The sequence below is a fragment of the Cebidichthys violaceus genome, unplaced genomic scaffold (genome assembly GCF_023349555.1).
Source record: "Cebidichthys violaceus isolate CVI_PGR_0920_01 unplaced genomic scaffold, fCebVio1.0.p SCAF_7, whole genome shotgun sequence".
In the NCBI taxonomy this organism is placed as follows: domain Eukaryota; kingdom Metazoa; phylum Chordata; class Actinopteri; order Perciformes; family Stichaeidae; genus Cebidichthys; species Cebidichthys violaceus.
The window spans coordinates 84,522-154,911 of record NW_027176927.1 but is presented as its reverse complement, the minus strand read 5'-3'; the positions used below and the strand labels follow the sequence as shown (position 1 = coordinate 154,911).

At 44.0% G+C, this 70,390-nt stretch overlaps 5 protein-coding genes across 7 annotated transcripts; 1 reads left to right on the top strand and 4 right to left on the bottom strand.

The window, feature by feature from the left end:
• Positions 1-17,823: 17,823 nt before the first annotated feature.
• On the bottom strand, positions 17,824-20,812 carry arl4aa (ADP-ribosylation factor-like 4aa). 3 transcript variants are annotated; one of them, XM_068736111.1, is made up of 2 exons: positions 20,703-20,812; positions 17,824-19,229 (listed from the first exon to the last, which is right to left on the bottom strand). In XM_068736111.1, exon 2 carries the CDS (start codon positions 19,125-19,127, stop codon positions 18,525-18,527), a length of 603 nt encoding a protein of 200 aa, XP_068592212.1. In that variant the 5' UTR covers positions 19,128-19,229; positions 20,703-20,812; the 3' UTR covers positions 17,824-18,524. The 3 variants fall into 3 exon arrangements, with proteins under 3 accessions (XP_068592212.1, XP_068592211.1, XP_068592213.1); XM_068736110.1 differs by lacking the exon at positions 20,703-20,812 and adding an exon at positions 20,006-20,115; XM_068736112.1 differs by lacking the exon at positions 20,703-20,812 and adding an exon at positions 19,894-19,997.
• Positions 20,813-22,116: 1,304 nt separating this feature from the next.
• On the bottom strand, positions 22,117-24,178 carry cunh7orf78 (chromosome unknown C7orf78 homolog). The gene is made up of 4 exons (XM_068735407.1): positions 23,750-24,178; positions 23,534-23,618; positions 23,167-23,318; positions 22,117-22,573 (listed from the first exon to the last, which is right to left on the bottom strand). The coding sequence occupies exons 1-4, from the start codon at positions 24,176-24,178 to the stop codon at positions 22,478-22,480; spliced, it is 762 nt and encodes a 253-aa protein (XP_068591508.1). The 3' UTR covers positions 22,117-22,477.
• A 5,661-nt stretch (positions 24,179-29,839) lies between these two features.
• Positions 29,840-52,264, top strand: vwde (von Willebrand factor D and EGF domains). The gene is given in 31 exon segments (XM_068736315.1): positions 29,840-29,915; positions 32,855-33,045; positions 34,162-34,393; positions 35,078-35,152; positions 36,212-36,441; positions 36,848-36,937; positions 37,516-37,663; positions 37,744-37,958; positions 38,465-38,538; positions 38,706-38,979; positions 39,120-39,316; positions 39,492-40,324; positions 40,428-40,564; positions 41,036-41,200; positions 41,481-41,585; positions 42,223-42,337; positions 43,348-43,604; positions 44,921-45,140; positions 45,863-46,037; positions 46,196-46,386; positions 47,444-47,791; positions 47,949-48,044; positions 48,212-48,307; positions 48,475-48,570; positions 49,029-49,124; positions 49,335-49,430; positions 50,423-50,518; positions 50,610-50,705; positions 50,815-50,910; positions 51,050-51,147; positions 51,889-52,264. Coding segments are annotated over 31 exon segments (5,229 nt in total). The 3' UTR covers positions 51,904-52,264.
• Positions 52,265-52,468: 204 nt separating this feature from the next.
• seraf (Schwann cell-specific EGF-like repeat autocrine factor) lies at positions 52,469-56,409 on the bottom strand. Its single transcript, XM_068735406.1, has 5 exons — positions 56,196-56,409; positions 55,752-55,847; positions 54,826-54,930; positions 53,525-53,620; positions 52,469-53,016 (listed from the first exon to the last, which is right to left on the bottom strand). Exons 1-5 carry the CDS (start codon positions 56,407-56,409, stop codon positions 52,904-52,906), a joined length of 624 nt encoding a protein of 207 aa, XP_068591507.1. The 3' UTR covers positions 52,469-52,903.
• A 3,823-nt stretch (positions 56,410-60,232) lies between these two features.
• Positions 60,233-66,753, bottom strand: tmem106ba (transmembrane protein 106Ba). Its single transcript, XM_068735556.1, has 8 exons — positions 66,647-66,753; positions 64,803-65,011; positions 62,885-62,948; positions 62,592-62,751; positions 61,990-62,130; positions 61,713-61,762; positions 61,532-61,585; positions 60,233-61,279 (listed from the first exon to the last, which is right to left on the bottom strand). The coding sequence occupies exons 2-8, from the start codon at positions 64,993-64,995 to the stop codon at positions 61,159-61,161; spliced, it is 783 nt and encodes a 260-aa protein (XP_068591657.1). The 5' UTR covers positions 64,996-65,011; positions 66,647-66,753; the 3' UTR covers positions 60,233-61,158.
• Between the last annotated feature and the right edge of the window lie 3,637 nt (positions 66,754-70,390).

Here is a 70,390-nt window from a genome sequence, read left to right as displayed (position 1 = left end):
AACCCCTTAGAAGAATATTTTTCTGTATGAATTTGCAAATACGCTTATTAAGTAAGGCAAAAAAAAAAAAAATACTGTCTGGAGGGAAAACAGCAACCAAACTACTTTTCAAAGTGACCCTGCAGCACAGCACTGCCACTGGTGTAAGAATACAGAATCTGCTGTCGTTGCGGTGCTGCTCCGTGACGTGTGATGATGCACAATGACTGTTTATGGCCAGTGAGACAACAGCAGTGTTGAAGACGTATATTTAGAGGTGATGCTGGTTCTTTTTCCAGATCTCTGGTGTGCATCACTGCTGAAACAACACAGCACCACTTCACAAAAACACTGTTAGCAGTGAACGCTGACTGCAGAAGAACATATTTCCCACTTCTTGGTCAATGTGTTGATAGGAAGTTTTTTTTTCTTTTTTTTCTGCAAATGTATTCAGGGGAAGGTTTGCTGACCACGCTCTTTCTATTTCACCGACCGCAGAGGCACCGCTAACAGCGCGGAGCACATTGCCAAATCCTCAGGCTTCTTCACGTTGAGTCACAAAGTCACTTCTTAAATTAGGTGCACTTGAGGTATATTTAAGACTAAAAACAGGTCATATTGTGCACATAAAGACGAAGATCTACCTGGAGGCTTTGAATTAGCTGGTTCTGACTTAGGTACTGACAATGCTCATGGGAGTGATATTAAATATCCTTGCTTTGATTTTGAGTGTAGTTGTTTGTCCTCCCCTGTCTCTGATACAAACAACAACAAAAATGCCATTATTTTATAAATGTGTGTGTTTGTTTTTCAGTGATTCAAATGAATTACACGAATAATGAAGTGAAAACAAATTCAGTCTCACAAAGAGGCTGATTAATTATATTACGAGGAAAAGAATGTTTATTACAAAAAGTTCAAAAATAAAAAAGAGAATATTAAAAGGAAATAGAAAAGATTTCTAACAACGGACGTCTGGATATTTTGTTGACTCTCTCTCAGTTTACATCCGTGTTTCAGTGCCCTGCTCATTGACTCGTGGGAACAACCCTGAGGTCAAAAACAGTGAACATACATAATGCATTTTCCTCTTTTTGACAAACCAACAACCTGCGACAGGCCCAGCAGACAAACACAACTCTAATGCGTTGTTGTTGCTTGACTTCGCAGCCCATAATTTGGGGTTTTGAGTTGCACTTTTGTCCCTCGCGGAGTGAGCTCACAGCACCTGCTGGGGACAGCGTCAACAAACCGCGGTGCAGGAAGTGCTTCATATAATGAGCCCGCTGGCTTTTGTTACCGTGTTTGCTCTGTGACATCACGGCGGGTTATCAAGTGAGTAATGGAGGTTTGTTTGTTGAGAGGGTGGACCGAGCACGTCGGCAGAAAGAAAGGAAGAAAGAGAAGAAAGGTTTGGTTTCATGTTTCGTAAGCTTTCGTTCTCCCACTTGGATCCGCTGATGGCTGGTTGGTCCATCACTTTGGTCCAGACTGAAATATCTCAACAACTAGTCGATGCACAGGCATTCATGGTCCCCAGTGGATGAATGGCTTTGGTGGCCCCCTGACTTCTCCTCTGGTGCCAACAAAGTGGTTTTAAATGAATTATCTCAACATCTCTGGGATGGATTACTTTTGACATTTTGTACAGTCATTCATGGTCCCCAGAGGATGAATCCTACTGATTTTGGTGATCCCGTAACTTTTCCTCTAGCACCATGTGTGGCTTGTAATAGTATATATATATATATATAACAACTCTTGGATAGATTACCATGAAATGTGTTATAGGCATTCATTGTGCTCAGAGGATGAACCATAACACATTTGGTGATCTCCTAACCTTTCCTCTATAGCGCCACATGCAGGTCTAAGTTTTCACTTAACCAGTTAAATATCTCAACATCTACTGAATGGACTGGCACGGCGTATTGTCCAGACATTCATGGTCCCAAGAAGATTAATCCTACTGTCTTTAGTGAGACCATAATCTTTCCTCTAGCTCCACCATGAGGTCGACATGTGTGGCTTTTAACGATATATCTCAACAACCCTTGGATGGATTACTATGACATTGTGTGTAGGTATTCATGGTGCTCATAGGATGAACAATAATAACTTTGGTGATCTCCTGTCTTTTCCTGTAGTGTTCACTTATCCAGTTAAATATCTCAACAACTATGTGATGGATTGCCACAAAATAAATGTACACACATTCATGTTCCCCAGATTATAATATAATATATTAATTTGCAGAGTAAAGTAGTAGAAACTGGAATGTATAGCACCTAGTAAATTGCACTGAAGAACAGTAGATGAGTACTAACTAAGATATTTAGGATGGTAAAAGTTATACCTGCTGAACATCAGCATGTTAGCACTGTCATTGTGAGCATGCTGATGTTAGCATTTAGCAATTAGACCAGCCTCACAGAGCTGTGTGGCTGTAGACTCTTCTTTAAATTCAGAACAAAATAAAAGTATTGAAAGTCTACTGTTGCCCTCTGCTCTTAAAGACATAGCTGTCTATTCTTAGTAGGACGCTCCTCAAAGATAGTTTCCCATTACTCTTAACTGATATATTCAGTGTTCGCTAAATACCCATCAAACTGTCTGATTGAACAGGAAATGAATACAGTCCGACCGGCCATAGTGTGCTTGAATAATTCAGGCTTTCATTTGGGGAGACCACTTGCAATCAATCAGTATAGCAGGAGGGAAGGGACATCCCTATTATGAAATGCAAATTCCTGAAACTTCATTTGATTCGACTGGTGTGTGTGTGTGTGTGTGTGTGTGTGTGTGTGTGTGTGTGTGCTTAATGTATCGCATGTTTGCTAACAGGCTAACTGAGAGCCATGATTAAAATGTCTCCCCATCCTTATCAAAACTAGGATCCTATCATACAATCACATAACCCCATTGTGTTTCATGGTCAGTGAGCATAGCAACTGAAAAGGAGAGTGGATTTCCCTCCACTCTCCCCTCATTAGGATGCAAGTGGGGCTGAGGTCTCCGATGGCTGTGAAGGCCTTTTGTTTGTGTCTGAGTTGGAGTAGGACCCATTTGTCCCACTGTCCCAACAGGGACACGGGAGTTTAATAGCCGGGAGGTTGACCTAGATGCTTCGTCTAGCCTGCGTTTGTCTCCGAGAGCGAAAAAAGTGGGGGTTAGAGGGGAAGCTCTGCCGTCCCCTGCTGAGTGATGGGACAGCTGAGGGGCAACTGCAATGGCAGCAAAACAAACCCCGCATATTCTCACCGCAGAAATAGAACGGCAGCATCCGCGAAGGCATGCGCAGCAACTGATGCTAACAGGCGGGATGCTGCTGCAACTCTGCTCACTTTACAAGCAATGGCAAAGCGTCATACAAGAAACCCTGCAAAAATAACCGACCGAGTGTTCTCCTCCATTAGCAGGGAAAGCAACTAAGCAATTTGCTAGAAGCTAATCACCCAACTCTGCAGCTGTACTGAGCTTTTTAGCCCATTTTAGCTTGTAGCTAGCTAGTTGTTTCGGTGTCACATTTACTGTTTACATTCGGTCTCCTTGCTCTCATCTTCCTCGCTTTCCCTTTGCTACACTCCCCGCAGTAGCACACAGCAAAAAAGACAACATTAGCGGCTAGCATGTGGACAAAGTGGAACGTACAGAGCCGCTAAAATCCAGATTTCTGTGTGTACACAAGAAGAACAAATCTCTAAAGGAAATTGCAGGAAAAAAAACTGAATTTGAATTTGTTTCCAATTGATAATAACTTGTGCACGTGTGCATGAAAGAATCAATCTTTGGACTTTGGGGACTCAAACAGAGCTAAAATGGAGAGTGAACACATTATGAATGCTAATGTAGCTCTGCATCTGCTGGATGTGTAAGTGCTTGCCGTTTGCTAACATGCTACCCATAACAACTTTGTGAGGTGTAAGGTGCCATAAATTGATGAATGCAGCAGCTTCACCTAAAAGAAGTAATACCTCAAGTATTAGCAGCCAAATGTGCTATTGTATTAGGAAAGTACATGGATGGTTCCAATACACATCTGTATCGTCATAATCTTGAAATGTTGACATTTTGGCTATGTATTAATGTTGAATGTAAAAAAGAAACACAAACTCATTAACTATTATACAGGTGTAGTGGACCAAAAAGTAGAAATCCTCTCAACATTGAAGTACTCACTTCCAAACTGCCCTTGGGTAAATGTACTTTACTGTGTAAACATAAAAGGAATCTAATATACACCATGTTATTCTTCACTGCAGCCATCAGGAAGTAATATGTTTATATCCTGGAGACATTTACAGCCTTTATTACCTTTTTAGCTCTGTGTTTTACAACCTATTCCTCTCCTCTGTGCTGCTAGTAATGACTGAATTTCCTCCCGGGGAGGTTCATTTTTATCATATTTCAGGTTATCATGCACAGTCCACAAGTTGTCCTCGGGGGTGTTTTAGCAAAACGTGCTGTCAGCTCGTGAATGTAGTTGTCAAATAAAGGCTTCACTCTGAATTTAAAATAGCCTTATCGGCCCCACCGCTCACAGGAACGCCGACATGCAACGAGACAAAAAGGAATCAAAACAGATGCGATTTTTACATTTTTTATTTTTTTTTTGTCAGCATTCCCAGATTGGGTTTTAAAGAGCGGCAATACAGAGAAAGCCCTAGAAATGTCACATTCTGTGTCATGCCATAACATGTTGTGTGAAATTATCTTGGCAGCGCCATTGAGTTCAGGGGTTTAAAGAGAAAATCGCTGAAATGCAAGATGTTGACAATAGCCGATGAGGGATTGTTTTCCATCCCAGAGCTGCTCGCGCCCACGTGTTTGTCCGTCAGAGAGTGTGCAGGGCCTGCAGCGAAGACTTCCTGCAGGACAAGGATACACCTGCTCCGTTGGAACAGGTCGTCACCGAGCCAAACGCGTACGTCATAGCGCCGTTCCCTATGGGGGGGGGGGGGGGGGGAGCCCATTGTGCTTAAAGCTGCTGAACTTGTAGAACGATATCCAGACGTGAAGAAACACCGTCACAGGCTGCTCTGCTTTTGTTGCGATGTGTATTCTTCCCTCTCTGTGTTCACGAGGCGCCGAGCACTTCTAACTTATAAGTCTCTCTTTTATAAGACTCGTAGGGAGTCTTCATTCTAAAATATGACCAGTGGTTTTTGCAAAGATTTGATGCAATTCAATTCCCTGTTAAATTCACATTTGCTTGAATGATTGAATGCAAGCATCTGGCTCTAAAGTTAAACATTTCACACAGATTTACATTAAAAGTGCATTGTGCATTATCTTATCATAATATTCCCTTTACTAAAAAAAGGTTTAAAGCGCTGGCATGGTTCATTTATAGAAACATTTCCAGATTTTGCTTGTAATTATAACAGACATAAAACAGGAAGAGGGTACTGCATCTTTCTCTGGCATCACCTGATGATCAGACTGAACAGTCATTCGTTATTTATTCCTCACAAATTGGTCTGGTGTGTCTTTGGAGGGAGGATATTTTAGTTTGGTCCTAACCAGTCACTAGCGAGTGACATATCCGTCCTGCCGATGATGTTTTTCAGTTGAAACGGAAGTTGCTGCTAGAAAAAGTTGACTTAACGTTGTTCACGTTGACCAAAGAAATATCTTTTTGCAAAATCAGTGACATTTTTGTAATCACTTCTAACAAAGCTTTTCATCAATACAGTGTTATTTCCCATCTTATATTTATATTTTTTTTTATATTATATTATTATTAGGTTTTTTTATTCCAATTTATGTATTATTTTAATTGTCTGAGTGTATTTGCCTCATTGCAGTGCGGAGATGTTTTAATCCTTGCTCAACCATGTAAAGCACTTTGTTTTGAAAAGTGCTTTATAAATAAAGTTTTGGTTGATTATTTCCTCAGCTGGGTGGAAACAACAACAGACCTTTTTTCAATCACGATCCAGTCAGGCAGCGTTTATGTTAAAATAACAGCGCTGTAAATACTGCAAAACATATCTGTAATCCATCTTTATCACTGAACAGGATTCTCCCCCCCTGTTCTTCTTCAACTTCCTGTTTCTGCGTCATCCACTTTTCCTTCCATTCAAGTTTTTCCAAAGTCAACATGCGATGACATATACGCTGAAAACACAGCTGGAGGACGGAAGGAAAAACGTCCCCTGACTTCCCCCAGACTGAACTTCCTGAAGCATGTTTGACATGTAAATAAAAAAGCTTCGGTCTTGTGCCATTAAACAAAATTTGATTTTTAAAATAAAGGGAATAAAGATGTTCAGGATAATCAGGGTAGTGATTTCGGGGGGGGGGGGGGGGCACAGACATACTGATTGCTCCTAATGCTGCACAAGGCCTCGTCTGTCCTCAGGTGGAGGTGGACACTGGCTACTTTTGAAGTCTCTGCTTTCAGTCCCTTGCTGTGTGTCTCTGAGCTCAGGGGCCCCGCTGCAGCATATCAAACGCCGCCAAAACACAAAGCTACTTTGTGTGGGTTTTTTTTTTTTTTTTTATTCATGGCCCCAAAGAGAGACTGCTAATGAGGCTCCAGTCTCTGAGCTTAGATCTGGCTTTGGGACTCTTGTCTCAGGTTTCAGCTCACATTGCAAAAAAAAAAAAAAAGAGAGAGACTTTATCAGTCTGCTCTCGTTTTCTGCAACTCGAGTAGAGCTCAAAGGGATGTTAAAGCTCTTCTTGGTTGGTTTATGGTTTCTCCGAATATATTTAAACACGTCAGCGTTGACTTTGATCTGCCTTCAAAAATTGTTAGCTTTAAAAAAATGACTTGTAAACTTTAATTTTAGGTGTTCATGTTGGAGAAAGGGTTGTTCATTTTTTGTGATGCGAGTCAAATTTTGTTGTTGACTATTGATGAGGCTTTAATTAGTGATAATGCATATTCATCAAAGATGGCCGCTGGTGTTTTATTTTTCATTTTGTGTTGTATTTCAGAATAAAACACATTACTATTAATTAGTATTACCATAAACTATCTAAATGTAGATTTGTGGATGTAAATGTAAACATGTTTGCTGGATGAATACAGTGATCTGACCATCTACAATGGGAGACATTGTTTCTTAACAGAGGACAAAAGAAAGGATTCAATGTGGGAGGAAGTGTGTGTTTAAATGCAGACAGAGGTGACGAACTGGTTTTGCAGAGTTTGCTCGGAGGTGACCTGTGAATACCTGAGCGATGAAACACAATCAATACGCACCGCTGCGATGAATACTGGCTAGTGTCGATTTAACTCTGTGGAATCGATCTAAACTGACCTGAACATAGTACGATTATTAGTACAAAAAACGTCAAATTGGGGAAAAGTCAAGAGTTGTCTGTAGAAACAAAAAGCAAGTCTCTCTTTGGACCACTGAAGGTTCTGGCAGCCTGGTTTCCTAAACATGACTGCATGGTCCTTTACGTTTGGAGGGAAACATATTTTTTTTGACGTATCACAATCTACAAAAGTCAGAGATCGGAATGGGTCGATGGGTCAACACGGGAGACTGCTGTTTGTGTGCCAAACCAAAATGCAATGTTGGCTTTTTTTAAATTTACATAACGTGAAAAAAAAAAACCTGATGTATTTCAAGTCAAGTTTCGTTGCCTAAACATGACCAAGTACGCCGTTTTGTTTCCTGTTTACAACGTTAATCACATGTTTAAAACTGCAACTGAGAAAATACATGTTTCCCTCCAAACAGCATGAAGAACGCAGCATGGGAACAAAATCCTGCAAACATCAAGCACACATTTGAACCATTTGTCATCAGTATTTTCCGTTCGCTCCGTCAGATCTTCACGGGCTTTGAACGTGAACTCATTGTGGTTGTTGATGCCAAATGGAGAAGGCGACGTTTCCATGTGGGTCACTCGGTTTCATGAAGGACAGAGCTGATTACATAGAAGATCACTTTAACCGTCTCCTCTGAGGAGATGAGATGAACGTTCGAGGACGACCCTTCTGCTGAGCGACAGACTCACAGTTTAACGGAGAAGGGTCGGTTTGAACGCTGTGCCGCAACACTCACAGCAAGGAAACTCCAATCATCTGTCATATTAATTAGTGATATTAAATGACTCGCGATGTGAGAGCGCATCGCACTATATTCATCATACTTCGTAGACGCTATTCCCAAAGGGCCCTTTTATTTTTATTTTTTTTACGTGTTAAGACTGTATTCACCTCAAGCAGGGAAATTAATCCCCCAAAAAAAAATCGGACATGCAAGGTTTAACTGAGAGTAACGCGAACAAAAGAGCACTGTGGGAGGGAAAGTGATAAGAGGCTTACCGCCGGCTCGGTGACAGTGAGGGCTAATGCGCGGTGAATTTACTGCCATGTGAGACGGACTAAAGAACAGGGGAGGAGGTGCAGACGGTTCGTTCTGTACTTTGACCCGATAACGGTCGGTTGTTGCAGAGCAGAGCAGATCTAGATGATATATCTAGATCTGCTGAAGGTATTCTGGTTTTTCTGCTAGATGAAAGGTACTTTTATTGAGGAAATCAAATACATTGCACGTAATAGTATTTATGTGCATGCGGTGAAAACCTCCCCCGACAATGGCTACATTAGCATTAGCTGCATCCCTGTTGTGTTTTTGAAAAGAGTAAAAGCTTGCTGATTCAAAAATATAGGGTTAAGATCACGTTGCACTACACAACAGATTTAGGGAAGTCTTTTCTTAAAGTTTACTAGCTGAGAGTTTTTAAGTTAGCTACGGTGATAGTTACTGACAACGTATGGATTCACAAATAGCTTGCGCAACCCAGTCCTGGTTCAAGAAAGTCCTGTTGCTGAGGGGCCCCATACGTGCTGTGTGGGGGGAGCCTGACTTTAATTTATTTCTGATTTATGGCTCTGAGGGCTAAGGGGACGTAACCCAGTCCAACCCCTGTCCCCTCTTTCCCCTCCCCCGAGGGTTGCACACCGTGTCGGAGTCGGGAGTCTGGTTCTCATAGAAAACCTGCAGCAGCCACGGAGGTTCCGCTCCACGCTCAGCCTCTGATATGGCAGCAGGAGACAGCTGATAAGATGTCAAAAGTTCACTTTTTTTTCTTTTTTTTCTTTTTTTTAAAGATAATGGCCTAATCTTGGCCACAAGTTCTGACACCCAGCGGGTGACAAGACGAAGTGCAGCCTCTCCACCTTCAGAGGTGAGACGCGTATACCCCCCCCCCCTCCAGGCACCCCAGAGACTCTGATGCAGATAAGGGTCCTGCCTGCACACAGATCCAGACTCTCCAAAAAAAACAAACCCCATCAATCCTCTCTTATCTGAATCCAGCACACCACCCATCAAAATATCTCTAACCGGTGTAACCAGGCAGAAAAACTTCAGCTTCACAAAGCTACAGACTCCCCGCGGTGAGAGGCTAGCTCCGATTACCATGGAAATCAGGGCAGATTGGGAAGCTCTGACCAGCGAGTCAGGGGTGTTAATCATTGAGGACATCAATATAACCCCCCCCCCCCCCCAGCCCCGCCCCTTCATCATCCCTACTTAAAAAGGGCCCAGTTCATTATTCAGCCTCTCTTTTCTTTGCAGTTAATGAACTCCGAGCCGAGGCTCCTCGTGTTGTGGCTGTTTAAATACCTCCGCCGGTGTTATTGCCAATATCAGGGGAGTCGTGCTGTTTATGCACCAGGAGGAGGTCAGCGGCGTCTAGCTCCGTTAAACTAGAGGAGAGGAAGAAACACAAAACAGCGACACACCAGTTAGAGACATCGACGCCTCTCATTCGGAGGTGGAATGAAATGAAAACGGCGTTTTTTTTCCGGTTTCGCCGTTAGATTAGATTTACGCGTGCGAATGTGATTCCAATGAGAACAATTAGATTCGGAGGTAATGTGAAGTGGGTCATTGAGAGCGGCTATGTGTGGCGTCCCTGAAGGTTCAGGAGGAGAGGACAGGAAACCGTCTCAATTGGACTAATCCTGGTGCTGCTCATAACCTCAAATTCAGCCCAGTTATAAATGGAGGTTAAAAACCGTTGATCCTTAGCTGACGGCGTTAGCTAAACAACCGTAGGCCCAGCTGAATCAACTGACTGAATACATACGTCATCTTGTTAACATGGCCGTTTAGATGTGGCTTTTTTCATCTGCATTTTTGACCGAGAGCTTCTGGGGACGATGTATTTTGACGCACTGGTTCCCTTGACGAAAAGCCAAACTATTTTTTCCTTACATTTTGGATCATTGCAAAGAAAAAAAGCTCTGTGACAAACAAACATTAAACATTTATGATGCTTACACGGCTTGTTCAGCGAGATAATCTTCACAAATGAACACCGCCTTTTAAGATTTAAATTGCCTATTAACAATAGGCAATAAATGAACTACAACTCGGTCACATGAGCGCGAGTGTACGCAGCGAGGCCGTACGGACGAGTCGGGGGAAAGAGCAGGGGTCGTCCTTCAGGGGATCGGTGGTTCGATCGTCCACATCGATGCGTCCTTGGTCAAGACATTTAACCCCAAGTTGCTCCCGTAGCTGTTCCGACGGTGTGTGAATGTTAGTTGGTCCTGGTGAGCAGGTGGCACCTTGCATGATATGTGTATCACACACTGTATGTGTGTGGGTTATACAAGACAACACAATATACCTCAAATCATCAAACTTCATGCCAACTATTAGGTTCCACTCTTGTTTTTAGAAGTTATGTAACAACTCGTTTAAAGCTAAGACATTTTGTATTTGAATGGTGCAAACGGATTATGTGAATCACAAGTTTGAAACTAGCGAGTAGTGATTAAGAACTGAACACACGAACAAAATAAACCATCCAATGGACTCAGAGGACGAGGCCCACGCTCTGTGCTTCTAAAACGTTTGAATCCCACGTTCGACCTCGGCCGCATCTCCTTTCCCTCCCCCTCCTGACTGTACGCTCTCTCTCTCTCTCTCTCTCTCTCTCTCTCTCTCTCTCTCTCTCTCTCTCTCTCTCTCTCTCTCTCTCTCTCTCTCTCTCGTGAGGCAGATTAAAACATCTGAAGAGAGAAGACGCGTGAACGACCTCGGTGTGAACCCCACGGCAAAGACGTCTCTCTCCTGGTTCGGGGGGGGGGAATTAATTTCAGGGCCGACGCTGCTGAGAAGGCGTTTAGGTGAATCACAGACGGTATCTGATTTGAATTTCAATTTTCTCACACGGAGAGGGCAGAGCGTCTAGACGAAACAACCGGCCTGTGACAACAGCGTCAACCTGCAGCGGATGCACTGATGAACGGACTATGGTGACATTTCAACTTAAAATCTCAGGCTGACGCTCTCACATTCAAACTGTAGATCTCATCACGACCATATTTGACCATATTTGTTGTTCATTAATTTGAGTGAATAAGACTTTTCTTATTCCTTCTATCCTTTTTCGTTCTTCCCTCCTCGTCTGCTTTGATCTTTCAACTTATATGAAACATTTGAGTAGTTCTGATCATGGATTTTGCTGCATATTGTGTTATTTCATTTCTTTTTTTTTTGAATGGCACGTAACATAACCTGCTGGTTGCACACACAGCTCTGTCTCAAGGATCCTAAATCTTTCAACTATTCCGGGGCCTCTCATCTGCTGAATGATGAAAAACTCCACTGAGCCCACTGCTCGCCATGACCCCCCCCCCCCCGTTTCCATCAGTCAGTTGTGAGAACATAAAGCTTTGGAGACCGCCGCCTAAACCCGCCGTAATCCCTCATGCCCAAACAAGACCAAAGACAGATTTCACAGGCTTGTGCCTCACAATACCGTAGTCTGGAGGGGACACGGCTCTTTGTGGACCTGATTTGTGTCTGGACATGGGTGCGCTGAAAAAGTCATTTGCCCATCATTTTGTGCATATAGGTCCCCCCCCCGTCCTCGTTCCAGCTGCCGACAGTCACGCTCCTCTGAGAGGTGAAAGAGCAATCATCACCTCGAAAATGAGGCTCTCACACGGGCTGAGCCGAGGGGCGTCGCCGCGTGAGCTCTGTCGCCCGTCCATCGCGGGAAACACTGTTGCAGCACACGAGTGATAATAGTCTGAATATGACAACGTTTAGCTGTGCAGGTTATCAAAGAAACCGCTCATTTTTTGGTTTTGCGTGAAGGCCAGCTGCTATAGTTTATCAAATGTTGGTGCTTTGTTGCTACAACTTGACAATATTCAATAATATCCTGCAGTGTCTCACATTTCAAGCAGATTAGAGTCGACCCTGTCTTTGACACAAACGTGCGTTTTGTCATTTTTTTGTTTTGACCTTGTGAACAGAAACATAGACTGGGCTTTGCAGACAAAAAAAAACATGGAAGCACGATCGTGCAACTGTGTGGCTCATACGACCCAAAAAGTTTGATTTGACAACTGATGAAGGTCCATGACCGTAAGGTAAAGACCAGTACTTCATTATGCTCATGCAGCCCCCACACCATTCCAGCCTCCTCCCTGCAGACTTCTGTGCAGCATAAAGAAATCATAATCCCTACTATGAATACCGTGGAGGATATTTGTCTCACGATCCTCTCTGCGACGGCCATCTTTCCACCCAACCTGTGAGTTTAGTCACTCAGAACCGCTATAAAGACTTCCTATTAATCTGGACGACACATTGAACCAACAAGTTTTGTTTCAAGTAAAGTGTCTCCTTAACATGTTGGATTCCTGAGGTCTTATGAGCTAAATGTACTTAAAAGTACTGACGCAGAATGGCTCATCTTATGAGCGGGCGATATGGTAAAAATATCAAACATCATCTTATCATATTTCTTTTTTGACTATTTTGCAAGTTACTGAACAGTACACACTAACTTCTTTATTCCTTAAAAACACACTTTTAAGTTTCTTTAAATATGTATCAGTTACTTTTGGAAATCCACATGAACCACCTTTCATATTGGCATAAATTACATTCACAGAAAATCACTTTTAAAAAGGTGGTTCGCCCGTTAATGAACCCCCTGGTACTTCCTTCTTCTAAAACAGCGGTGAAGAACATCATGGAGCAGAAGTTGAGGTTTCATAAAAACTAAATTACGATTATGCAGTGATAACTGCCACATTTATCGGAGCACACAAGGCCGAATTGGCTCCTAAATTACCGCCGAGCCGGTTGCTGACAATCAATGTAACATTTAAAAGGCTATTTTTTTTAAATGAAGTCTGGCGCAGTGCTCTCTCCACATAAAACATAATATATATATATATATATATATATATATATATATTATTACATCACCGCCAACAAACTCCATGGAGACCAATGAGGGCAAAACCGAATCATCTGTCTGTTTTAAGTGGATAGTTTCAAGGCTAACGTTAAGGCTAAGGTTAGCTTGTTGTTCAAGACCGAACCGGTTTGTAACTCGTACCGACAGCGTTAACCTTCACTTCACCTGACTAAATAGTGCCAATTTGATCCTCACACCTCCCCCGACTCACAATGCTGAAAGCAGGCTTGGCCGTAATGAGGAGTTGCGGAGATTTTTTTAAAAAGCAGCGGGCGCTAATCATTTAGCATTGCGCCGCGGTATGCAGGGGAAACACTGGAGTCATAGAACTGCAACTGATAGAAAAGTGCACTGTAGCAGGACACAGGAGACGTTTTAATCGAGCTCATATCCTCATATGGCACAGTCCTAAATTTGAATGTTTTAAAATGATACAGTAGTTATGAGTAAATACACTCCACAAACGTGAGGGCTAGTCTCTCGTGTCATCCTGCGTAGCGTAGTTAGCATTTTTAATGTGAAAATGCGGTCGTTTATTTCAACATAAACTGCTATTTGTCATATTTCTGTTTTTTTCCATGTCCGGAATATGAAATCGGTGATTTAAAAGTGTCTCGTCGCAGCACTAGCAGCTGATGGAGGATCAGTATTCAGGTGAGGAAAACGACAAACTGTCTTGTCGGTTTGTGCCTGTTGTTCGTGTTGCCACAGCTCACTCTCTGTCTCCATGGATCCTGAGGGATTAATGAAACCAGCTTCTCTTCTCTGCACCAAAGAAAACAGGAGTGCACTTCTCTAGCTCCTCAAACAGCGTCTCCTCCCTCCTCCTCCTACTCCTCCTCCTCCCTCTCCCCTTGCAGGTGGCCCCGTTCGCTACTTTGAGCGAGGCTGCAGGGCTACAGGGAGGAATTCACATGTAAATAGGCCACTCGCTCGCTCTCAATAGACTCGGGGAGGAAAAATGAATCCCGTCATGATAACCTTGCATAATAAACAGGCCAGGAGTATGCATATATTGCTTGATGGCTTCTTTTTTTTAAAGCACACAATGGGACTAATCTCCGAACTCAGCAGAATGAGAGAACCCTCAGGAGGCGGATTTATGGGAAAGTTACATTACTGTGTCATGGGGCCATGCGGTGGAAAGAGCTTTTTAAATACACCTGAACATGCCTTTAACCCTTCAAAAGGGGGAAGATTTCCGAGAACTCTCGCGTCTGAACATGCATGTGAGCGTTATGTAGTAACGTTGTGTAGCCCAGGGTTCAGGGTCAGGGGAAAAAAAGGCATTTAACACGTTGCCTCGCACACGCAAACCCACATGCATGCACTCGTGTTCAGTTTCCCCTTTTATCTCTTTACTTATTTTAACCTTCGCATGGATCATTTACACTTCAACGCAGCGCCACGGTCCCACCATGCTTTCTTTGCTCAACGTCGTTTCTCCTTTAATGAAAAGAGAATTATTTCAGCTCTGGCTTCGACACCTAAAACTCATGGGATATGTTGTCTTTTCAAATCCAGTACGATGTCGGTACTCATTTATCTTTAAATATGGACAGACTTAGCTTGTCAAATACCTTGTCTGGGTAAGGCTTAGGGAAAACAAAGGATACTTTGGCTACTTGTGAGACGATCAGTCGCGGTTCCCAACATTACGTCTGTGCAAATTGGCGTTCCACCTCCTGGCAAACGTAGAAAATACAAAACAGAAAGGTATTCCGTGTCAGAGCTGTCTCCACACACCCACTGCTTGCATAAAGGCTTCTTGCCTTTGAAATCCAAGCTTGTTCTACCGATTAGCATTCATTCATACTGCCGTCGCTTTGGCTGAACAGGGTGCTTGAGCGCGTATTGAAGGAGTGCCGCGGATCGAGAGCGTGAGTTGTTATTTTTGGACGTCCAGAGTTCAGTCGTTCGCTTCCAAAGCATGTATGAACATGACGTTCTCCTTGGTGGATGCACCAAAACATGTTTTTGATTTAAAAAGTACTGTAAAAGCCAAAAGTCCATCTGCGTTCTTTTCTATTTTATTTTAGCTACCTAAAAAAAGAAAGGCCCACCTTCATAAATGTACACCAGTCGAAGCATAAACTATATATAGAATATCATCACCGCTTTATGTTGCCGTCGAACGGCCTTCTCCGAAGAACAGGAACCGTTCTATCACGGCTTCAGTTCCTCAAAGCCACCAGACTCCATTCACAAAAACGGTCATTTTACTGTCTTCTCTACCGTTTACAGTTTGTTCGTGTTATTGTGTGACTTCTGGATCCCAACCAACGAGGCCTCATGAGCAGTACATTGCTTATAGTGCCAGTACTGAGGATATACAACGTGATGTAAATATATGTAGAATCTCGTCCTGCAGGAACCTACGTCAGGTCATGGGGGGGGGGAATAGCATTTTTGACGCAGAAACAATGCATACTTTTACCAAAATTGTTTCAATGCATGTATTTGAGTACATAAGGAACACCACTGGGGAAACTACAGAGTCATACGAACCTTCAAAAAACAAAAAGGACCCGCCCTTTAAAAACAAGAAGTCAACTCCGACTCCCAAGAAGCATTTCTGAATTTGCCACATCTTCTAAAGCAACAGTGGCTGAGGCTCATGGGTATTTTTAGTATTTACAGCCACCTGCTATATGGCAAACATGAATATAAGTTGAAATGATTAAGACAAATAGAAAGTATCGTTCAGTTATCCACGAGACTCCTTGATAACGTGTTACAGAGCGCCGAGAGTGTCTCAAGGGTGTGTCTATGTTGAGGATATCATTAAAGTAAATTAAAGGAGTTGACAGCGCGGGGAACATTCCCTCTGCTGCAGAGGGACGTCGCCGCTCTGCACGTGTTCTCCACGAGGTAGAACATTTTGTACAGTATTCAGCTGGTGTTGCCGCCCCAACCTGGAAAGTAAACTGTCAAACTGGATCCTGCCTCAGGGCGCGTCTCTCCAGCGCGGCACACTGCAACAGCAGTAATGGGGAGGAATTCCTGCATGGATGAGCTCCTCCAAATGAGACACGGGAAGGACACTGCGGCGAGCTTTTACTTTGTGTCGAGCCGGAGCGTCCGAGAGATTTATTCACCCGAAATCGAGACGTTTGCAAGAGCGAGGCTGAAAGAGGGTCGGACACGAGGGAGCTCTTTCTGCATGCACGGAGAAGTGATTTTTGGTTGTTTTAGTCTCTCCTTGTTGTTTTAGACAATGTTAAACCGAGTCAGCAAAAAGACAGGTAACATGCGTTTTGATTTACAGAGCCAATAAACAGTGAATCCCCCCCCCCCCCCCCCCCGTGAGGGCCTCAGCAGATCAAAAGAAATGGCCTGAAGTACAAACAAGGCGAAGCAGGAAATGACATATTAATTGATTTACGCGCACACACACACACACACACACACACACACACACACACACACACACACACACACACACACACACACACACACACACACACACACACACACACACACACACACACACACAGACGCAGAACGCCGACGTGGCTTTCTGAGAAAAAGGAAGTAGAATCTGGAAAAGTGTGAATAATGTACCTTTGCCCTTTGAGTTTCCTTCCTTAGCAAACCATTTGAGGAAGAGGCGCCCGGGCTTCCCAACACGGAAAATAACAAAACAACATGATTCATCAACTTTTGACAAAAAGAATGGGGCATTCTGGGAGTCAAATATCCAGCCAGGACACTTTGGTGTCATCTTTCTCAATCCCCCCCCCGCCCCCTCTCTGCTTTCAACTATCCGATGAAGCCGCAAAACATTCAGCTAAATTCTGCGGCGGCTCGACAGTCAAACAGGAGTGTGAAAGTGAATGCTAACGACGTGTGTACTCTTTATTCAAACACAACAGTCCCCCCCCCCCCCCCCCCCCCCCCCCCCCACGAGACGCAGCATCAAACGAGGCCACATTCCCCACATCTGACTGGAGCGGATACTTGTGCGGTTTAGAGGAGCACAATCTCTGCATGAGTTATTTTGGAAAGCCAGCTGCTGCACCGGGCTGTCGGGCTTTACGGTCATTAATTGTTTCAAAAAGGGGAACGGAGAGGGGAAGGGGGGGAGGGGAGGGGGGGGGGAGCAAATGGCGTTAGCACACTGGGCTGCAACATCCACCCAGCTGAGTCCAGAAATACTTCACTAGTCTCCTGGCCGAGCCGGTTTCACTGGATCCGGCCTCCAGACTGCCCCGGCAGCATTTTCCAAGTCCTGATTGGCGGCCTACCTGCGCTCTATCAGCGCTTCTCTTAAGGCTTGTCAATGTTTCCATTACAGACCAGTCAGAGCTCCTCCATTTCAAACAGACCTTCGGGTTTTTTGGGGCGTGTTGCCGTGTCAACAACAATCATCGTGCAAGTTGGCACGAAATGAAACCGAGGACATTTTTTTTTTTAAAGTGATGATTAGCGCAAAGGCCGACTGAGCAAAGCGTGCGTGTCGTTTGGTTGCGGATCGCGTCTACATGTGACAGAACCTCTGGTTCTACAGCGCGTGCCGTGCCGCCGCTCCACTGGGGGAACCTGTTTGACAGATTTGTTTTCACAAATCGTCGCTACGATCCCGAACGTCTCTTGAGGACATAGAACAGAGTGGACATAATAACACCCTCCATACCGCCGTCAACATCGCTCTAAATAGGTTTTATTAAGCAAAAACACAACGCATAACCTGTCTAGTGACCAACTACAGATGCATCTGTTGCATTTCGCCCCAAACATTTCTGTCAAATCAAAACACAATATGCTCTATTTAGAAACTGTAAACTTCATACGAAGAGATACTCTAAAGTGCTTTTTAAAAAAAATGAGATATATATATATATATATATATAAAAAGACAGCAAGCAAATCGATAATAATGCAATAATGCATGGTAATACTCTTCTTTCACAAAGAAAGTCCAGTGTAAAAAATGAACCATAATAATGTATTAAACAAATATTGTGTTGCTCCTCTGGTGTCACAACCACTTAATAAACCTTCAACTAGTTTTCTTAAATTACTTTTTGTTTTTTTTGGTAATGTCGTTCGTGAAACATCCTTAACTTCCATCACCCTTCCAGACCCCAAACCCTCAGTGCTTATTAATCCAGATAAACTCTTTATAGCATAAAACACACGTGTCTGAAACTTTCCCGTCGTCATACCGTATTCCTTTAACCGTCACTTCCTGATCAACAGCGTCACATGACCCAGACCTGGAGCTTTTAGGACTGATAAAACTCAGCATTTTTGAATGTGGACCTGCAGTCTGTGTCCACCCAGGAGAATGTCCTTTTGTTTCCTTCACATATATATATAGAGTCTGTGTCACCACGAGTCTATCTCTTTTTCCTCTGCTGCCGCAGCGCCTTCCTCCTTTTCAGGACCATGTCGTGGAGTCTGTCCAGACCCTCCCTGAGTCCGTCCCCGATGATGGCGCAGGTCGACTGCAGGTGCCAGGGAGTGGCGGGGCCCAGTTCTTTCAGCGCCAGCAGCTTCTCGATCTCAGCGAGTCCCAAAGAGTTCCTCAAGTCCTGCTTGTTGGCCACCACCAGCAGGGGCACCCCTTGGTTCTCGGAGGTCTTGGCGATTTTGTGGAGCTCCGTCTTGGCCTCCTCCATGCGCTCGACGTCCACGGAGTCCACCACGAATATGATGCCGTCCGTGCATCGCGTGTACGACTTCCACAGCGGCCGCAGCTTCTCCTGGCCGCCCACGTCCCAGAAGTGGAACGTCACGGTCCGGTGGTCGCCCAGGGACACTTTCACCTTCTCCGCGTTGAACCCCCTGGTGGGCACCGTGTTCACAAACTCGTTGAACTGCAGCCGGTACAGCACGGTGGTCTTGCCCGCCGAGTCCAGGCCGAGGATGGCGATGTGAAAGGACTGGAAGAACGGGACGTTGGAGAGGAAGCTGGGTTGTTCAGACAATCCATTCCCCATCTTTCCTCATGGAGGAAGGATCGGCGGTCCGGTCCAAGTCCAGTCCGGCAATAATCCTCAGAGCTTGCTGATATTCCAAAAAAAGACGACTGCGGCGATTACCTGAAAGCAAAAACCGCGAGTGTTACTGTGGCTGAAACACGAGACAACTTGGACGGAACGGCAATTATAAGATTACAGCACATTTAATGTCCCTACATTTATGTGCTGTAACTAAGTTTTGCTTTGAGGCGAGAGATGATGAAAACATTTGGGCGTATTCATTTATCATGTCAGTCAAAGTCCACAGTAGTGCGTCACCTGCTACAAAAAAACAAACCATCCTTTTATGACCGTGATAAGACTTTTGAGCAGTAGGCTACATCTAGTGTGGTGTCACAATGACATTATATTGATGTATATATACACACATCAGCTCCCGGCTTTAAAGTATCCAAAGCGTTATCCAATACACCATGACAGAAAATGACTTTCATTTCAAACTTAAAGCCACCTTAAATCCCAAAATAATGTCTTAGTGCCACCATATTGTTTTAAGTTTAATGAATGCATCTCGTCGGGTCTCACTCAACATTCCTACAGGGGGGGCCTGTGTTTGTTTCACTGTCATTGTTTTTTAATAGTACTACATCCTTAACTGTGGTTAAAAAAAGGGAGTTTAGCCTCCAAAGGCTCGGTGTTTAATCTGGATGTTACACTGCAGGTTTAACAAGTATCTACACGACAGGTGCATTATTTTAAGACCAGTCCAGAATTGTCTACCTACCAGTCTGAGCCATCTGTAGAGGAAACATGCAACCTAATCCTCTCTGAACACACACATATACACACACACACACGGTCCTCCCCGGCGTCTAAACAGCCTAAATTCAACTCACGTTGTATTTCCACCTCAACGACGACAGAAAAAAAAAATCCCTCAGAAGCGGAGAGACACCCTCCCTGTCTGTCCTCTCGGTGTCCCAGTGTGGCTCTGCCGCCGCCGATGACACCGCTGTCAGTCTGGGATCAACGCCCACACGAAACACTGCGGACGCGCACGATTGGCGCGTGCACTCCGTTCTCTGCCAGCCGATTGGCTAAGGCGGCCGTCAATCACGCGCCTTACCCGGGAACCAGGATCACCTGTTGCTCCGTCACACCATTTTTTTTAATTTTTTTTTACTTTTACCATCAATAATTCATCGTTATTGATCCGAACACAGACTGTAAGCTACCCGATGTGTTTTAAATTAGTTTTTAATAAAATAAAAACGACTTGAGGAGACAATGGTACATTTAAGTTAGAAGTTGAGCGTGTATCCGCTTTAAAATGTCTAGAAATTTCACTTTTTACGTTTTGTTGACGTAAAACCACCAAGTTGCAGAAACTGACGTTTTGACAAAATGTCCATTCGTCCTCCACATTGCACTTCTAAATGCCAGCTCAATAGTCTACAGTGTTGAGGCTTCATTATTATCACGATAGTATTTTTTTTTTTTTTGTGACCCATATTAAAACCACACTCGCGGACATTTGGGTAGCATTTAAAACGCACGTGGTTGTAACGTTTAAAAGGTGAAATTTGAACATACCGTAGATTCAGCTCCGTGAGTCGGCGTGTTTTCCCTTTTTCTGTTCGTTTGTGTGTGTGTATGGAGAGAGAGAGAGAAAGGGGAGTGTGTGTGTGTGTGTGTGTGTGTGTGTGTGTGTGTGTGTGTGTGTGTGTGCGCAGAAACAGCGCCGCCCCATTCGTCCGCGTGTTTTTGTTTAAAACGATTGGCCGGAGAAGCAGGAAAAGCAGCAGCACTTCTCACTGCAGCCACACTACAACCCACCGTGCATGCAGGACAACAAACACCAGCTGGTCCTCATATTCATGTTTATTCTCACAGCGAGGCACGAAACACAAGGAAGAGGTCATCGCTAGTGTACAAATACCACTCACACACATTTTACTTAAAGGTCCTAAAGTATCGGCATCAAAATATACTTTTAAAAAAAGTTCTCATTATGCACAATGGCCTCAGAGTAAGAATAATATTATTGAATTTGAATTATAGATGATTTCATATGTAAATGACTTCAGTAGTGCAGCTAAAGGTGAGGCTTGTTTTTTCTATACTGTCTGGTAGCTTGATCAAGGGATCAATAAAGTTATATCTTTATCCACAACAATATATTGATTTGTTGATTTTGTATTATTAATATGAATATGCAAAGTAACAGGAAGTGGTAGTGAGGTATCAGATAAAAGTAGAGGAGGAAAAAAGTACATTTCCCTCTGACTTGTGGTGTATAGAAGTATAAAGTTGCAGAAAATGGAAATACAAGTACCTCAATACTGTACTTAAGTACAGTTCTTGAGTACTAAGCTAATGTTTTAGCTAATAAAACAGGTTACATTTGGCCCATTTTAAGTCATACTGACCACTCTGAAAATCTGATAAACGATACGATGACAAGTAACCACAATATGACACAGTTTGTTTGTTTAGGCCTGTTCTTATCTCTTCTAGCTTCCTTTATGGAGGATTTATTTGACAGACTTTGATTAAACTGATTGCCTTCCAAGGATTATTTTTAATAACTCTTCTTTTTTCCCCCTGTACAGATCGTTCACAGCTGCCATGCTATAAAGAACAACCGCTAGTATCTCTATTAGCCATGCACGAGATGGACACTTTCATTACATCGTGTGGTTTTGCAAAGGATCATGGGATTAAAATAAGAAAAACACATGGCGGCCCGTGAGGTCATGTGGTTTGATGCGGCGACTGATATTCTTTTCATTTTATATTTAGTCCGCGAGTTCTGCACGTTGTCGGCGAACACGTGTGCGCGCGGCTATTGCAGATACGCTTCAGAGCACGCGCGAGACTTCGCATGTTTCTCATTCTCGGTGGGTGCGGAATGAGCAGCTGTCGGTGGACCGGTGGGCTCCGTAATGTGGCCCTCGTGACACCACAGTCGCTGCAGGTCTTCCTCCATCAGCTTTAAATGTGTCACTTCTATTTAGTCCTTTTCACAACGTCACAACTCAACACCGACCAACTGTGACTTCTACAGTAGAGAGACAATGTTCATCCATTCATACTAAATAAACTACATTAAAAAAAAACACAATATCTGGCTTTAAATGGCTTTAACTTCATATTTTGTCCATCTGAAATGTATTAAATTGTCTAAAACATGCATTATTATTGACATTGGCTTTAAAAATATACATATTTGCTGTGCCCTGTAATCCAAACTATCAAAACTTGTCAAGTCTATCCCAACTCTAGTATGTGTGTTAAAATATTATGCTTAGCGCACCATTTAAAGAAAGCACCAGTAAAAATATATATATCTTGTTTTAAAGAGTTTTTCAAAAGAGAAAGTCACGATTTTTCCACGATCTTGAGAGTTTCTCCTCCACGCGGTCCAAGAATGCGCTGTACGCTCCTCTTCTCCGCCCATGTCTCTGTGAAGCAGACGTTCAGTGTTCTCATTAATATATATATATATATATATATATAATGTCACCTGTTGTAAATTATAGATACCACCCTTTCTGTTTTAGAAGTATTCGAAAGCACATGGTTTATTGGAGTTATTTAGCTACATATAGACGTTACAGATGTTACTGTGATGACATGCAATCAGTGGTGAAAGAAGTATTCAAAGCATTTACTCAAGTACAAGTAGCAACACCACATTATTAAAGTACTCCATTACAAGTAAAAGTCCGACATTCAAAATTGTACTGAAGTAAAAGTATATTAGCAACATAATGTACTTCATTATTGGACCGTAGATGTATCAATATGTAAGCAGTACTTCACTGTTATCCTCAACTACTTCATAGTGAGGTGGTGAGTTTAGTCCATATAACAAGGCATCATATTTAATAACACATGTGTTTGATATGTCTGTCAGATAAATGTAGTGTCGTGAAAACTACAATGTCTCCCTCTAAAATGTGGTAATCACATTTAATAAAGTCCTTTAGGTCATCATATCTACAGTCTGCGTGATGATTAAGTGATTGTCGATATGAAGCCAAACACCACTGACCGTATATGAGGCTGATTTTGGAGGCCAGAGCAGCTGAGGGAGAACGAGCTCCGCATCCCACCTGGGCTCTGCAGGTCTACACGTGTCCATCCTGGTCTTGGTGGCCCGCAAACTTGAGTTTCTGGATCTGGATCTGGATCTGGGGGTCCGGACTGGAAAAAGAAAAGAAAATATATTCCTAAAAAAGGCTTTTGACCAAATACGACACGCTGCAGCCTCCTCAAACGAACCTTCTTTAAGAGCAGTTATTATTCTCCATACATACTTTAACACAAAATGAAAGCATTCAGAATATTACATTCTAAGAGAAAGTTTCAGCCAAAACGAAAATCAGAAAAAGGACTGAAGATGAAGTTAATCCACTTACTTTTGTCCAAGTGTTTTAATGTTAAATCCAGGTTAGCAGGATCTCTTTGGTATGTGGTAACCATGTCTGGAAGGTCCTCATCGAGCTGGAAGCAGGGATACAAAAAAATCAAGAAGGTAAATGTTTTACGTTTGTGTTTATCGCCATCTTGTGGTCAAATCAAACACTACAACCATAGAGATGTTTGGTGTTCACCATATACTTGCAGATACATACCGGTCTGAAGTCATGTGGTTTGGGGTTCTTGTAAGGCCCACAAAGGTACTTCCCAGTCTTGACAAACATGAGCTGAGATTCCAGAGCACCGGGAGGCCTGTACGACGTGATGAACTTTGGAGATGATTCTTCCCTCCGGTGACTCTGGTGTACAACATTGGGGAGAACTATCCCGGTTCTCTTGAGTCGAGGCTCATCCAGATTTGAATGCGTCCTTCTTTCTGTCCTCCGAGGATCTGACAGAGACCTGTACAGTCTAAGAGAGAAGTCCGGTGGCTTGATGCTCCACGCGTCGCTCTGTGCGCTCTCCGTCTCCGGCAGAGTGAACCATTTGCTTCTGGCGACAGAGAGACGCTGACTCGCAGAGAATTTGCTTTTGTCTTCAAAGCAGACTCTGGACAGTGGGCGGAACAAACTGTCTGGAACCATCTCATCTGTCTCGCCTCGAGAGATACCTCCTGATCTATAAGTTTAAATCTATAACGTTTGATCTTGTACTGTTTGTTGGTCTGCCGGGAACACAGTGGGGAGAAAGTACAGCAGACGGTGTGATTACAGACACAACGCGTAAAAGGTGCTGCTTGGTAACAAGCGCCTTTATTCCTCTTGACAAAAAGAATGAAGTGGGCTGAGCTCAACAAAAAACAGCAACTTAGCAACTGTGCAAACAAAGTAGTCTCTGAATAGAAGACATCTTTGTAATGTACCGATCTCCTTTAGAGACACCTGGTGGCAGGTGGAGAGGGTGGCTGGCCTTTCAGAGTTGGCCCTCTTCTGGTAAAAACATCAAAGATCTACACCTATAGTTACCAAAAGGCCCGGTCACTCAGACATCATATCCATCACATATGGGAAGCCTTTAACGAGCGTTTGGTTGACCCATATCTCCCTGATCTCTTTTTGGGTGATATTAGCTGTGGAGCTGAAGACCAATGCGTGAGGAGGAAGAGGTCCAAGTTTCTGCAGGGCATCAGGGTTAGTGATTGGGTCGGCCTGGGAGATGTTCTCCCGGGCGTTGGTCAGATCTATAGTTTCCTTGCTGTGTCTCTCTTACATCGACAACCAACGCCATCAGTGTAGACCCCCAGGCGTGGGCAGCAGGAGGCGCTCCAACCGCTTCCCTGTTGACGGTTTGGAACAACGTCATCATATTACGCTCAAGGATGTATATATTCACAGGAAGTATAAAACACCTTACCTGTGTCCCACAATGCATTTGATTCGAGGACATCGGTGATGACATTCAAACACAATATCAAATATATTTACCGCAACAGTTTAGAGATGTGCAACGTCTTTTTACAGCACCTCAAGTATTTGGTCTCTGAGGGTTTTTTTCTTCTTCTTTAATCTTGGAATATTAGCCCCCTAACCCGGCTCCATGATTGACTTACTTTTTGTCTTCAATGTCCCTAATACACATTCGGACACAGTGCACATGTGTGTCCACACACAGTATAGTCATGTAAGGAGTGACGAGAGACGGAAACACAGAAACACACACACACACACAATCACACACACATAATTGGATGGATTATGTTGGAAGGTACTTCCCACCACTGTGTAACAGAAGAATTTGTGAATGAATATGTAATGTCACTTTACTTCCACTAGACGGCGGTGGCAGAGAACAGTACTAGTAGAACCCTTACGGTATGTACAGTCTCCAGCAGCAGGCCCGCTGTTGGCAATCAGAGACGATGCTTATTCCAGATTCATGGAGCAGAACTCTGTTTAATGTGTATAATCGCTACATATTCTAGGATATTTTTACTGACTAGACTGTGAAGGAGTCTGAAGAGGAGCTTAGCTTGTTATAACTATAACAATAAATATCTATAGTGTGTATATATACAATAACAGTATCTATTTTCCTTTCCCTCTTTATCTTAAGATGGTGCGCTGTTGAATCAACCTTTCTTTCTATGTATTCTAGATTTTCTCAGAATGTCTCCGGATGCTGTTTATGACCCATCGTTGGGATTTATAACTAGTGGTCCCGTCTGTTTACATCATCGTGATCTTAATCACAACGCTGTCTTTTCTATTTTCAGGCCGTCGACAGCGTCCGTCTCATTCTTGTGAAACACAGGAGAACCTGTCTCCAGAAGCAGACAGTGAGCAGAGGAGCCCCCCCCCCCCCCCCCCCCTTTACACAAACACTGATCTGAATGCAGCAGAGTTTGTCCAGACAGTCGCTGCAGCAGTCGCTTTGCTTGCACCGACTCGGGACAGCTGACACGAGGGGGTCAAAGGCAACGGGAAACCCGAGCCGGGACCTCACAGGAGCCGACCCCGTCGCCACCCCCGTCGCCGCCCCCTCTTAAAACCCAGGAGCCGTCACCTTCAGAGAGGCTTCTCCCTAAAACTCCTGGCCCCCCTCGGCTCTGTATCTGGGAAAAAAAACAAAACCTTCCATTGTGTCCGGTGACATTTACAGCCACTGTGCAGTCGGTGGCTCGAGCTGAACAGGAGCCCCTCGATGTGTCTCCCTCCATCTGTTTTTACTGTTGTTTGAAATTGGGTTTCTGCCATCGCGTCACATCTGAAGCTCTTCCCTTCTCTGCTTTCATGTCGGCTCAGACGGAGCAGAAGCCGTACCGTAAATCAACGGCATGTCGTCAATCAGGAAATGTATAGTTTTATCATGAAGTGCCAGTTTTTCTTTGTTTTTACTTTTACACTGGACCTTTTCTCTTCACTTTATCCACTTCAGCTTTCCATAACGGAATGGATTTCCTGTTTCCAGAACAAGAAAAATAGTCCCAAAACCTGCAAAGCATCAATGTAAACTTCATGAAAAGACAATAGCACAAGTCTTCATTCAGCACAGTGAAATGTAGCCTACTGAAATACTACATTTGAGGTACTTGTATTTCCATTTAATGCAACTTTGACTCTCAGATTTCCTGGTAAACTCACCACTTCTTTTATGACTGTGACAGTAAACGGGGGGAGCAGAAATAGCTTGTGTCGTGACCCAGCTGCTCTGAGGTCACGCTTGTCCTCTACAGTAACTGAACACAAAGCGGTTCTCACGGGTCATCCTGCAGGGAAAAGTACGATTAAAGGTACATCTATGTGTACTGAGGTACTGCACAGTGCTGAGGCGCTTGTACTTTACTTGGGTATGGAGCGCTTGCAGGAATGAGCCCTTTAAACACGGGGGGGGGGATGAGTCAGCATTTTTGCTCTAAAACGAGACGACTAAACGTCATCGCTAGAAGAACATCAGTCCGCCTTTTAATTGAGTGGCGGCGACGTGAAGTCATGTGACCGACATGGTGGTGATCAGAAAGCTGAAAATGCAGTTTTTACCCAAACGACGAAACATATTGTTCTTCACAAGGAGTACTTCTACTTCTGATACTCAGCTTCACTTCACTTCTGTTTGTTTACCTTTCTTTACTTTTTCTTTATGGGATTTACGTTCCCCTGTTCAACTTTCTCCATCTGAATGACGGACGTTTAGTGTTGCTGGCACCTTCAGCACTTCTTCCACCACTGTTGTTGATGGAGAAACAACAGCGAGGAAGACATCAAGGTAGAAAGTTCTCGTTTAGACTTTTAGAACGTTGTAATGTAATAACTTGTGCTTTTTCGGCTCCTCGTGTGCACTTGGAAGTCTTTCGTACAATCAGCTTTCCCCGTCAGTGGTGGAGGTTACGGTAATGATATACAAGTTTGCATCATTTAGCCGATATCATATTTCCCAGGGGACACTGCGGCGCCGCCATTTCTCCCACGTGTGATCGTAAATGAGAGAAAATTGCACCGAATGAGCTTGTGTGTGAAGATTAAAGAATCAAACGAGGCAATTATCCCCATTTATTTACCGTTATCTTGTATCTTGAAGGCTACAGACATGTCATGTACCGTTCATACGGTCTCTTGGCGTAGATGTTTTCCATCCGGGAGGCCGATTGAGATTTAATTGCCGGTTGTGTAAGAGGAAGCATGAGCAGACGGGAAGAAAGTGGGTTTTTTTTGGTTTTTTTACCTGATGGCTATTCCAGGTTGATGGTCCAGGAGATTTACGAGGGAGGGGTTGTGTGTCCCTCCTCCGGCTGGGAGTCCAACAGCCGAGCGTCTCACCGAGACAGCCAGGCACCTCCTTGTTGAGAAGACGGCGTGTGTACGACCTGCACAGCTGTCAGCTTCTCATTGGTTCTCTCTAGAACCTGCAGGAAGGAGCTGTTCGTCGCTAATCACAGAACATTGTCTCACTGACTTCATTGAAACTGCACAGTTTACTTAAAAAGGTCCATTTTATTTAAAGTCCTCCTGCTGAGAGTTTGCAAAAATGATCAGCCAACAACGCCGACACCACAGTAGAGTTTTTACTTCTGCCTCAGAGTTAATTTCTCTGTACAAAATCAGCTCAAACAGCTCTGAGACAGTGAGGTATAGAAAGTTGTTGTAGAGCTGATTCCATTACTCAATCAAGAGAAAAACATTAAATTATTCAAAAAATAATGCAAAAATGAAAAATATTTGCTGGTACCAGCTCTTAAAGTGTGAGTATTTCCTGCTTTTTTCAGTTGTATTTTATTGTAAACATGCATTTTTCATTCTTTTATTACATTTTTTAGGCAAAATGAGTCATCAGTTAATAAAGAAAATGATCTCTAGATGAATTAATAATGAAAATAGTTGTTCCTGGTCATACTTTACTTTTAGCTCTCACCAAAGTAGCTCATATTGTATTCCCTGCTTCTTCTGCTCTTCATCTAACATCCTTGAATGAACCAGTCACTGCAACAACAACAAAAAAAAGGGTTAGTGTTTCCAGAATACTTTTTATTTTTTACAATACAAGTTGAGCCATTGCTTCCTGTGTGTCTTGTTTCCTCTTCTAAGGAGATCACTTTCAAGTGTTTGACAGAATAATCAGCTCCAGCTCCTCGGCTGCTGCCAGTGAAACTTAATATCCGAGTACCTCAAAGCGTGAGAATGGAACGTTTGGAGCAGCTTGGAAAGGACCGTGACTATCTGGCTGATCCAAAAGCTCCACTCTTTGGCCGAGACCACCTCCATGAAAAAAATGTAGCATGTGGGGCCATCTGTTTTAGTGGTTTGGAGTGTCGACTTATAAAATATAACCATGATCAGACCGTCCAGTCTGCCTGTCCTTCTTCGGACATGGAGAAAACACACAGGCTTAAGTCCATTCAGACAAGAGCAGATTAATGAGGTTGAATCTGTAATGTTTCAAAGTGAGACAGGAAATAAAGTAATTTAGCTTTATGTTGCTTTACTCTGGTTAGTCTCTCTACATACAGAATATCATAAATGTCAATAGCTTAAATGTAAATGCATCTTTCACCGAACATCCTGTCCTTGATAGTCAAAATGATATTTTTTTACTTTATGTCAAATATTATTTTCACAGTGAATCAGGATCCACAGAATATTTTTGAATGTTTGTTTGTTTGTCTGATTGACAATGTTTGACTTTTGCTTTGTTGTTGTATAGCAGCTCACTGATTAGAGCTGAAACAATAACAATTATTATTATACGATTAACTGATGGAAGTAAAGTACTCAAACATGTCATATCATTGCACCGCTGGCTCTGTGCACGCGTGATCATGTTCCAGTATGTATCTGATCAAATAATCGATTACGTATATAATGTTTGTTTCAGCCTTATTTCCGGATCATAACGCATGTTGAGCTGAGCGCTTGCTCCTCGTGCAGCTCAGAGGCAGATGTGCGGAGGTTTCGGGTCACGAGAAGGTGCACCTTCCGACGCCCCTCCTGACGCACGACGACGACGACGACGATGCAGCCTGCAGTCTGTGGTCCGCCGCTGCAGTCCCGGCGCCTCGGTTCAGACCGACAGCCGCTTCGATCGCTCCGACACCACAAGTGGGGCTCTGAAAACGGACTTCCTCCCGCTGCACTTTGGTTTTCGAGTCGGCGTAATAATAATAAAAAAAATTTTAAAAAAAGAAGGAAACGACGGCTGCGCTCGTGTCGCATCCCAGCGGACGGAAGAGGACTAATCGGTAATTAAACGGGGTGCCGGTGCTCGGTGCTCGGGTCACGCTGGTGTTTGGCTCGCGCGCTGGACGCCGCGGGACGATGAGACTTGAAAGCGTTTTTAAACTTCTCCCGTGCGTTGCGTTTTTACTCCCTCACGTAATGCACGCGCAAACAGGTAAGCTCACCCCCCCCCCCCCCCCCCCCCCCCCCCCCACACACACACACACACACACACACACACACCCCTTTAGGTAAATCACAAACTCTGGAGTTTGACTGTTTATGTAAATAAACAAATGTATTAAAACTAATATTTAATCACTGTATACCAAAGAGATTCCTCTTCTGGTTTTCTCGTCCTCGTGCCAAAAAGAAGCTGACACCTTCTCATCCGTCATGCAACTGTCATCCAAGGCCACATACCTCCCAGTCTCATGGTCAGATGCGTGCTGCCATGGGAGGGCAGAGTTCCACCCAACATGGTGGTGGTCGAACGCAGCAAGACAAGAGTCGGTCAGAGTTCCCGTCCAGCTGAAGCGGCCAGGTGTCCAGAATGAAAAGAGGTCTATTGGCGGCTCCGAGGGCTTCCTGTGGTGGTCTCACCGCTGTGCTGGGGCACACACCGAGTCCGGCTGTGTCACCTCTCGCTTGACCTCTCGTCCGGTAGCTTCCTGGTTCACGGCTCGGGGGTCTTCACCTTCGCCTTTATGCTTTTATCATCATGTTACGACCTGGAGCCTCTCTCTTTCTCTCTTTTGACCTCTTTTTAGTCACCTGAGGTCTTTTCCTGATCTTCAGTTTAAAATAACTAAATAACCCTCCCTGATCCGTGGCAGCCTTTGACTGAATTGCCAGTTTTTCAGAGGTAGAGTATAGGGAACAGGCTAGTGTGTCACTGCCAACTCTTCAAAAGCCTCAAAGTGTCTGGCTTTGCTTCTCCAGCTAATAACCATTTTGTTTTCCACCAGAGGTGTGGAATCAGGTCACACATCTGATGACTTTAAACTTGACGTGACAACATTTAAAAACAAGACCTGCAGCTCAACTCGGACTTTTAACACCAATGACTCGTGACTTCTCTTGGACTTGAGCCTTATTACATTAAAACACTTGATACCTTTCCAAACGTTACTGAAGACAACGAGACAGGACAGAAACATACATGAATTCATTACGTTGTGCTTAATAGTGCTTTATGCTACTTCGGTTAAGACTCGAAACTCAAAGTTTAGGATTCGGTCCCACCTCTGTCGCTCGGTCCGTCCGACTCGCAACAAAACCCCTGCAGCGTCGCGTCCGCAGGTCGCATTGACGTCCTCCTCGGCAATAGTTTGAAAGATGTTGTAGTTTAATTTTATTGTCCTCGAGCACTTAAACAGTGTGTTTAAGGGTCCTCCTTTAACCTTTGACCTGATGACCCTTCCTTTCTCTGCGGCAGGTTTAGGACTTCCTTCTGCTCCAGAAAGGTTTTAACGTAAAGAGGGACGTCCTTCATTTAGATTGCATTGTTTTTTTTTGTGTGAAATAAACTGAGGGTTCACTTCGTAATGATGCACAGACGTAGTTTTAAATCATATTTGACCTCAAACTGACGAATAAGTGTTTTGTTACTTCTTTACCACAGGCTGATGGATACCCGATGAAAGTACTTCCTCCCTTTTATGTTACAGCCTCGTGGTGAAACCAGCAGTCACATCCAGCTGGGAGAAGCCATTAATAATAATTCACTTCACTTAACACTTGACCTCTCTGGTTAGGGACCGAAGACGTCGCTGCAGCTTTCTGCACAGAAGCCGGTCGGTAACTTCTGGAAACAGGCTGGTGTTTCCCTTTTCAGGAGTCTCTGTACTGAGACCCAGACTGAGCTCTCGTGGACCTGCTCCAGGTTCTCCATCACGTAAAATATAATGTCTATAGAAACCGTTGTGTTGAGAGGTGACTCCCGGCAGGAGGTGATGGCTGTTGTTTTTGTAGAGCAGCATCGTCACAACTTTCTTGATCTTCACACGTGTGATGAGGCTTTTCATGAGGCGGTGTTTGGCCAGATGGTCTTTGACGAGTCGACGGCATGTTAGAAGCGGACGTAGTCACTTTGACGTCACTCATTGGGTTTGTGGACTACGGGTTTGAAGCCTCAAAGTTTAGCGTTTTGCCCGTCGCCATCTTGGTTTTTTTTGCAACCAGAAGTGACACGAGACTAGAGGGTGTAACTAAGTACAACCGAGTGCTGAACAAGACATTTAGAGTTTAGATCTTTGAAGTAGGTGAAGATGTGAAAGGAAATCCCGACTCTGTTTCATCACCCTAGTTCCCTTTGGTTTACACATCACAGCGTGGAGCGGCGGTAAAACCCCCGGGTACGGGCCCACATCCTGGTTCGGCTTGAGACATCCACACATTGAATAGAGTTGACGGTCAACAGAGGCTCTGGTCTGGGGGGCACCTGAGTCTGGGAGGCCCTTTGAATAATCCATCCACGGTCACTAACCTGTACGGTATCTTTGGTTTGTGGACAAAAACTCAGAAACTCTTCATTAGAGTAAATACTGGGATGTCCTACCTCTTTGAAAGGCTGTTTTAAGGAACTCAAGTTGTTCACATGACGCTTTAATTGTTGATGTTGAATCTTAGATACAGAATAAGCCTGTGACACCTCTACTTGCTGCTGATGATGGTATATTTCTACATACAATGTGTTCATAATGAGTTACACATATTTCATACATTTGCGTCTCATCTTAATATTTTCTGGTGTGTTATGTTCAGCTGCACTCCCGTTCACGTCATTTTGCTCTTTGATGTCAGTTTTGTCTTTTCTCAAAATGATTCCTATCCAGTAAATGTATTCATATCCTAAATGATCAAATCAAACTCCGTCTGTCTCATGTGTTTCATGGTCTGTGTGCAAACCTCAACGCTGAGCAGCACCAGACCTTTTTTACTAGCTTTGAAATTCAATTTGACATGTTTATCTTGTATACGGTCCAGCTGGACGGAGGACGTCCACGATTTCGCTATTTGTCCCCCAGACGTCCGTCCATATATTCCATCATTGTTATTGACGGTCTTGGTGTCCATCCAGTGCTCATGTTGTCTCTCTGCCTGGACTTGCAGAGCCCCCTCCAGAGTGTGCGCCGGGCGGCCACTCCGTCCTCCGGGACCCCTACCGCAGCACCACCTTCAGCTCCAGCTGGCTGCAGCAGTCGGCCCTGCAGGACTTCATCTGCGACCGCTCCCTCGCTCCGGGCTGGTACCAGTTCCAGATCTTTGACAAGCCGGCCGGCATGCCCACCCAGTGTGTGGAGGTAAATGATCCGCGTGTCACACAGTAATGGAACTGTCAGCAGTATTTGGTGACATCTGTGTTTTGGCTGACATGTCTTAAAGGACCTGTCCAGGGTTTTTGTGTTCCACCCTGCAAACAATTTTACTTCCGTCTCACTAATTTGGGAATTTCTTTTGCAGAAAGCATGTCCGACTTTAATTTACGCTTCAACTGTTTGCGCGAAAAAAAATTGCTAAATTTAAATAAATAAATCAAAATTGATCTAAAATGTTAGATTTAGTCTTTTAATTCTCTCGACAGCCCATCTATGAGCTCATATGGAGAAACTCTGAGGTGGCCTCTCTTTCCGAACTTGAGTTTTCGTTTAAAAAAAACAACTTGTGGACACAGTTATCGGTGTGTGTGTGTGTGTGTGTGTGTGTGTGTGTGTGTGTGTGTGTGTGTGTGTGTGTGTGTGTGTGTGTGTGTGTGTGTGTGTGTGTGTGTGTGTGTGAGTACATATTTATGACAGAGAGTGCATGAGGAGACTAGGAATGGGCCTCATTTCCTGCAGGCGTCCTGCTGTGAAGGAGCCTGCAGGATCTGTCTGAAGTGTCAGCCTGCCTCTGCCTTCCCGGGGCGTCGCTGCTCTCCCTGGGGGATAGATATCCACAGGAGTGGGCGGTGGAAGGAAGAGAGGATCGCTCTGAACACGCGTCACGTAATAAGGCGATGTCTTTATAATGATGGCGGATAAATGGCTGGATTAATCAAACCAAGGGGAATAAGCTGTGACAAGTGTTAAAGTTACTGTGAGGAACTTTTAACACAGCCTCAATGTGATACTGATGCCTCTATATGGACCTTAATAAGTAAACCAGACCATCAGCAAGAAGGTTGTCTATTTCTATATAGTTATACTTAATGCTGGTCATCGAGCTCTGGAGGGAAGAGGAGAGCCCTGCTCCCGGCAACTCCACTTCCTGCCAGGAGCAGAGCTTCGCCTCGCTGCTCCGCCGGTCGCCGCTGGGGGCCAACGCCGACTCCACGCTGCTGGAGACCCGGGCCTTATTGCCGGGTCCGCCTGTGGAAAGGGAGGAACGGCAGTACCAGAACTAGGGTTGAGCGTCAGAACTCTCTCTTTCTAAACATCCAGGTGAACCACTGTGGGACTCAGGCTCCCGTGTGGCTGTCCCTGGGTGAGGCTGAGTCGCTGCCGGGGCCCCTGGAGGTGAGGCAGCTGACGGCCTGCGCCGCCTGGCAGCTCTTCCCGGGCGTCAGCAAAGACTGCTGCATGTTCCGCATCCCGGTCACCGTCCGCAACTGTGGAGACTTCTACGTTTACCTGCTGCAGCCTACGCAGGGCTGCATGGGATACTGCGCTCAGGGTGAGTCAGAGCAGAAAGATCCATGTCTGTGATAATCCTCGTGTAATTATGTATATTAAACCTGCAGTTTAATACACAATTTGTTCTGATTTATAAACGTAGTCAAACTGTTGATTGGAACGTGTTTGAAGTGTCCTGTCAATGTGCCAAAAATGTCAATCTTTAGAACAAAACTACAACAGAGTAATGAATCGACACTTTTCGACATAAGGCACTCTTACACGAGATACGATTTTAGGCCACATTTCCTGCATGGGATCAATATTCAGGGTAACCTGTAGCACCACATTCCCACCTCAAGACCTAATAACAAACAAGCGAACCGATCACAGGACTTATTTGAATCCCAACTTGTTTACGGCCCGCCATGTTCCTAAAAATAAGAGACGTTGTCGTCTGCGTATGCGTAAATCAGGCCTTGCCCCATCTCCTTATTCTTCTGTTGAGTTTTATGGTGTTAAGCATCCATAAGTGCTGCATGGCAAGATGAAAATATTCCTGAATGAAGTGCATAAATAGTGAAATTCACTAGTGGTGGCTTTGAGGTTACACCAGTAGTTCACCGGGAACTGTGTTTGAAAGATGCTCCAGAGACAAACTCAGAGTCTTTTTCTCTTCCATGTAAATGAACGTCGATTTATAATTGAGTGTCGCTGTCGCTCTCTCTCCTATCTGTCTTAACAGAGATGTCGGACACTTCACCCGCAGCGTCGCTGAGCTGCGGCCCCGACCGGGTGGACGTGGACGGGGCGTGTAAAAGTGAGGACACCCCCCTGCTGCTGTGTTTACGGCTTACGCTTGTCTCCTCGTGTTAGGTCAAACACCGCGACAATCGGGAGGTCAGGGAGTTGCCATGCGGTGCGGAATGCACCGTCGGGCCCCCTCACCGTTCCTCTTAATGAGCTGAGCATGTGTGTCGCCCCCCCCCCCCCCCCCCACCGGCGTCCGCTGGGCCTCCTCTCCATGGCGACGGCCCTCAGCCAGGTCGTGAAATTGGGGTTTTAGGAAGCTGGCAGAGGTGGAAAAGAGCCGGGAGGTTTAATGAGAGAAAGATGAAATATCTCTGAACAACAACTTGTTTTAAATAATACAATTTCCAAACTCTCTCTTCTACTTGTGAATTCAGAAAGCATGGCCTCGCTGTAAATTGCTCACATGAATGAATTCATTTTCCTCAGTATAAGCTACTTTCCTTCATTTTTCAGTCATGACAAAGTTAATTTAGAAGAAGTTTTATTACTTTCCCAGAGTTTTGCCATTTAATCCACCTGGAATGGAAATTAGCAATCAGTTTCCAGCCAAATGTACATTATTCTAATATTTCTGGATGTTCATTTAATAGTAGCAATAAACAAAAAAATACAGAAATGGTCCTGCCCAACTTTTAGCACACTGTATAAAGATTACAGTATATCACCTGGGTTAGAGCTCTCATTTGAATGAGCAGACGATGTTGACTGATTAACGTTAAATCCACATGTGATGGTTATACGTCTCATGCAACAGCCTCCTCTGCTCTTGGAAGACTTCTTGGCCCAGATATCTGAACCTGATTGGGGTTGAGGTCAGGGATCTGTTGCCTGGTGTATGGAGACAAGGTGTCCACATCATTTTCACGGTTTAGGACCCTGATTTCTTAAAGGGCCAGTATGCACGATTTGGCGGCACTGGTCCTTTTGACAAAGGCTCAAAAGCAGCCGTGTTGGCTTCCTTTCCCTCCTCTGTTTTGGTCTCTACACTGCCAACATGACATCCTCTAATCTAAAACACGTGTTGCACTCCACTAATCTACCCACTCCTCTGCTCCTCTCCTGTCAGCAAAGCAGCCTCCCACTCCATCTGCGCCGGTGATCGTCTCGGAGGTGACGGGAACCTCCGTCTACCTGAGGTGCAGCTTTGGCAGCAGCTCCAACAGCTCCCTGGGTTACGTGGTGGCCTGGTCCCGCCTCTCCCTCGAGGGCAGGAAGGAGGAGCTCAAACGGGAGACCACCATCCAGACCTCTGCCTATATCGAGCTGGACGGCTTCAACCTCCGTCTGGGGGACAAGGTGGGACCGCAGAGTCCAGTTCATTTTCACAATGAGTTCTACTTCTAGTTGAAAAGTGGTGTTTTACTGCTCGATGTTCGTGTGTGACCTGGTCTTAGCTATAAAACCTTCTATACATCCAGGATTATTCCTTTTTAATTTGCTGTGTGGTTCCTTCTCTCTCTCTCTCTCTCTCTCTCTCTCTCTCTCTCTCTCTCTCTCTCTCCCTTTCTCTTTCTCTCTCTATTTATCTATCCCTCTCTCTCTCTCTGTCTCATATTCATATTTGTAATTTTTTTTTAAAGTTCAACAGATCTCTCTCTCTCTCTCTCTCTCTCTCTCTCTCTCTCTCTCTCTCTCTCTCTCTCATATTCATATTTGTACATTTTTTTGAAAGAAGTTCAACAGATCTCTCTCTCTCTCTCAGATTTACTGCTCCAGCTCCAGTTTTTTCTTGGACTCGCCCAACTTTCATGGTGCTTCAGTGCAGAGTCAGGAGTTCTTTGCTGGGATTATGGTATATCACAGCAATGTGAAGTTTTATAACTTTTTATGTGTGTGGTGTCTCTCAATGAACAGTGTGTGTGTGTGTGTGTGTGTGTGTGTGTGTGTGTGTGTGTGTGTGTGTGTGTGTGTGTATGTGTGTGTGTGTGACCATTGTATGCACAGTTCTGTATTTTTGCATGCATGTCTGTGTATATATGTACTGTATGTATATATGTATACCTTCAATGAAGAAGAAGTGACTGCATATGTTTCACTGTATATATTGAAAGTAATATTTCAGAATTTGGAATTACTGCAATTATCGTTCCCGCAGATAGAAGAGAAGATTAATACAAATCTCATATCTGTGTATATGGAGCTAGAGCCAGGAGGATCTTAGCTTAGCTTAGCATAAAGACTGGAAGCAGGGGGAAAAGCTAGCCGATTTTTGAAGTTTCCTCTTTCTTTTAAGCCCGTAAGCTGATGCTCTCACAACAGCTTGTTGGCTAAAGAGTTTATTTGTTCCTCTTTCCCTAAACTCTCTCATGCGACGCCGATGAAGGCTCTGTGTATGGAGGCGCTCACCAGTTTTATGACTGTTTTGTGCAGCTACGACCGGAGCAGAGCAGCGTGTCGGAGGACGGGCGGCTGTATGAGCTGGTGGTGGAGAGCACAGTTCCCGTCCCGTGTCTGGAGGAGCCGTCCTCCCCCACAGAGCCGTGCACTCTGTCTCTGCAGCTCAGCACGAGCAGTACGGGTGAGGACGCACTGCCGACTCCTCGCATAGCTTTGTCTTGCGGTACATTTACAGCACCTCCTTCCTTGTTGTGTCCACAGATGAGGGTTTGTTGGGTGCAGATCTGTTTCTGTCCTCCTGTGCGGTGGATCTGTCCCGGGGCCCCTGTAGGGACGGGGTTTGTAGCCGAGCTCTGATCCACTTCAGCCCCGTCACCGACTTGGTCAAAGATGGCAACAGGACGACCCGGATCTCCGTTAAATCCATCGTCACGCAGAATTTTCTCTGGAACGGATACTCGCCAGAACCAGTTGAGGTAACCGGATACTTTATTGATGATTTTTATACATCATCTCTCTCTATATTTAGTGTTCCTATTTAACCCTCTTTTGAAATAATTGTTCCTGATTATAGCTTATTTCAAACTGCTTTCATGGTGTGACCCTGCTTGTATCATCATTTTATTGTTGTTTTTTAAAGAGTAGGATTTGTAAACACAAAATTAAAGTTGGCCCCTCCCCCCCCCGGCTCAATGAAGGGTTATGGCGCTCGCCAACCCGAGGTTCACCCTGGTCTCAAACGAGCTTCGTCTGCTCAGCGTTACGCCTCACTATGTTTGCGTTCTTTTTCGGCACCGTGTCCGCCATTTTTGTAGTTTCCTGGCACCTGGTCGCCTCGTCAGGGTCACTGCAGATACAAACACCGACACACACTTCTAGTCGGTCATAAGGGATGATTGATTGATTGATTGATTTTTACTGTACCTTTAAATGAAAATGCATACAGTTGGTTCTCCACTACGTATTGAAACTGTCATTTCAGATAACAGTGAAAGACGTCCCCTCCGCTTACTGCTACTCCTTCACTGACCCTCACATCACCACATTTGATGGCAGGTACTTATTCAGTTCATCAGGAAACAGACTTTACGTGAACCAGAATATGTGCTGTGTTTAATTGCAATTTAAGATTTCATTATACGTGGAAACTTGATGGTTTTTCTGTGTTATGATAATATCTAATGGTTTATAAAAGAAGAATATGTTTCCTTGTTTATGTACAGGCACTACGACAACTACCAAGTAGGCACCTTTGTCCTCTACAAGAGCGCCGCGAGGCCGTTCGAGGTCCACGTTCGCCAGTGGGAGTGCGGCAGCGTGGTGCACGCCGCCTCGTGCGCCTGCGGCTTCGTGGCGAGGGACGGCGGCGACGTCATCGCTTTCGACATGTGCAACGGGGAGATGGGTGAGACCAAACCTCACCTGTCTGTGAGGAACAGGGACCTGAGCAAGAGCGGCATCCGCATCACCGAGTCCTACCAGGGACGCAAAGTCACGGTGAGCGAGGACGTCTAGTCCAGAGAGACGGTGCAGCTGAGTCAATGTAGTTATTCTCTTTATGATGAACGCTCTCCATACGGGGTTTATAGTTCAGAGGTCGTTACAGCCGTCGTGTGATAATCTTTGGCTGTTCGTAGATGACCTTCTCGTCGGGAGCGTTCGTTCGCGCCGACGTGTCCGACTGGGGAATGAGTCTGACGCTGAGAGCTCCCAGTTCAGACCGGGGCCACACCGAGGGCCTCTGTGGGACCTTCGACGGGCGGTCGGACAACGACTTCCACTCAGCAGGGGGCGCCACGCTGGAGCACCTGCAGGCTTTCATCTCTGAATGGAGGTCAGTGGGTGCTTTTCATTGCGCTAACGTGTCTCTTGTCCTGCCCAATGAGACATCTTTGGTTCTGTGTCAACTGCGGTAGCTCAGGGCCTGCAAAGACCCTCCTGTCAGACCTTGGTTCCTCCTCCCTGACGTCTCCTCTCCTCCTCTCCTCTCCTCTCCTCTCCTCTGTCAGGCTCCCTCCAGGCAGCAGCCTGTTTGACGCCGTGCCGTCCCACCTGAGCGCACCGAGCCCCCGCAAGTACTGCAGCTGTCAGGCCGGGCCCCGCCTCACATCCCCGAGAGCCCGCTCTCAACCAGCCACCTCCTCCTCCTCCGACTCCACCTGCTCCCATCACGGCAGCGTGCACCTCCCCGGTGTCATCCCCACTCTGGACGTCACGGCGGAGTACATCGGCTCGGTGGAGCTGCTCAAAGGCGAAGGAGGCGTCGGACAGCCGCTGCCTCCGGGTCGCTCCAGCCACAACGCCCGGGGTCGAGGCGGTGACGGAGCTTCGACCTCGGCTCACAGCCAGCGTCACACCCGCCGGTACGTTTCCAGCTCTCCGCACCAAAGCCTCAGCCAGTCTGATCTGGAGGGCTTCACCTACTTTTTCCCAGAGGACCACGAAGCGGCGGTTCCACCCGACTCTCCCCTCAAGTGGCCCACACCTTCTGGCCTGACCGAGCAGCAGGCCAGGACTCGGTGCCAGCAGGCCGTGGCGGGGTCCGGCATCGCGTTGGGTTGCGGGCGCCTGTTGGAGGAGTCGATAATTAGCCGCGCGGCGGCGATGTGCGTCACCGACCTGCAGCTGAAGGACGAGCTGTCGTGGCTGAACGCAACCGCGCCGCTGCTGGAAAACGAGTGCGAGAGGAGGCTCACGGAGGAGAGGAGCGGAGAAAAGGAGTACCAGGATGTTCTGGCTGTCCTCAAGTGTCCCGATCTGTGCAACGGGAACGGCCAGTGCTCAGAGTGGGGCTGCGTCTGCTTCCCAGGATTCGGGTCGTATGACTGCAGTGTGCTTTCTGGTAACGTACACTAAACACAAGAGCGTTTAAGGGGTTTGTGATGTTTCAATGAATTCTCAGGTCGAACAGTCGAAATGCTCTTTTTGTTGTTGACGTTGTGAAGACCAGATCCCAGAGATCAGCGAGCTGGAGAAGGAGGGTCTGTGTGATGTGCGACAGGGAGACTGCGCCACCGTCCAGGTCTACGGTCAAGGCTTCAAGGACTCCTACGAGCTCAAGTGTGAGTTTGTAAAAGAAAAGGTACTTTGTCTCTGCTTCTTGTTCCGTTTCTTTAGTCCCATGTTTGTTCTTGGCACGTCCTCTTGATTTGTTTAGATATGTCTTGCAGTTTTATTTCGGAGGGGCATAGTTGACAGGAAAGGGAGGGAACAGGTAGAGAGAGCGCATACAGTTCTCACCAGTCAGTATAATCATGATTCTGGTAAATCCCCTTTTCAGATATTCTCTGTGGGACAGCTGACGTAGCTCAACATGTTCTCATAGCTCAACTGGTTAAAGGCCACAAATAATGACCATTTGTGTGTCAGTTACTCTTCGTGTTACCTTAAATTCTTGGAGAAATTTCTCTCACGCCTCCTTGATGAACGAAGAATAAAAACAACAACCGTAACCTAATTATTTAAAACATTTCGGACTCGTACGGACCAGTAGCGCACCTGCATAAGCGTCTCTCTCTCTCTCTATTTTGCTCGCTCGGTGTCTCTTGTCCAGTTCGAGGATGGGGACTGGGTTCTGGACGAGCCCCGGTTCGTCCTGGCCGTCTTTCTGGATGCGACGGCTCTGGAGTGCCAGCTCCCCCTGGAGGACAGCCGGGCTCCTGCAGGCCTGGACCAGGAGACGGAGACAAACGGACCGCTGGCTCGCTGGCAGATCAAAGTGAGTCGCGTCTCCGACCACTTCTGCTGTAAAAAGATCAGAAGAAGGATTAGCATCACAATACTGTTATTATTTTCAAGGTTATTTCATTAGATCAAAACTTCCCAATGTGAGATCATACAGTAAATCTGCGCTGAAGTAAAGAAAAGCTGACCCAGTGTGTGTGTGTGTGTGTGTGTGTGCGCGACTACACCTCGCCTCACTGCTGCGCGGTTCAGTTCCTTTTGTTTGATGCCTTTTTCCCAGCGATTCACAGTAACCAAGCTTCTGCTGATGGCAGGTTTCCAACGACGGCTACGGCTTCAGCAACGCCAAAGTACTGACTCTGTACGACGGAGGCTGCCAGATCTGCAGCGTCAGCGCCGAAGTCCTCTGCACCCTGAGGGTAAGACGGCGTCTCTTCATAGCAGTAGCGATATGTCCAGCTGTCCTTCGTCCTCTAACCGTCCATATGTCTATCTGTGCTGTCAGTTCAGTCTCATTTTATTCACAACACAGTTAAAACAATAAATAAGTACAATCAAAAGACGTAATGGAGATTAAAATGGTAAAAAAAAAAAAAATTACAAGAATATAAAACATAGAAAAACAAGATAATCATATTTTTACTTTTTTATTTTGCTTCATTTTTTGATATCAGTTACATATTTATGATCATGATGTAGATTTTGAGTGTGTATATCTTTTGAACAAACAGTTATAATTCCAGCCATGTTTTCCGTGGGAGAGTGAACATCCGTCATGCGACTGTAAACGAGAGAGAGTTCAGCGTCGCTGAATGCGTGAGGTTCCTTAAAACACAGGAAACAATTAGCTTCCTGTGTTTCAAGCCACCAAGGCTTCATTTTCACAAAACTCTCCTTGTTCCCCCGCATGACGTGTTTTACACAAACCTCCGTGCCTCACTGAGGCAGGTCAGGGTTCAGCGGCATGTTTTGCGTCACGAAAGGCAGTTTGTTTCAAAGAGGAATTAAGAAACACTGAACGTAATTGTTTTGTTATTTATCGTCTTTGCTTCCCAGGAGAAAACCTGCAGCATCGACAGCCTGTGTTACGGCGAGGGGGAGTCCAATCCCAGCAGCCCTTGCCTCACATGCCGCCCAGACTCGTCCAAGCACACGTGGTCCCTGGCGGAGAGTACGTACATCATCTGGTTTGTCTCAGGGAAGTCTAGACGACGCCGTACGCGGTGCGAATGTGTCGCAGTAGAGCTCATTTGTCAGCAGCTCTGTGCAGATCGGAGCCATCGAAGTTTGCTTCAGCTGCTGCGAGGACGGCTCGCCTCGTTGTTACACGACTTTGCCTCTTAAAGTAGGTCAGAGGAAACGACAGAATGTGTCCGACCGCTGCTCTGACTGATGAGGGTACCATTGGATTATTGACAAATTACATTACGGTCATTTAGCAGACGCTTTTATCCAAAGCGACTTACAATTCAGTACCTATCTACACGCCGTAGACGCAGCTACGGGAGACATTTTGGGGGTTAAGTGTCTTGCTCAAGGACACATTGACGTGAGACTGCTGGATCGAACTGCCGACCCTCTGATTGAAAGGCGGCCCTGCTCTCCACTTAGCCACGGTCACCCACAAATCATTTCTTCATGCGTGCAGTCAATGAATGATTCATTTATTTATTCAAATGTAGAGTCTGGTCTGTACTTTCAAGGCCGATGCTGATGTTTTAGAGTCCAAAAAAATCCTGAAAGTTAAACATGAACAAACTTTTTTTTTTTTTTTACGCATTCCTTAAATCTGTACGTTTTCAACCAGGACGTGCACTGAAAAAAAGGAAATGATAATCCATTATAAAGACTTGGCATCAAATGAAATGAATAATCAGACACATACAACATCCTCTCCCTCTAAATAAAGGCAAAAATGACTATAAACCACAACAACAAAAATATCTGTATTGCAATTTCTTGTCATTTATTGGCCAACATGAGTCGATACAGACGCGTTAATAACAAGCTACAATCAGAAGATAACTGATGAGCCATTGTGCTGTTTGAGCTTACGTTCTTCTTACGTTTTAAAATGTTTGAATGTGAGACAAGTTGGGTGTGCAGAAGGAGTCTGTCTCTCACCTCATCGCTTTATGTTGTCAGTCTCTCACTCGCCCCCTCCTTCATGTTTCACATCAGAGAACGAGCCTCCGGAGGTCCAGTCGTTGCCGTCCGGTCTCCGGTCCTTCCAGGGAGAGAGTTTCATCTACCAGCTGCAAGCCCGGGACCCCGAGGGCTCGGCGGTGCTCTTCACCCTGGCGTCGGGTCCCGAGGGTGCGTCTCTGTCTCCGGCCGGCCTGCTGATGTGGAAGGCCTCGGCTGAAACTACGGAGACGCACACGTTCCGGTTTACCGTGACGGACGACTGTAACGCAGAAACCAGAGCCTCCATTCAGGTGATGCTGGGTTTGTTGTTTCTCTTGTGTGACGCATTGTGACCTGAACGGTCCTCACTGTACAGGTTCACACCCACTAGACGGTGAGTATGAGTGTGTGTGTGTGTGTGTGTGTGTGTGTGTGTGTGTGTGTGTGTGTGTGTGTGAGGTGGTACAGAATACAGTGAGGGTTAGATTACAGTGGAGTGATAAGTTCAAGTAGTCTAGATGTTAGAAATTAATGGTTTTATAAATGGATTTTATTTCAAACTTCAACAAATAATAAGAAAAACAAAAACAAATTCTAAATAAACTAAATTAATAAATTACTAATTGTTCTATGTTCGCAAACGAGTAGGCAGAGGTAAACACTAATAAAATACACAAATGATAATGTTCAATTATTGATTATTGTAATCATATATGCACACAATAACAAAAGTCGCGCATCCTTTAAATTTAATTCTCTTTTTAAATATTTGTGTAGCTGTTACCTTTTGTTTCTGAGGATAAATGGATCATAAATGATGTGGATGCAAATTTTTCAGCATTTTATATATATTTATATATAGGTTATAGGTTTTACCAGACTCTTTTACAGTTTCACTGCAGCAGTATTGTTGGCTCTCATTTTCTTGTTCAACAGCAACTCATCAGTGTTCACAGAGGGAGGGCTGAGTGTCAGTTGAGGTCAGAGGTCCACAGCCTTGGACACATAACCCTTTGCTTCTTCCTCCCACTAGAGGGCGCTAATGATGTGGCGTTCTCTGCTCACACTGACTCGCTCCAGTAATTCTAAAAGCAGGTTGCGTGTGATGAAATTACCAATTACATTTGCTTGTAGATTTAATTTGTTTTGTGTTGACGGGTGTTCCCCCCCCCCCCCCCCCCCCCCTCCCCACAATGCAATACACCCAGGAAATAAAAGAGCTGCTCACTGCCGCAAAACAGGTTCAGATTCAGATGGTGTAAAAACACAAATCTAATCTCAAAGAACGTCTCTCTCTCTTTGCTTCTCTGCCAAATTGAATTGTCAATTGTAAAGTCACACTTTGATCGACATCTTGTATTATTTCCTGTTCCGATAAAGTGCTACATTGCTTTGATTTCTTGCATACAAACTGTTTGATTTCTATTAATGGCAACACTTGTCGCTGTCCACTCACTTCCTTCCTGTTTCTTTTCATTTTTCCGTTTTCTTGCAAGCGTTACTTTTTTCATAAACCGCCTTCGAGGGGTCATTGTGGAATAAAGGAAGTCTAAAGAACACCTAAAAGCCAGGCGGCGGGACCCGTCCGTCACCACGTTGTCTTCAGATTACAAACCCTCTCCTGCAGGTGTCTGTGCGCTCCTGCGGATGTCTGAACGGAGCCGCCTGTGTGACCGACGTCAACCACCCCCCCGGCAGCGGAGAGTACCTGTGCGCGTGTCTCGACGGGTTCAAAGGCGGACGGTGCGAGGTGGACGTCGACGACTGTAAGCCGAACCCCTGCAGGCTGGGCCGCTGCGTCGACGGACCCAACTCCTTCTCGTGTACCTGCCCTCCTGGAATGACCGGTAGGGATCGAGCCGCACGGCTGTTTCCTTTCAAACCACCCAAAAAGTAAAAGGCTTTAGAAGCAATCCTGATTCAGTAGATTTAAGTGATGTGTGACCATATATTGACCTTTATCGGTGGCCCAGAGGAATTACAGAAACATTGATTCTCCTGCAGAAGTTCAAGCTGCTGCCACCCTTTAGAGGGTTTTTATCTCACAACCTGGATCTTGTTTTTTTTTGTTGAAGTTGTGGCCATCATTCCTGTTAGTTTTCTTACATTATAGTCACCAAGTGCAAAGAAAAGAGACTCAAAGATGTGCCTGCTAGATGCAAATTTTTTGTTTAGTGTATTTTTCATTTTTTAAAAAGACACTTACATGGTTAAAACACCAATTTACATGCACAATTTAAAGAACAAGAAGAATAACGCAACAAAAAGTCCAATTCCATTGTGCTCCTTGTTGTAGTTAGATGTTGTATCGGTGTGTGTGTGTGTGTGTGTGTGTGTGTGTGTGTGTGTGTGTGCATGCACGTACCTTGCGCTTGGAGATAGCGGCATGTAAAAGCAGAAAAAGAAAACGGAGGTAAAAGTCACACTGCTTGTGCCACATGTCCTGTTTCTAATGTGCTTCACTCACAGAAATGCAATCAAGGCTTCTCCCCCGATTTCTTCCCTTTTCGTCGTTTACAGTTGTTGTTGTTTTTTTGAAGTCATGCCCGGGTGTTTCGTGTGCTTTCAGGCCGTACATGTCGAGAAGACCAAGATGAGTGCGTCTCCCGGCCCTGTTTCCCCGGTGTGGGCTGTAACAACACGTTCGGCTCCTTCGTCTGTGGAGTCTGCCCACAAGGATACAGAGGAGACGGGAAGATCTGCACGCGTAAGTCCTCGTGTCGGTGATGGATAGTTAGGATAGAGCAGGTCGGAGATGTTCTATGTTTCTGTTATTCAATAAATTTGGGATTTGGTGAGAATAAGAAAAATATAGAATATCACCGAACCTTTCCTTTAAGGGGTTTACTAGTCCTAACTAGTTGTTGTCTGTTTTTCATCCACGTTGTGCCCTTCCAGTGAGAGCGATGACCTCACCGGCACGAGCGCCGCAGGGCTCCTTGAGGCCCAAACCCTCGGGCTCGGCGGCGTGCTCCAGGCGGCCGTGTCACCCGGGAGTTCACTGTTTCGAGAGCAGCCACGTCTCAGCGGGCTTCGTCTGCGGACCCTGTCCTGCTGGTCTCCACGGAAACGGACGCACGTGCACGGCGCCAGGTGAGAGTGAAGCGAAGCACATCGCTCAATTTAAAACCATCTGTAAGAGGTATATATATATACTTGTATAGAGGTGTATATATATATATATACATATATATATATATATATATATATATATATATATATATATATATATATATATATATATATACACACCTCTCTAGAGAGTCTAGCTTGAAAGACCTCAAGCATGTTTGAATTATGTAATATTTGTTGGTTATCAAAGGTCTGTTTTTATTCGTTATCATGTTATATCATTACATGACAATAGTTGCTTTTATATAACACTTTGATACGACAGGAGAAAGTTGATATTCAACATGCTCATTATAAACAGCAACATTTACATTTCAACTATACATATTGTTATTAATGTTGTTGTTGTTGTTGCTAGTAGAATATTTTTCAGTTTTAACATTTTTGTTTATTGTGACGCATAGTGTCATTAAGTCTACATAGTAGTGCCGATAAATCATTCTAAGACTAAAAATAATTTTATAAAAAAATAATAATTTTATTTATATAATATAATATATAACAAGCTTTATATATATATATTCTTTTATATAGTATATATATATATATTCTTTCATATAGTATATATACTGTGTATATATATACTATATAAAAAGAAAATCCCAGCTACAAGACAACACAGTATTTTTAAGAAAATGACGTTTAAATTGAATTAGCACAAAGATGTGAGAGTGGGATCAATAATCCAGGAGGTTTATTAGAATAACAATAGAGGGACTCTGATTATATTGTTATAAGTTGTTGTTTTGTTTAAAATGGGCCGTGGTGTTTGGGTATGGAGCCCCTCTGGTGTCTCACATGTTTCTTTGTCTCGTTGTACTTTTTTTTAACAATTAAGCAGTTTTGCTACTTTTACGTGAAAGTAAGAGAAATCTGAACTAAATCAAAGGATTCATAAATTACTGTTGTTTTAAAACATCGTGTCACTTTTATTACATGTGGTCATCTCAGCATGTTTTATTGTTGATGTATATTTGTGTTTTTTAAGTCATGTCCTCTAACTTCCAGTATTTTACAGGTCAGGGGACAGTCTCCAGCGTCATCTCCAAATCAAATTCCAGCAAGGAAATGACTCCCACCTCCTCTTCATCGTCTTCATCCTCTTCATCGTCTCCCAGACGACCCCATGACAGGCGGACGAGACCGGAGGCCACCATCCCCAGCATCGGGAGAGTTTCGTCCACAGACGTCCCGGCGGGGGCGGAGCCGCACCCCGACCTCACCGCGGGGCTCAAACGGGGTCACCGCGTGACCTGCGCCGACGCGCCCTGCTTCCCCGGCGTTCCCTGTGAGCCCACCGTCGCCGGGTCCTTCAGGTGCGGACGCTGCCCGTACGGCTACACCGGAGACGGAGCCACGTGTAAAGGTACGCATAGTGTCAACTGTTGAGGTGTGATTACATCGTAGAAGATGCACAAGGTAATTCATTGTTTTCATAATGCATCGGAGGGGCATTTCTACCCCCCCCCCCCCCCCGCGTCATGAGTGGATTTCTTCAAGTAAACTTGATGCTTTGATTCCAGCTGTGTGCAGGTACCAGTGTGGGAGGAACATGGAGTGCATTCTGCCCAACACCTGCGCCTGCAAGGAAGGCTACACCGGATACAGCTGTCATATCGGTGAGAGGGAACACATGTCGCTGGAGCCCGCCTCCTTTATTTTTGGTGCTGGGAATACACGTTTGTTACATTGACTCATTCTCGAAATGCAGTTTTTAAGACGGTTAACCTCGGGATTTTGCCTCATTTGTCTCCTTATCTCCTCGCCACTTCCTCTCCCCTCTCAGCCGTGTGTCGACCCGACTGCAAGAACCAGGGGAAGTGTGCGAGACCCGATGTGTGCGAATGCGCCGCGGGCTACAGCGGGCCCGCCTGTGAGGAAGGTAAACCCGAGCTCATATTCACACCTGTCTAACATGCCGACACGCACAGAATACCGATGAGGATCCCCGTGTTGTTGTCACAACCCTGTGTGTGTGTGTGTGTGTGTGTGTGTGTGTGTGTGTGTGTGTGTGTGTGTGTGTGTGTGTGTGTGTGTGTGTGTGTGCAGCGAGCTGCGAGCCTCCCTGTCAACACGGAGGCACCTGTCTGGCCAGAAACCTGTGTACCTGCCCCTACGGCTACGTGGGACCCAGATGTGAAATCAGTGAGATGTCGCTTAAGCACTTAAGCAGCTTTCTGACGTGTTTACGAGTTGTGTTAAAGTGGCAGTCTGGGAGATTTACAGTGCTGTCTGCAAGTAGAAGGACAGTGACACACTTTGAGATGAAACAACGACTCTGAGGTCAAAGTGATGACTTTGAAGGAATAGTTGAACATACGGGAAATGACTTTCTTGCCGAGAGTGGGATGAGAAGATCGATTAGCTTAGCTTAGCATAAGGAATCTGGGGGAAACAGCTAGCCTGGCAAAGACCTCTAAAACTCACTAATTAGCACATTAAATCTTGATTGTTTAATATGTACAAAACCCCCAAAAGCCAAAATAATGAAATGTCTTTCCTGGTTCTGCGCTGCATGTCGTCACCTGTAACTCTAGCTTTGACGTCATTTTCTTCATATGGCCCACCTGGAAGCGTGCGTGATAATCATCTATCCGTTTCAGTGGTGTGTAACAGGCACTGTGAGAACGGAGGCGAATGTGTTTCTCCTGACGTCTGCAAGTGCAAACCCGGCTGGTACGGACCGACATGTCACTCAGGTACGTCACCTGACACCTGACACCGAGTGTGTGTTTCTACCGAAAAGCTTTCTTCACATCTAATATGTCATGGACCACATTGACAGTACAGTACATCCTACAACATACAGGCTTTTTCTCTGCCATATGCTGAGGATCGAAAAGAAAGCTTGAAACACCAACGTTAAAGCTCGTATCGAGGTCTCAACGAGGCTCCTCTGTCTTCCACAGCTCTCTGTAACCCCGTCTGTCTGAACGGAGGAACGTGCACCAAGCCCAACATCTGTGCCTGTCCCGGCGGCTTCTACGGCTCTCAGTGTCAAATCGGTAAAAAACTGTGATGAATATTTTGTCACGCTGACGCATTTTACCGCCCTGCTGTTCGACCTCCGAGAGTGCAGGAAATTCAAAATCCTGATTCCATTTCAGCTACTAGCAGCAGACCTTTTTGAGGAGACTCTTCAACGCAGTGGCAATCAAAAGTTGAAGAGATGTGTCGGGTTGCTCACGCTGGCTTTTTTATTATGCCTCCGCGGCGGCGACGGCTGTGTCCGGAGACATTTTGTTTACGAGTTGTCCGTCCGTACGTCCCATTGTCGTGAATGCGACGTCTCAGGAACGCCGGGAGGGAATTCATCAGGGAGGGGCCGATTCGAATTTTGCGGTCAGAGGTCACGATGCGTTCGGCCATAACTCAATAATTCATATGCTGACGCTCGAAGGATGAAATGATGACGCGATGAGATTTGGGACGGACGTGGACGTAAAGTCGAAAAGAGGCGTTCAACCGCGAGGAGATTCTAGTTTAAACTCTGATATCATGGAGGTCCTGTTACTTATCCATTTAAGAGCATCATGTTCCCTTTAACGTTTAATCAATGTGGGTCTCAAAACTGAAAAAAACCCAGAAGAATTTCTTTAGTCGGGGTTTCAATTAAGAGTTTCCCAAAAAGCTGTTTCAGTGGCACGAAATTGTTGTGTTTTTTTGGTGTAGAAATGCCAGATTTAAAGAATGACAATTGCCAGAAATATCTGTACTTTTGATACAAACATGCCAACATACTACTGCAGTGCAGAGGGGTTTATTTTAAAACTACGGTGATTATTCAATGATCCCTGCTGACAGACGGTCAGCTACGCAGACCTCGCTGAGGGTCTTTCTGTCTTATCGAATTAAAAGATGCGTTTCACGTTTTTGCAGAAATGTTTTATGACATAAGTATGCACAAGAGGTTGGAGGTTATGTCAGAGTTCAAGTCTTTGGATTTACATTTCTATGAGCCTCCTGGTATTGTTATATTGTTGTTGGTTTTTTTCAGCCGTATGCAGCCCTCCTTGTAAGAACGGAGGTCAGTGTATGAGGAACAACGTGTGCTCCTGCCCTGAAGGCTACACAGGAAAAAGGTGTCAAAAGAGTGAGTACAATCACCAAGTTGATGCCCTTTCCCCGCCGGCAGCCTACGACTCCATTACGTTAAGTCTAACGCGTTATCAAATGCGTTCCAGGTGTGTGTGAGCCGATGTGCATGAACAGAGGCAAGTGTGTGGGACCCAACACGTGCTCCTGTGCGTCGGGATGGAGAGGGAAGAGGTGCAACATACGTGAGTGACTCCCACGTTTTGATTCGCATCCGACGTTGACGTTCTCATGCAGCGTGGGCAGACCGCTGTACACTGTGTTCATACCTCGCTCTCCGTTTTCTCACCGTAGCCGTCTGTCTGCAAAAGTGTAAAAATGGCGGCGAGTGTTTGGGACCAAACACCTGCCACTGCCCCTCCGGCTGGGAGGGTCTGCAGTGTCAAACACGTGAGTTCATTCGACACAGTGGTTAACTTACCTTCTGTCCTACCTGAGCTTTGCTATCAGTGTCAGAATAAACAGATTCACATATTTTATCACTCTCTATTTGATGCATTTCTGACTGTAATATTGATTCCCTCACCAGCGGTCTGTAAACAGCGGTGCCTGAACGGAGGGAGGTGCGTCCTTCCTGACTACTGCCACTGTCGGAGAGGCTACAACGGCCTCACCTGCGCAATTAAGGTCAGCACAGCAGTCACACTTCTTACACCTGTACACGTCTCTGTGCGGCTGAACAGGGAAAGCACTTGTATTTCTAGGGTTAAGGGTTCCCTTAACACTACGGCATTTCCCAGTGCCATGTTTGAGTCAAAAGAGTTAAAGGTGCCAAATCCGAGATTGGGAGCATTTTCGATTGCCTCTTAACGGCTCTCAACATGTCGACGTCAGTCTGTCAGGACGGCGTTATGGCAAGCACGTGCACGCTCACATGCACGCTCACATGCACTTAAACAATGCGCATCGGGTGTTTCTATGTCAACATAGCAAAGAGAAGCTCAGATAACAACACACAGAAAGGGAAAGCAACTTCATTCTTTGCTGAGGTCGACATTACTCCACTTTATCTTTAGCTGCTATATTATTCTTCAGAATGTTAAATACGATTCTTTCACTTTGTCATCTTTCGCTGAAAGATGGATGCCTTGACAATATTGTGGGAGCCAAAAAGGTCATCCAGATGATTAGTAGAGTCTTTGAGGATTCTGAAAATACCTTCAGAACAGCGGTGAGCGATGTTAAACGACCTCCGAGTCTTTATCTTTCGGAGAAAAAGATGCTCAGCTCCGTGACTTGAATGCGACGGTAAAACATGAGATGCACTAACTTCAGCTCAGGCTCTCGGATAATTAAAAGGCCACCTTGGATATACTGAAAAAATATGTGAAATTTACTTCAAATTAATTTATGTTTGCACTTTTACAGGCGTCGCAAGCATGATGGGGAAGAAATGAGGAAATGGGTTGAAAGAAGCTGCAAAATGTACGAAGCAAGAAGAGAGCATCGTGAGTTGTTGTGTGTGTGTGTGTGTGTGTGTGTGTGTGTGTGTGTGTGTGTGTGTGTGTGTACACGTTTGTGTGTGTGTGTGTGTGTGTGTGTGTTGGTGGATATGTGTGGCTCTGTGCACATTTGAAGGCTAACAGGGGGACGTGATGTATTGCACTTGTCTGTTCGTCCCCGTATATCACTACCTCAAGGCTCACAGTAACACGCATCTGGTGAATGCATCAGCAGAGACTTTGTACAGATGTGCGAGTGTTACTGCACAGCATTATGTAAAATAAGTAAAATGACAAATCAATCTGTTTCAGTGAGGATTTATTTGTCAGCTGCAGGTTATTTATTACCTGCAAGCTTTCAGTTTTTACACAATTAAGCCAAATTATATAACCTTTTTACCAAACTGATGCGCACCGTTTGTTGTTCATTTATGAGAAAAATAATGCACGGATGCTATATTAGTCATGCCTAATCTAGATGGTACACATCAGTGACTTGTCTCAGAATAAATACATTGCCATATGTTTTTCTTTTTTGCTTTCATTAATATATATTTTTTGATTGGGTAAAGTAATGACCACCTGTTTGAGTTTTATACTGGGTTTTGTTTTATATATACAAATCTCTGACAACACCAAATTACACTGTGGTACAAGTTACATCTGACAGAATAAAGAAAATGAACTATTTCTATGCTTTTGCTTTGGTTAAATAAGCTTTGATAATTAATGCAATTCACTCTTTTATTCATTTAATGACACAAATTACAGTACAGTACATGTTTACACAGTCGAATGAGAACGTTACACAGGTTCAAGGTTTCTTAAAAAAGAAATACATACAAAAGTTTAAAAACTACAAATGTTTTAGCGTTAAAAAATAGAAGAAAGAAATGTCCTCATCAGCATGACGTCACTTATCGGGCCCCAGCAGGGTCACACTAGTGGGACTTCTTCCTCTCCTCGCAGCGAGGGCCAGAGAAGGGGGGGCGACAGCGGCATTTGTCTGGAGAAATACACTTCCCTCCATTCAGGCAGGACTGAGTGCACACAGCTATAGACGATACAAAAACAGACCCAAAAAAATAAATAAAAACGATGTTAATCGATTGTTAAACCTGAGAAGGGCTGAAGGGCTTGTGAACCCGAACACCACAAATCCAGAAACGGAAGTGAAAAGTGTTTCCACGTCTGTCACATCTGGAAAAACATTGAGCTGAGAACTTTCCCTTCGCAGACGCATACATCCGAGATATATATATATATATATATATATATATATATATATATATATATATATATATATATATATATATATATATATATATATATATATATATATATATATATATATATATATATATATATATATATATATATATATATATATCACTGTCAGCTGCTTGGCAGACGGATACCTGCAACATTCGTCATCTCGGTAAGGTGGAGACGGTTTACAGGGAGCACAACCAAAAGCTAACAGGACAAAACGTTGGACAAGCAGCAGAGGAATACAAAAAGGAATCGTGCTTGTAAAGTGCACTGATTTTTTTGAAACTCACCGGTGTGGCAGGCGCCACCCAGCCATCCCTCCGGACAGCTGCAGATTCCTGGAGCCACGCAGATTCCCCCGTTCCTACAGCCCTGGGGACAGATCGCTGCAACAAAACCATAGAAAAGACATTCTTAGCATGTCAGAGAGCTAATTTTTAGCTTTAGCCATATGTGACTCATATTTACTGGAGGCAGAAAAATGCTCTACATGCAGAAATAACTACGAGTTAATGGTTGACAAAATACTGCCAATTAGCTTAGCTTAGCATATAGCCTGGAAACAGGGAAACAGCTAGCTCTGCCCAAAGGTTACAAAACCCGCCAACCAAACACATCTAAAGCTCACTAATTTAACATATTATATCTTGTTCGTTTAAAGACTAAAAACAAGAAGTTGTGGTTTGACATGTCGTCATGTGCTGGACTATTTCTTGGCCAGGCTAGCTGTTTTATGTTTCTATGCTAAGCTAAGCTAACAGGCTGCTAGCTGTAGCTCCATATTTAGCGTACAGACACGAGAGTGGTATCGATCTTCTCATCCAACTCTCCGCAAGAAAGCGAATAAACGCATTTCAGTAGTTGGAGATGAAGCCAAACTGCTTTTCAGGAAGCAGGTTAGCTTAAAAGGTGAATGTGTTAGCAAGAAGAGAGTGCAGTTAAAGCATAACCTACATTTAAAAATTAATACAAAATGTATGTTTGAATAGGACACATTTCTATATATATATATATTATCACAATGTTTTTGTGATGTTGGAGGTCAACAAACAAACAGCTTAACAACACTAGTATGGGCACTTTGAATGTAGGCTAGGCTAAATTGCTAATCTAAACAACAAAAAATACATTGATTGAGTTCTCTAGAGCCCTAATTTCTCATGGAGTGCACAATAGTAGAAAACTCGTCCCGCATGCGTTACTAAAAAGCCAAGTCAACTCAATGTTATCTATGTAGCCTTAAAATATCAGGAAAAGTGGGGTTTTTTGCTTCACCAATTCACCAAAATGTTTATCTCAACAGATAAGATTCTGAGAATGATCTGCTGAGTCCGACTTGAGCTTCATTTTACTGCCAAGAATCATCATTCACGAGCCGTCAATTTACATGCCATTCGTGACCAGTAAGTTAGATGAATTGCTTCGTCGGGGGTGGGGGTGTTAGACTGAACACTTCCCATCCTGTCAGCGACTTGGCACTGAAAAAAAAAAGCATTTTGAAATGTTTTAGCTCCAGCTGAGAGACCGGGCTCCTTGTTGCGACTTTGACCTTTGGTGTTAACAGGGCGATTAGAAATGGCCATAAACCGACCCTCCTGGCATCTTGAGCCGCTCCAGCTCGAGGGGCAGATGCACTTGGCCGCTCCGTTGACAGCGATGCATTCTCCTCCGTTCCAGCATCCCCCGTCACACGTCACTGCCAAAAGACAGACACGGATCACACCCATCAGCGGGGATAAGATAGCTTCACCCGTCCTGTCCTCAAGTGTTTGTGGCTGCACTGGTTTTAGAAATATATAACTTGGGCATGATTCCTAATCAAGGGGGGGAAACGCACAATTGAATTGTCTAAATCAGTGCTTTCCAACCTTTTTTTTCCCCTTGTGAGCCCTTTAAAATAAAAAAATGTGTATTTAAAAGTGTATTTGGGACCCCTAGTCACTAGTTGCATATGTCTACCAGGGGTTTCTTGGTTTTAATTGTATTTCTAGAAGCTTGATTAGTTAATCTCTCTAGAAATCTAAAAGAATTAAAGAAAGTCTGGAAAAAATGTACATGTGTGTGTCTTTTTTTCCTTTCTCCCTGCTCTGGTAATTGTCCTCAGATTTAACTCGCAACCTAAAGTTTTGGAAAATACTGGCTCTAAATGCTGTTTCAAAGATTTCTGACAGGAACATCTGGTGAATAAACACAAAATCCCTTCATTTTATTTAGATTTTGCCTCAAAAAAACATAAGGACATTCAAAAATATTCCATCTTAAATAATATAACCAGCTTTAAAATACTTATTGAACAACTGCAGTTTTGTTACTGGGGGGGGAATCTAGCTGCTCTATTTTCTTCGACTGGAGGTTAGAAGGAATCTGGTGTGTGTCTGATAAAAGAGGGACAGCTGTGTTATATTTAACTGTACCACACGGAGGAATGAAAATACAAGAAGATGGCTTTCAGATTCCAAATATTGGACCAACCAAGTGTTTCGTTCACAAACATCCGTGCACAGAAAGCCTGCTTACCTTTGTGACAGTATCTTCCCCCAAATCCTGGAGGACATCTGCATTTTCCAGGGCGAAGGCACGTTCCTCCATTCTTACATTTGGGATAACAGTTGGCTGCATTTTACATTCACACGAGAACACACAACATTTTGACATTACACTTAATATTGAGACCTTTTATCTTAGATACTGTAAAAGTAAGAAGGGGAAATAAGTAAATACGGTGAGGAATATGGTCTCTTGAAACATCTAATGGAGAAATATTTGCATTAAACATCATTCATTGTTTTAGCCATAAATATTTATAGGCATTGGTTCTTCTACAAGAGGACAACTACTATTCCCTACTGAATATCCTACTGACAGCTTAAAACTAAATATATTTATATTATTCTAATGGGGGAACATGTTCCACCTTAAATGCAATTAAAATGCAAACAGATAAAAGGTTTGTAACGTCACCATACTGGCAGGTCTCTCCTTCATAGCCCTTGGAGCAGTAGCATGTGTTGTTGCGGATGCAGATCCCTCCGTGTTCGCACTGCGGTTCGCACTTCGCTTTCGGGTCGAAAACGAACCCGACGGCGACTCCCCGGGGCGCGTCCGAGCGCCCTGCGGAGCACAGAGCGACCAAGGCGGACAAGAGGAAAGTTGATGCGAGACCCACGACACCCATGTTTGGTGTTTTTTTTGGTGTGTGTCACTGTGAAGAGTGAGGAAGCAGCAGACAGACAGACGGAGACGGAGATGGAGGAGAAAGTAGCGGGACCTCCCCCCCAAATCGTGGCCGCTGTTCCACACAGGTTAGTCCCGGGGGCGGGGCGAGGAGAAACCGTAAAACCGGTTGGCTTGGAAGAGTTTGGATGGATGATGAGCTTTTTGAAAGTGGTCACCACATGTAATGTTACACAAAAAGTAGTTGGAAGTAAATTAGACGTAAATATTAGTCGATACGCCGAAGAAATAATTTAAAACCATCTTTTTTTTCTCGAAGTTAAAAAGTACCAACGGTAACTTTAGCGTTAGCTTTGTAGCTAGCTGACGTTAGCTAAGCTACATTGGTTGTTACGTCACACCAGAATCGGAGCGTTAGCACGTTAGCTAACGTTAGCTAACTAGCCAAATACAATGGTTTGTCAACTGTGGGTTGAAAGGTAAAGTTAATTGTATTTTTTTGGGGGGGCTGTCTTAAATTAATACCTCCTTTTTAATCTGCCATGCAAGTTACACACAAGTAATGTTGTGTAAGGAGTTTGTCTCCGGCTTTAAATTTATATTTTAAAGCAACGATAACCAAAAGAGTTCTGTGAATTATAAACGCTAAGCTAATATAAGCTAACTAGTTGCCAAAATGTGTTTTTAGCCACTAAATGTGTATAAACTCAGTACAAACCCACACTGTGTAGCCAAACTTTGTTAAAAGTAATAGTTGAAGTGGAGCTTATTTTCAACTCAAAGTTTTCAAAGATATGTCAGAAAGATGTGGATGGTGCAATCCTAAAACTTAAAGTCTTAGGTTTTTTTTTTTATCATTATTTATGATTTTTATGGGGTTAACTGTACAGGGAGACTTCAGTATTCACATATCGCGTATGATCAGATGATCAGTGAAATAAAGCTTGAACATAAACCTATTATGTACAGAGAGTTACTGTTAGTATTAAAAATAGATGTGTAAACAACAAACTCTGTGTCAGGGTTCCAATGCAACATGTTTCACTTACATCAAGCATTGCAGATTTAAATTTTTTTTTGTCCAGGTTTTGAGATATCTCTGAAGATATCTGTCCTCATAGACAAGGAACACAGGTGAAAACTGAAACGTTTTTTGGTAACCGCTTATTCCTCTAAAAACTATTTATGTCACGTTTTGTTTGTTATCCAGAGAAACAGGGACACTGTTTCTAGAGAGACTCTAAATTAAGTTTTCAATGATGTGGATACCGCACGGCCAAATAACACTAATGAAAAGTGAGAAATATTCAGATGTATAATTTGTTTGAACTGACCCTTGGATGAGCCTAATAAGTCTATTGTTTTAAATCGTTCATTATGTGAGCGCCAAATAGTCACGATGTCATTCTCCTCCACTGGACACACTCCAGTACTAGAGAAACCACAGTCAGGAAAAAGGTTCAGTGTGGAGCCAACTAGGTTATTATTTTTTTTTTAGACAGCAAGACCCTGTGTGTGTTCATGTAGAAGACATGTGGGGAAATCATTTCCTTTTACCTGGTGAGAGGAAATGCTGGGTCCACATGCAGTAAGGGGGAAGCTCTGCTGTAATGGCTCTAACACAACCAGATCAATAGCGGATGTGGCCGTCCTCTCCGTTGGGACTCCGCACAGTGAAACCTACCGACCGAGCGCTCACAGGAAAGTAGATATTTCCATGTGAAAATCTTGCTTTTGCTTGAAAAATGACTTCTTTTTTTTTTTTTTTTAACTTTCCCACGAAAACCCAGCAGCTTCCATAACCTAGAATGCTTTAAAACTGCGTTTACATCTTGTGTTTGCCAGAGATGTGCCTGAAATTAAGTCACTCAGCATGAAAAAGCATTAAAAAAAAAGACTACCGGACTAAAGAAGTCTTAGTCATCTAAGACCAAAAGGACTAACGCGACTTAAGAGGGGGCAGCCCTGGATACAACGGTGATACACATCAATGTAGGGACTGTTAATATTATATCAGCCAGTTGGGACAAAATATATGTACTGAGGCAGAATATGTTGCAATTGAACATTAAATATATACGTATAGTCAAAGAGGGCAGTGACAGTAAAAGATAATAATAATAAAGCTGATGTCAATATGTCTTTTATTGACACCCACTAACATACTGCTCAGTACAAAGAGGAAACTGGCAGTGCTTACTGGTTGTGTGTGTGTGTGTGTGTGTGTGTGTGTGTGTGTGTGTGTGTGTGTGTGTGTGTGTGTGTGTGTCCCAGTAAAGCTCTGGTCCAAACCAGTGACCTGGATCTCAGAGAGGAAGTGAGCTGATGTTTGCAGCAGATGTGAACATACCGCGATACACTGGGGACACCTTGTGCCTCTAGCTCCATTAAGGAGTACTCCGCCTGTAGTGAGGAACCACGTTAACATACAGTGTTTGTGTTTTTGTAAGTGCGCCCTCTAGTGGTGGCGCCGATGCACGTTGTTGTTGGTCGTTCAGCTGGTCCGTCCACTCATCAGGGATACTCTCATTTAAGTGATTGAAAAATATTAAGTTTGCCCTCAATAAATATAAAAATGTAATAATTAGATTAGTATGAAGTTTGATCAGCATATTTATGCTCCCAAATAATTTAAACTAATTTATAGTTTCCGGTTTTTTTCTGACTACGAATGCATTTTGCTGCATGTGGAGACAATATATTTAACTGAAACAAGCTGAAATAATTAGCAAGAAAATATATCACCAACTGTTTTGATAGATTAACTGTAAACATTTTTATTTTTGCCCAAAGTTCACTTGCTTCAACTTCTCAAATGTGAATATTTACAGGGGTTTTTTGTGTCTATTATCCTAAAGCAGTATATCTTTTTTTATTTCTAATATTTATAAATAAGGGTGAAGTAACAGCAAGGTGAGCGGCACTCTAGTTAAGCAGACCACTCGGCGCCACCCAGTGTGTACGGAGAATATTACAAGAAGAAACCTTCCAAAATGAGACACGATTTTATTTCCAGCTTTCATGCATGAGAAACAGAGCAGCACCGTGGAGACGTCACGATGTCACGCCTGATTTATACCCCGCTTGCGTGTAACATGAAATGTGTTTTTGATTTGAACTCAAATCCTTTGGTCAGGCGGTTTATTTTTATTTTTTAATAGTTCCATATAACCTCGGCAGAAGCACAATTCCATGGCTGGGAGTAAAATGATGGAAGAGTTTGGACGTGGAGCACCTGTGCCTGGAATGAATAAGCTGGTGGTCGTTGTCAAAGGATGTGAGGTACTTGAGAACACATCTCCTGGCTCTGAAGTCCGATCGAACTTCTGCTCAGAAGTATAAATTAGGCGTAACGATAACAGAGAGGCGTTCACATCCCCACCGTCCGTCATCAACCATCAAGAAGGGTTGGATCTAGGATTTCAGTGTTCCTACGAAGACTCTTTTGATGTCGTACCTGTTACATTACATTACATTACGGTCATTTAGCAGACGCTTTTATCCAAAGCGACTTACAATTCAGTATCTATCTACACACCGTAGACGCAGCAACGGGAGCAATTTTAGGGTTAAGTGTCTTGCTCAAGGACACATTGACATGAGACTAGTAGAGCAGGAGCTGGAGATCGAACCACCGACCCTCTGATTGAAAGGCGGCCCTGCTCTCCACTTAGCCACGGTCACCACCTGTTCAATCGCAACTGAACTAAAGATCTGAAAACTTTTAAATAATTCATATTTTTAGACATTTTCGGTGTTTCGGTACTTCAAGCGATCTGTTTTGAAAATGCCAAAACAAAAAAACAATAAGTCACAAAAGGAAGTCATAGTTAAGTTTTTAAAAGCGCAAGAATCATGATACAAGCTATAGATGCAGAGTGGGTTAAAATAGCAAACACATCGTTGCAAAATGACACCATAGCACACAAACAAAGCTAAAAATGAAAGTACACATTTTACATTTACACATCTCTCTGTAACGCTCCCGCAGGAAAATAAAAAGTCATCCCTTTAAAAAAGAACCTCCTCGTAACATGTTGCAGTCTTCATAGTAGTCACATCTGCTTTTAAATCACTCCGCCGAATGACAGCCAGCTAAACGAAGGAGAAGACTCGCCCTCCCTCTACTCCCAATGAAAATAAAGAAGCCAAAAACACAAATAAGATACAACGTCATCTATACTGCACTAATATCAATTTAGATGAAAAGAGAAAGGAAAGAGCAGGAAGAGGTGGTTTTCACTCTTGAACGTTCGCCGTTGTATTTTTTTTTTTTTTTTTATAAAAAGCAGTATAGAGTAGTAGAACTCAACATTCTTATTAATATCTGTGGTTATTGACCGTGTTAAAGTGCATCATATGTGAAGCCACTGCTTCCAGTAATTCACCTGTTAACGAGTGACCGTGTAAACATGATGGGAGTGTCTTATTAATGTGAATATTACATTATTAACGTCTGTTTTGTTGGCACCGGGGTGGGAAAAGAAATGATAATAAACCTCAATGCAGATCCTGCTTTGAGCAGTGTGCTCAGCGTCACATTAGAGCCGGTTTAGAATTACACGATGAATGAGCCCCTGACTGGTTTGAGAAAAGTTACGTTGTTCCGTTGTTGACCGAGCAAAAGCACAAGGGGTTCCTCTCTGGAAGTTGGGCCCCGTGTTCTCCGTGAGAACCTCGGTCACAGCAGAGTTTGACGCATTCGTTCTTCTGCCTTCTTTTTTTTTTTTTTTTTTTTTTTTTTTTTTTTTTACTGGTAGACCTGGACGCCGCCATGCAAGGAGGTGGTGTTCCCCCCACAGTCCACATACTGGTACATCTCCTGGGAGACCTGCTCCGCGTGGCCGAAGTACGACGTGGTCACCGTCACCCTGAAAGAGAAAACCAAACCCCCGAGTCAGCAGGTCATCGGATAAACGAGGTGAGACCGTCACTTCTGAGTCCTTTAATGGTGGAAAGTTACTATGTCATCTCGGTTGATGTATGTGAGCTTAGGATGGCTACTAGTTTGAACTGGAAGGAGCAAAAACCAAGATACATAATGACAGTAGATCACATACAGCATGATTTATGATTCAAAAGTGAAACACGAGGATGTAAAGAAAGAACCCGGCCATACTCACTGCATCATGACCACTATGTTGTGAACTTTAATGGTCGGCAAGGTGCAGTAGTCGCTGTAAGAGAGGAAGTGACTCATGATTCAAACGCTCCAAAAGCGTAAACGGTATATATATATATATATATACATATATATATATATATATATATATATATGTTTATGACTTCTAGAAAGATACTCACAACATATAACTCATCTCATCAGCAATGGTGGTGGGGACGGTGTAGTCGATCTGTAGTAAAACACAATTCATAAAGCAGTTGAGTAGTTCACAGTTATGCTAATTACAGCAAAAGAATCCAGAATTCCGTCACCTTTTTAATAATAGATTCTCTTAGCAGTGCCGAGTCCTTTGAATGTTGTGTGTGTGTGTGTGTGTGTGTGTGTGTGTGTGTGTGTGTGTGTGTGTGCGCGCGTGTGTGCGTGCGTGCGGACAGTCAAATGTATTGTAACCCTAACCTGCCGCTCATCCAGCGGTATGATGACGGAGCTGTTGTTGAACTTGGCCTTGCCGATCACCGTCTTGGAGAACTGCACCTGGGCCGTGATGTTGGTCACAGAGACGGTGTAGTAGTTGTTGTTGGTGATGTTCAGAGTGCTCTGGGTGGAGGAAGAAAAGCATGTTAAACCTGCGGCAGCACAACGCAGCGCCGGTTGATCTGCGCTGTTCTGGTTCCGTCTGTTTTTCCGCCTCCACCAACTCCCCCCCCTGAGGGAAGTATTTGTCTCTTCAGCTGCTAGATTCTCCACAGTATTTACGAGCTAATTGCTAGCTTTGTCTGTCTGACGTTTGGTGTTTTACCGGTTAACATACAGAACATTCAAAAACGGCTTCCTGCTGCAGCCAAAAACAGCACTAATGAGAGCAGTGAGAGTGAACCAACATAGTAAAAAAAAAAGCGAACACAATGAGCTGAAAGACACGATGATTCTGTAGTGATTCTGTAGCGATTACTCCTGCCCCATACAAGAAGCCATTGTTCCTATACAAATATTGATTCTAGTTACTTTAAGACTCGGTCAGAAGGTTAAACCGAAACACAACTAGGACACGTCCTCACCGTGACGTTGAGATAGACGATCCGTTTGTCCAGGTCGTAGGAGACGTAGGCGGACTTCACCCCGACGTAGGAGACGTCGATGGAGCGAGGGAACAGGAAGAACACGGCCAGGCCGGACAGCAGCAGGCACAGGGCCACCGATATCGTGACATACAGCTTTCTGCGTGACACGGAAAAAAAAGAGAAGTGAGACCCAGGAAACCGGCTGACGACTTCAAAGTCCATCGCTGGAGTTTCATCATCACGCACGCGGCGAACACCATTCATCTTCAGACAGAGAGAGGCAGACTCACGTCCTGCTCGGCCGGAGCCTTTGGTCGCTGTATGGAATCAGAGCCACGAGCTGATTCTCCTGACCTGTTGAATTATTCAAAAGGAAGGAGAGGAAAGCTGTGTCATTCTGCTGTTTGACGGCTACAAACACTGCACACCTCCTGAGAAGAGTCTCTGTTTCCCACTTCAAGTTCAAGATTTATTTTACTGGTAGTTTATTCTTAAAGGGTAACTTTTTGTGACTAACGGGGACATCAGGGGACTAATCGCTCCATGAAACTCCTCACCGTCAATTAAGTCCACTGAAAGCGCCTGTTTTTGTATTTCAAGTGTTATTATAAGTGTCGACAAAAATTTCAGAAAGGAGCCTTCAGAGAAACACAACTTCCGTCTTACCTTTCTGTTCGTCATTGCGTCGTGTGACTGAGTTTGTCGCGTCGGAGCGCAGTAAAGCGTAGCTTAGCGTCAAACTAAATGAGTTTTAAAGCCACGGCTGAATATTTAGACGACTTCAGGACCTGACTTCTCAGAGCGAGACACACGATGACCAACGGAGGAAGGTTTTATTCCTCCGTAGGGTTCTTTTCCACGCTGTTGTCAGACACTTAGAATAACAATCTGAGCCTATCGGTGGCGAAAACGAGCGCTTTTTAGTGCACGTGCAATCGACGGCGAGGCGAATGCCCCGAGCGTTTACACTACAGCCTGTTTATCGGCTACAGCCTCAGACACAAACCGAGATTAGAAAACAACCTGAGTTACCCTTTAACCCACCAAAACAAACAGCCGGATAGGTGACGAGAGCGTGACTGTCATTGTTCCTTGTATTTCATTAGCTGTGTGTGGTGCAGAAGGAGAACGACATGACGTGGGTTTAACTGGATTCCTGGTTTTTAACGAGGAGAAAATAGATTGTTTGAGGTGTGTGTGATCTATAAAAATAATTTAACGGCTTCAGTCTTACATGAAACATCTTCTCAAAACCCTGAAGTATTCTGGTGTAGAGATTCAAAATGGAGATTAGTCTCTAAAGCCTGCATATGGAGGCATGATGGCCTGTTTATTTAGTATTTCTCTTGGACGTTATTATGTATTTGCTACATCTGTGGTTTATGAATGGTGTTGTAGACATAAAGGCTTGAAACTTGTATTTATAGTCAGACTTCTGGGAGTTCTATATTTGGAAATACAATATGAACTCTAGATCTGGTTGGTATAAACTTGTCTCACGGAGGCACACGTGAGCCGGACGTGTGGACATCCTCACTGCTGAATGATTTCTTTTTCTTCTTAACTCAACTTGTAGCGGGTCTGAGGGAGATGGACCACGTGGTCGCACTTTGTGCCGCTTTAACGCCCTAGCAGAGGTGTGAACGCTCGTAGGAGTCGAGCCTCGACTCTTGTGAAATACAAACAGCAGAGAGCGAGCGCTGTGTCCACAGAAAGCTGGACTTAAGACTGTTTAGTCTACAGAATCGCACAACTCGCCCCGGTTGGTATCTTTCTTGTGATTCACTAAATATCATGTGACAGGATCTCCTGCAGCGTGAATCAATGTTATTCACGCTGCAGTTTGAAGATTTTAGGATCCTGAAAACACACAAACACAACCTTTTCTGCCACAGTCACAGTTTTGGTGGAAAAGATCATGCCACAACTTTCCGTGCACCAACATTTGATTATGACGTGATGACAGCTGGCTGGTTGTTTTGCTCGTATCTGATCAAATGCGATCAACCGTAACCCACAGTCGTGACGAAGCACAAGTATTTAACCGTTCATTTAGACAGAAATAACACCCGTGGAGGGTTTGTTTCTGGACTAACCGGTGCTTATTTAGTCATGAATATGTAATGGTTATTGAGGAATACTTCACATGTTCTGGGGCTGTACGTATGGGCACAGTGACGGACCACCTCTTTATCTAGACGGCGTTACCTCGCGGTATCCTGCCGGTGCCCTGACACGTCGGGCAGGTGACGCTGTCCCGTCCGGTGAACTCCACGTAGGGGAACTGAGACACGTCTCCGTTCTTTCCGTCCTCCTCGCCGTCTCGGTACTCCCCGGAGGCCGTCAGCGCGTCCTGACTCTCGTCTTTGGGGTTGGCCAAGTGAGAGTGGAGCTTGCCCATAGCTGCAGCTGTATGTCTGCGGGGGGGGGGGGGCACACACACACACACACACACACACAAAAGGACGGTGTGAGCACAGAGGAACTCTCTATAGGTACGGGCGGGTCGTGCTGACTAACCACATGCCACACGGCTGTTTGAATGGGGGAACCCCGGAACCTGGATGGATTCCAGGGGAACATTTTCCAGGCCAACGAACGTCAACTGGTGCACCGTCCATGACGGAAACTCTGTTGTAATAATACCTCAGAGACAATTCTGAGTGTGCTGCTCAATAGGGACTAGACTGTGACCACTGCTTAATGTCAGTTTGTTGTGTAGTACCCTTCTAAAATGAATATTACTTCAGTTTTGTATTCTTTTACACGGTAACACTTTGTATTATTGGCAGGACCTTCAGGGCCCCACATGCGACAAGCAGAACAGGCTTTGTGTTCATGTTCAACAGTAGTTAAATATGCATCATATTTTGTACATGTCAAATTGTAATCTACAAAAGTAACTAAAGTAAAATGAATGTAGTCGAGTAAAAGAGTACAATATTCCCCTCTGAATTGTAGCGAGGTTGGACTTTTAAGGCGCATGTACAGTGCTGTACTTTACTCGAGTATACACATTTTATACTACTTCATACTTCTGCTATAGTTTACCTTTTACTCCACTACACCCACAAGTCACTCTGTAGGTTATTAGTAGAAATATTAATAAAAAAAGCAGCTTCACTTTTGCCAGCTGTAACATGCAAGTGATATACACAATACATCATGCATCAATAATTATATTTCAGTAATAGTTTATATATATATATATATATATATATATATATATATATATATATGTGTGTGTGTGTGTGTGTGTGTGTGTGTGTGTGTGTGTGTGTGTGTGTGTGTGTGTGTGTGTGTGTATTTGAAATGGGCCATTTTGCATATACATTTACTTTCAGTACTTGAAGTATACTTTGATACGTGTACTTTTACTTGAGTACGGTTTTGTAGTCATGCTACTTTATATTTAGGGAAACGATCCAAATACTTCCTCCACCACTGTAAAAAGAAAAGTACCCAAGTAAAGTACAAGTACCTCAAAATGGTATTTAAGTACAGCACTTGAATAAAGTAAGACAAAGGACTGAACCAGAGCAACAGAAGGAATGTTAGATTCTAAACTATCAGCTTTTTCTAGGAGAATAATATACATATTGGAATGTAACACCGTTGCAATGACCAACGTGTTGATTATTAACGGTTCACGTATGTTTTTTTTAACATGCATTACGTAACGCTGGTCTATCCTAACAGTCGCAGTCGCCCCGCAGGACGCTGTGTTTACACAGCCTCGCTGTCATCACGGGCCGCTGAGCCTCAGCCGGGAACACAACGTACCGGCGGAAGGAAACCCGCTTTACCGCCTTCAGTCTCACCACCGAACGCGATATTTGGCCTTTAAATTGTTATATAAACACAATAAGCGAAATGTTTTTTCCGCGTCGTCGCGTTATTTCTGACATTTAATTAAAAATATTGTACAAAATCAACGGCGGCTCTGCGGGACAATCCGCACTTCGCGCAGTCACGTCACCATAACCGTTGGAACATGCCACGGGCAGTACACTGTATTGTATTAGTTATATTGTATTTTTGAACGCGCTTACCCGTGTTTTACTTGTTTGACATTCGTCGTCTCCTCGCTGTTTTGATGTGGTTCGACACACCAATGGCGAATGATGCTACGGGAGCTCCTCCCCCCCTCTCCCCCATTGGACAGCCTCGTGCTGGGGCAGAGACGTAGCGGCGGGACCGTAAAGCGACACTGTCAGTGGTGGATGTATTCAGATGACTTTACTTCAGTAAAAGTACAAATCCCACAGTATAAAATACTCCTGCATTAACATTCTTTATATTAAAAAACGTAAAATAAAATGATTAAAGTACAGTCAAAGCAGCCCATAGTGACCTGCTTTAGAGTTTAATAATAATATACAAGTATTTATCGTTATATTATGTCATTGGATTTGTATAACTGATGCATTGTCATTTAATCATTTTAATATTTAATAATACCTCAAATTTGTGCTTCAGTATTTGAGTAAATGCACTTGTTACTTATTCTACCGCTGATTGTTACTCTGGTATATTATGTAATATCTTACTGGATTATTATTACTGATGCATTATTATTATTTAATCAGCATTTTAATATTGTAGGCTACTTGAGAATAATTGAAAATATTTGTATACCTAAAATGTGTGCTGAAGTATTTGATCAAATGTATACTTTGTTGCAATCCGCCATGATTGTTTTTATATGTATTATGTCATTGTATTGTTTTTACTGACACGTTATCATTTAATCAGCATTTTAATATCGTAGTCGTGCATCATATTTGAGAAGTTTATCATCATCTTAATTCTCAAAGTAAGAATTGCAATATATTGCATCTGAAACACAGTGAATTAGGAGTATAAAGTACAACAAACTGGAAATACTCACTTAATATAGTAAAGTACTTGGATAACTGGACCTCACTACTTCCACCTCTGAGAAATACCATTTACACCATTCACAAAATAAAGTGCGTCACATGAACCAAACTTAAAATAGATAATAAAACATGCATTGTGTGGGAAGGCCACTGTATAATCACCATGTGTTCCACATACACACTGCATACGTATTTAATAGGAGAGTTAATGTGTTGATGGTGATCCTATTGAATACACAAATATCCATAAAATCCATGTAAATGTTCTGCATCACAAGCACTGAGGCGGACGACGTCCTGCGGTCATGTGTCTTTAGGGACTCCAGTCCGCCTTAATAGAGATCACATGTGACCTATGACCTCGTGTTGTCGATCTCAATACTATTTAGCATACTGTTGAAAAATGACGGTAGATATAATATCATAAAGTACAATATTAGACTGGCATCACAAGACAGCATTTTGGAAACTTTTTTCCCCCCCAAATAGATTGAAGCAGACAGCCTCCTGATGTTGGACTGGAAACAGTCGTCAGCTGAAAGAAACGCGTCACACAACTTCCTGTTTTGAGGAAGTTTCCCCATCAATCACCACCGCGTCGCTCCTAATCAGCTACAACTGATCCCATTATTCCGTCAAGTTAATCATTAAACAGATGTTTCCCAGTGGAGCCTTCCGTTCAGAACACGGAGAATCAGAACGTTGTAGCGAGTGTATATTGAGAAATATATATTTACTCTTTTAAGTCCATACATGTGAGGAGCAGTGCATTTTCAATCGCAGTCTTCTAAAATACTTAAAGGTGCTAGAACCATTTTATTCACGATTATTTTAATGAGTTGAACTTTGCACACTTGTCCAGATAATAACTAAGGATACTGGAAAATTAAAAAAAAAAGTCATGAAAACTATCCAAAAGTCCTTATTGTACCCTTGATTCAAATCATATATCAGTTACTTCTTGTGAAATCTTGTATTTTAACATAAATCCAAGATAAATATCACAGCATATATCAAAGAACAGGCTGAACGTCTCCTGCTCAGATCACAGTGTTCATCCTAGATGATCGGTGTGTGGCTGTGCTTTGCTTGAGCCAGAGGATGGCAGTGTGCTGCCACGTGTGAACGCATGACTCAGCAGCACTCAGGCGGTGAATCAACAAACAAACAAACAAACAGCGAGGCGACAACGTGGTCATTGGTGCCTGTGAGCAAACATCAAATCACAGCGATAATAGACTTATTTTAATCCGTTTTTAATCGCGGTATGATTTCAGAGGAAAACGCTTTGAATAATGCATAATCTGACAAGCTGAAGGGAAAAGTACACTTTGAAAAAACGGCTAATAGAAATAACGACCCCGTCATGCTTTAGCACCGACTGTGCTGAAAACGGCCCTGGGTTAAGTTTGTCTTTACAAAAAAAAAAAAAAAAATCAATTAGTGTTTGTTTTGAGCACCAGAGAGATCTTTTAATGATTCAGGACAAAAAAAGTCATTGTCACTTTTTGTCCGGTTTCCTGTGATTGTTTGAGTCCTTGTGTGCTGAATCCACCTTGTAAAAACATGTGCTAATAATAACCAGCTATGTGACACAGGTTGGCTTTGACAATGACCTACTTGGCGCCATTGACAAGACATAAAGCCGGTGCTAAATGACAGAAATCGGGATCAGCAGTGGCTCTGAATATCCCCTTAAATACGGATTTGCTACTCAAGAGAAAATATGTTTTTAATAACGTGCATTCACACTATTTCTTTTTAGAGTCATGTAGACTGTGATTTTTCCCCCTGAGTGTCTCAATAATTCAATGGTGGACGTCCTGTAAGGAACCACACTATGTTGGATCTGCTGCTGCTGCTGCTGATACAAGAGTTTTGGATCAGAACACTTCACCACAAGCCATGTACCGGCAGGTGGTGGCGGTTTGTTTTTTTTCCAACTCACTATGGCGCTTTGGCAGGAGAGCCGGCCATTGTTCAGAGCTCCAGTTGCACCTCAAGAAGGCCATCTCTGCGGTTTGTTCTCCCTGATCTGAAACTCTGATATCCAAGCTTTCAGATGCCGATAATTCTCCCCTCAGAGCCCTAAAATGTTGGATTATTTCTCGCAGTTAGTTTCGCATCGCATAACGACTCAAAACATTGAGATTTGACCCGCCAAATAGTCTAACCCCAAAGACGGAAACGTGCCGTCCACGCGCTTGTTACACACCAAACGTCCGTCTCCCCTAATCTCAGAATCCTCTCCTCCGCCGCGTCACCCGCGACTCACTGGTACCAATGCGCTCCACAGAGAGAGGACCAATTCGTTTTTGAATCGCCGCGAGGCACGTGAAAACACCTGGGCGCCAGTCTGAGGAGGCGGGTTTAGAAGTGGCAGCTCCGGTCCAGTGTGCAGCTGTGTGAGGAAGCCGCCTGCGTGTCCCCGATAAGAGCCCGGCGAGCGGCGAGGACACGTCGGCCTACTTCAGGTGTCAGCACTTCAAACCGCGAGCAGGGCTTCAGAGGGAATGTGTAAAAAAAAAAAAAAAAAAAAAAAAGTGCATATTGCAGGAGGTGAAGTGGAGGATATTCTGAGTTTTGTAGTATTTGATTTCTAGTGTCGACTTGTTCTTAACCTTAAAAAAAGAAGAAGAAGAAGAAAGATGGTGCCTCGATGGATTTCTTTGCAAAGCTTTCCCCCCCTTCCACTGTTTCCTTACCGTAATGTTGCTCAGCGACAGCGTGCACTTTTGTTTTTAATCGACCAGCCTTCTGTGGTGTATTACAGCAATTTACTGCATTGCAGTGCGAGGACGCTCGCGTTATCGGGCGCGATCAGATATACACGCTGGCACATACCCGCCAAGGCCCTTTTTTTTTTTCTTTCTTTCTTCCATTTAATGGTAAATTACCGAGCGTCAGTGAGAG

Bases quoted from the DNA above. Each gene is read 5' to 3' on its own strand.
- arl4aa (XM_068736111.1), bottom strand. From the start codon at position 19,127: ATGGGGAATGGATTGTCTGAACAACCCAGCTTCCTCTCCAACGTCCCG.
- cunh7orf78 (XM_068735407.1), bottom strand. From the start codon at position 24,178: ATGGTTCCAGACAGTTTGTTCCGCCCACTGTCCAGAGTCTGCTTTGAA. The intron at 23,619-23,749 runs GTATGTATCTGC...CCCTGCTTCCAG, and splicing joins AACCACATGACTTCAGACCG to CTCGATGAGGACCTTCCAGA. The intron at 22,574-23,166 runs GTCAGTGGTGTT...TCTGCTTCACAG, and splicing joins CAAAATCAGCCTCATATACG to AGACATGGGCGGAGAAGAGG.
- seraf (XM_068735406.1), bottom strand. From the start codon at position 56,409: ATGGGTGTCGTGGGTCTCGCATCAACTTTCCTCTTGTCCGCCTTGGTC. The intron at 54,931-55,751 runs GTAAGCAGGCTT...GTCTTTTGGCAG, and splicing joins GGGAAGATACTGTCACAAAG to TGACGTGTGACGGGGGATGC. The intron at 53,621-54,825 runs GTCGGTTTATGG...GTTTTGTTGCAG, and splicing joins CGGCTCAAGATGCCAGGAGG to CGATCTGTCCCCAGGGCTGT.
- tmem106ba (XM_068735556.1), bottom strand. From the start codon at position 64,995: ATGGGCAAGCTCCACTCTCACTTGGCCAACCCCAAAGACGAGAGTCAG. The intron at 62,949-64,802 runs GTAACGCCGTCT...ATAATTCAACAG, and splicing joins CACCGGCAGGATACCGCGAG to GTCAGGAGAATCAGCTCGTG. The intron at 62,131-62,591 runs GTGAGGACGTGT...TCCTCCACCCAG, and splicing joins TCGTCTATCTCAACGTCACG to AGCACTCTGAACATCACCAA.